The sequence below is a fragment of the Ambystoma mexicanum genome, chromosome 8, assembly GCF_040938575.1.
Source record: "Ambystoma mexicanum isolate Mex_15411 chromosome 8, UKY_AmexF1_1, whole genome shotgun sequence".
Taxonomy (NCBI): domain Eukaryota; kingdom Metazoa; phylum Chordata; class Amphibia; order Caudata; family Ambystomatidae; genus Ambystoma; species Ambystoma mexicanum.
In genome coordinates this window covers 553942558-554014646 of record NC_090929.1, presented here as the reverse complement: position 1 = coordinate 554014646, position 72089 = coordinate 553942558, and positions in this window count along the sequence as shown.

Sequence of the window (72089 nt, the reverse complement as noted above, 5' to 3'; positions counted from 1 at the left end):
ATGATCAAACTGTATTGTATTTCTTTTTTATCCTTTTATGTTATCCACACTAATTGATTTCATGTCCCTCAGGGTATTCAAAGGGCATCACATTATTGACTAGTAACTGAAACATTAAAATTGGCATTCAGTCCATGCAATTTACTCTATCATGTCATATCATTGTTGATTACATTCCTAACATCTGCCATGATAACACAGGTATTTCTGAAACGGAAAATCAATAGTGAGTCACAGACGAAATGCTGCCTCTGAATTCTGCTTTAGTATACTATCGCAATCATGAAGTGAAGTCACTGAACACAGTTACATGTTTTTCCAACCTTGTTATTTTAACTACACATATGAAAATATGTGAACATTTGGCTTTCTTCTATCGTCAGTGGCCTTGCCTTTATTTTCCGTAAATGTACAAACGCTCGTCAAAAGAGATGATGCAATTACTCTCATATAGCCAATCAAGCAATAGCTTGGTGAGCGTGAGAAATTATCCTATGATTGGTTGTGTGCATACCTCAGAAGGTTCTGCCAAATGGGAGAGTTGTTTAATATGTTGAGTGGCATGCAACAGCAGTGATAGGCCACAGGGGTAATTTCTCAAAACCCCTAGGTAAGATAGCAAAAACTAGTTCCTAGTTAAGTTCATCTGAGTTCCTTCCTCAGATGAAGCACGTCACACCAGAAGAGGTTTTCTGGCTGAAATTAAAAGGTGTAAAAAGGACAACCTACCCAGTTACAACCCTAATTACAAACAGGTGTGCTTTTAAAAGCCTTTCCCTTTAGGCCAAAATATTCCAACGACTCCAACAACCTCAGAGGAAGAAGAGGAAGAGGAGCAAGGAAGAGAGGGAACCGAAGATACAAGCAAAAGGTTTACGAGATCCAGTCTCAAACATACCAAGCACAAACGGATACTCAAAAGTTGGTTATAAACTTATCAGACAAACAATATCACCAACACAAATCACTGTTCTCAATTATGGCCTCTCCTTCGCACCCAGTGCAGCATCAGACATGATGGAAGTACACATTGATTTGTACAAATTTACCAGAAAACTAAAACTTTAAAAAAAATTCCATAACAAACCTGTGTTTTTGAAACCTCAGACAAGCCAACCACCGATCAGCTCCAGGAGTATCCAAGAAATTGAAAATATTCAGGTACTGACCAACCTTACAGGTGACAACACTCAATCTTTATCAGCGATTCAAAAAGATTTAGGTGTACAGCAACGTAATATGGACATTTTGGAACAAAAACAGATCCAAATTTATGCCTCCATTCATTGGTGATAACGCAAGTGAAATGTTCTACAGGGCAATCACAAAATAAATTCACCACCATATAGATGCGCAACACAGAGGTTATAGCAGTCAGAACAATAATCTCACCAAATCCGAACGCATGGCGCTAAAGGAACTCTCTGCAGACTGTACACTGGCAATCAAAGAGGCAGACAAAGGTGGAAATATTGCCATTATTAATAAATCAGACTATATCAAGATGGCTCAAAAACACCTTGCAACACCTGGTTGCTATCAAATACTCTCTCACAATCATACTACCCAGACTGTTAAAGAACTTCATACTCTGATAACTCTGGTATCACCTAGGGCTACTGTCTAATGAGGAAAAATCTTTCCTTAATATTCTTAGGCCTCTAATGGCTACTTTATACTTTTGCCCAAAGTACATAAGCCCTTTACATATCTACATCAAGTGAGACCTATAATGAGTGGCCAAGGAGGGGCCAATGAGAACTTAGCAGAATACATTGACACCAGTATCAAGGACTTAGTCCCTGTTATACCAGCTTTTCTCAAAGATACAACACATGCCCTGCAAATTTTAAAGTCTATCACCTGGCAACCACACTTCTATCTGGTTACTCTGGATGTAACTGCTCTATATACATCTATTGAACATACACTGGCACTTGAGACTATTGACCACGCTTTCAGGACCCATTTAGCCTCACACGCTACTGATGTTCTAATGCTTAAAAACGTCCTTGAATTCACACTCAAACATAATCAGTTTATTTTTGATGGGCAATATTATTCTCAAACCAAAGGCATTACCATGGGGGCTAAATATGCCCCCCCCCTTTGGCAGATCTCTTTATGGCATACTTTGAGGATTTGTACATTTTTCACAATAATATATAGAAGTTTGGAAAAGATATATTGACAATGTCTTTGCAATATAGTCTGGTATCCAAGTTGAATGTACTGCTTGCACTCAACTTCTTAATCAGAACAACTTTGGAATCAACTTTACAAGCCACATTGATGCTACTAAAAATATGTTTTTGGACGTCAAAATTTAAATAACTGACCAAACAATACAGACATGTACTTATCGTAAAGAAACTGCGGTCAATTCAATATTGCATGCTGGCAGCTGCCATAGAAAAAGTCTTATTAATCATATACCCCGTGGTGAATTCTTAAGAGCCAGGAGAAACTGCAGTGATGACCAAAAATTCCTATCAGAATGTAAGTCGATAGGAACCAGATTCAAAGAAAGAGGTTATCAATCAAAATTATCAACAAAGCTCTGAAGGATGTTAAAGAAGTAAAACGTCAGTCACTCCTGCGGGAGTCTAAAGACCAAAGACTGAAAACCAACAAATCTTTGCCAAGTCAGGTTAATATTATCACCAAATTTTCTAGTGACTTGAAACTCATTTACCAAATGTTGAACAAACACTGGGACCTCCTATTATTAGATCCAGACTTGGTGTTGTACATTTTTCGGTTAAACAAATATCATTTTTACTAAAGCTCCAACTTTAAGAAATCTCCTTAGCCCATCTTTCTTGAAATCTGGTTCCCTGAGACAGTCAAATTGGCTATCTGACAACATTAAGCCAATCGGCTTCCATAAATGTGGTAATTGTAACTTTTGCCAGTTTGCTCTCTCAACAACAAAAGTTTTCACTTGTCATGGAAATTTACAAGTTAATATCACTGATTTCATTAACTGGCGTTTGAAATATATAATCTATGGAATAATTTGTGTATGCAAGAAAGTGTATATTTGTAGTAAATTCCAGGAATTGAGAATTAGAATTAGAGAACATCTTGCCAATCTTAACAGTCAAGACTCTAAGCTTCCCTTTGCACTTCATTGGAAAACCCAACATCAGATTCAACATCGGCGAGATATCAAATTTGTGGGACTGAAATACATCAAGCCACATGCAAGAGGTGGCGATAGGCAATTGATATTGCGCCAAGAAGAAGCATGTATGATTTGTAAATTACGTTGCCTCCAAAGAGGCCTAAACATAAGCATGAACTCAACGTGTTTCTATAGTCATCCCAGTATGAGTGAACATGTCAAAGTCAAATGTATTATCTATGAACCTGCTGACTAGCTCACATCTATGGCCTATTTTTTGGCATTCCTGGACACCCGATACTTCAATAATGTTTTGAAACGATTATCCTTTGGCGGTCAATCTGCAAAAGATAGATGACACTTGGTGACACCTCAATATATATACAGTTGATTGTTCTGTAAACTCTTATGTACCAAGTATGCAGCACCACATTTTGGTATTTTTATGTAAACACAATATTAGACATTTTGGTATTCATATGCATACACAATATTAGACTCTTAATCAGCCTAACAGCCCTGCGGCTCCTATTATCTACGGACTGCTACCATACACATATAACTCTACAACACAGCTATCCTGCCACATGCATTAGTACATTGACACGTCTGTCGAATCTCAGTTCTGTCAACGTTCATCACTGTGCCTTTATTTGTTTGTTCTCTAGTAATATCTATCTTTTTCACTTCAGTTCGTGAGGTGCATAAACACAAATTGCATGACACCTGTATTTCGCTGCACGCTGCTATTGATCCTTAACCTGTGTAAGTTCGAAAGTAGATAACACTTTCATTGGTTCAAAGGACCAACGCCCACTTACCCGGGATCTTCTCCACGCCCCATTTTTTTGGAGCAGTTAATCATTTGCGTTGCATTTAATGCTGTGTTAAACAGAGAGCAACTTAACATTCAGGGCTACACGTTGGCGCCCTGTGTTACGCGTTATTATTCTTAGCTGGTCTCTTATTCCCAATTCATTAAATACACCTGACTGACCCCACCTATGTGAGCAACGAGTACGTAATGTTGCCTAACAACTACAGCCAAAGTCAAAATATTAATTCACATTTCTCCGATTGGTCTGAGAGGCCAACGCCCATTCCTCCTAGTACACGCTATTTTGCGGCAAATATGAGCATGCACCATATGTACAGCTAGCATTTCACTAACACCAGCATTGGCACTCCAATTATTTTCAAATATCTGGCCCTTTTAATCCCATCGTACGAATGGGTGAAGTTTAAGAGCCTCACCAACACTTTTTGTTAAGAGCGTTATTAGGCAACCGGGCATCACGTGACCTATCACGTGATCTGATAGTACATTAGCCTCAATGGCCCTTGTAGGCTTATTCAGCGTCTTCCTTTCAGCAGAACGCGATCGGCAACACGGCATTGCTCTACTTTTCTCGTGCGTTAACTCGGCAAATACGGTAAGCGTTGACTCATTTTTTAATCCCACCCAGGAAAACGTTTTTAGAATGAACATTACAAGTTACTCTTAATTTAGTGTCATTACGTCCAATATCCATTTTTCTTTCCATTGTCAGTCAACTTTGGGAAACCTATGTATCACTCACCATTAGATGGCAAACAACCGTATTTGCAAATATCTCTCACAGAGATCCTTTGAACCATCCGTGACCTGATATACAAATAGGCAGGTAAGCAGAAAGATTGTTTATTGGGTATCCCAACCCTAAGATACTAACTTGCATATATAATGCACATGTTCATCATCTCTGGACAAGCACTAGACAAAAGAAATAAAATGTATACATGTCTGATTTCAGATTTCGACATTGTGGGGATTTATAATCTACACAATATTATCTGACAAGAAGTGGTGTGTGATTACACACAACTCACCAGTTCCCTGCACATTTCTAGACAGGTAATCCATAGTACCTAAAAAACAATACACTCTGGACCTTTAGAGGGATGGAGCCTGCGCTCACCAGGTGTCATCTATGCTGTTACTGTTCTTTGGTAATCATGTGTACTCGATCACTAATGGTTTTCACTTTTTGTCTTTTTGCTCCCTACCCCGTACCCCCTTTCTTCTCCATGCTCCTCTTTGTCCTTTTTGTTCTTTCCTGGAATCTGCACTAATGCATTATTAAATATGATATATCTTTTCTGTATATGATGAATGCAATGATACAATGTCACCTCTATTCTAGAGTAAAGTGCTTTTTGCTCTAATACTCAGTAACCCCAAGATTTAAAACGCCCTGAGGACGGCCCGGTTAGGGTTGAAACATGTGTTGGCAGTTATTTGTTGACACCCTTTTTTTGTTCCAAATTCTCTTTGGGATCGCAACCTGTGAAACTGTAACAGGTTTTCATTGCTAGATGTTGTTGTGTTAAAATACAATTTTTCTTGTTCTGTTTATAATTTAGAATCACATTGTGTACAGTTGCCTTTCCCACTGGCATTACATATCTTATTTTTTCATTAAATCACATACTATGAAACTTATATGTAGAGGCATACATTGTATGAAAAACGCCTGACTAAAATCATATATATATAAACTACAAGTGACTTTATAATAGTGTCTTGGTTTCAACCTCATTTGACTCTAACAGTCTTAATTACTTAATTGGTGTGGAGCTCAGACAGTGAAGACCCCTCTCAGTTTTTGCTATCAAGCAATAGCATAGATAGGGGAAAGGCTTTACTTATTCTTTAATGGGTGGATAGGTCAAGGGTTAAGTGCTCACCTCTGATTGGAAGCAAGACTGCACAGTGCAATTTCAAATCCTGACAGGGGCAAACCTGCCCTTCATTCCTTCAAGGTTGATACATTGTATGCAATTACATTGAAGCGAAAATAACACCTTTTACTATGATGTCTAGAAGGGGAGTAGTACATATGAATTATTATTATTATTATGATTATTATTGTTATTAGTATTATTATTGTTTATTATTATTATTATTAATAATAATTATTATTATTTTAAGAATGAATAAAACAGAATCAAGAACATGCCAAGTACTCCTTCTTTGCAGAAAACGGGAATGTCTGGTGAATAATATAAAATGTTGGTGGAGCTAAGAATATAACAGTGAAAATGTTCATCTGTGAAAAGCAAACTGGCAAACATGTGACAATACTAAACGGAAGTCTATATGGAGATGCAGGAGAAAGATGCCCTTAGAATGAAAGGAGAAACGAAACTAAACTATATGCATGGCATACAGATCTGGAAAAGCCTATTTTCCATAAAACAAAATAAACCAACATTTTGAAAAACCTTTAAAACCCTTGCCAATATATGTCAGAGACAGGAGAGAAAATACATCTCCTAGTACATATACTTGGGGAAATAATCACAAATCCCACAATGAGCATGTGGGGGACAGTAGGGGAGTGTTCTGTAAATATTCATGTGTCAAAGGAATATTTGAAGATGTCTTTTAAAGATGTTAGTCCATGACTAACACACTGCCAGGAATCCCCAAAATGACATGGTGGAGAGACACAAATCACTGGTAGCAATGAAATAGTGTATCCTGAGGAAATGTGGATGATATTAAACCACACAAGACTTTAGTTCAAAGAAAAGAAACTACTTGGCTCATATGAAAGACATATCTATAGACTACAGAATTAGATTTCTAAATTCACTTTAATTTCTGGGCTATTTATTTATTTGTTGTATTTATTTGGTATTTATAATGAGGCTTTACAGCAAAAGGTGTTTCAAGGTGCAACACATCAAAAACGGGGGGGCAGGGATGAAGAAAAAACGGTCATACTGGGCTTTTTGTCATTCGGATCATGAGAGTGCAGTAATATGACCTGTGGAGGAGAGAGAAGGGGGAGGTGCCAGTGGGGCGGAGAGCCCATGGGATTATGTGTGTGCCCATGGGAGGCCAGGTGGACAAGTGTCAGGGCCATGCAGAGAGTGTAGGGGAAAGAAGGTCCACATGCTAAGTAAGAGGGCTGGGGCTGGAAGGGCTCAATTGGGTGCAGGCCCAGCAAGGCTAGTGCAAGGGAAGAGAGCCCTTAAGGGCAAATCTAGGTTAGGAAGGGAGGGGAGCGGGAGCCAAGTGCACGGGTAGACTGGTCGAGGATGGCCTGGTGCCCTGTAAGAATCTGAAGAAAACTGGCAGCCAGTCAAAAATAGACATAGGGGGTTATTAGCAGGTGACAGGGGAGGGAAGGAGTAAGAGAAAAGGAGGTTCAAGAGAAGCTTCCGGATCTTAAGGAGATCCAGCTCAAGTCTGAGAGGGACAGGGAGGCCATTCCAGAGAGAGACAAATGCAGAGGAGAGATCTATCCCCCACTCTCTACTTGGAAAAGCATCTGATCGCAGAGAGTTGGAGCTAGAAGACCAACGGGATCTAGCAGGGAGGTATTTAGGGATAGAGAGTTGGATATAGTGGGTCCCAGTCCCCAGATAGCCTTGTGGATGATACAGAGGGTCTTGAACTTGATCCAAGCAGCAACCGGGATCCAGTGGACAGATATTAGAGCTGGAGAGATGAAGTCCCTGGGCTCCAGGCCAAGGATAAGTCTCACAGTCCTATTCTGGATTAGTTGAAGGGGACAAAGCGAGGAGTTAGGCAGATTAAGGAAGAGCTTGGTGGAGAAATCCAGGCTGGAGAGGACCAGGGCTCTAGAGACACTGAGTTTCTGGAGGAAGGTGAGGAATGTTAGAATGCCTCTGCTCTGAGGAGGTGCAGCTGAAAGTGGGCCTTCTTGGCAAGGTCTGTGATGTGAGGAGAGAAGGAGAGAGAGAGGAGTCGAAGATGACACCAAGGTTTTTTGCCTCACTGGAGGGTGAGCGGAGGGGGCCCACGGAGGGCGGCCAGAGTGTAGGAGGGAAGGAGAAAGCTGGGGTCCCAATGAGTAGGATGTGAATCTTAATGGCATTAAGGCAAAGATTGTTAGCAGTGTGCCATGCATGAAAAGCAGACAGTCAGGAAGGAAAGAGGAAGAGGAAGAAGAGGAGGCAGTGGAGGAAAGCTGCATGTCAACTGCCTAAAACTGGAAGTTAGGAGAGAAGGCAGAGATCAAATGGGTTAGAGGAGCAAGGCAGATGTTGAAAAGCCATGGCGAGAGGACAGAACCCTGAGGGCCATCATAGATGGAAAGTTAGATTTAGGAGAGAAAATGGCTTACTTGAATCTGTGAAGGTCGGTCAGAGAGGAAGGAGGTCAACCAGTCCAGAGCCAGGCATGATTGACCATATCAAAGGCAGAGTAAATATCAAGAAGGGTGAGAACAGAAGGAGAGTTGGAATCGAGAATAGAGAGCAAGTATTCACAGGTGTTCATGAGTGCAGTTTCTATCCCTTTGGCTGCTTTGATGCCAGACTGGTGCTCATGGAGACAACCAACAGATTCAGTGTGGTGGATACTCCGGGAGGTGCCCAGCTTCTCCAAAAGTTTGCCCAAGGAAGGGGGTAGTGGAGTTAAGGTGATAGTTATCCAGACAGGAGGGGTTGGCAGAGGGATTTTTGAGAAGAGGGTGCGCAAGGGAGTGCTTGAGGAGTAGCAGGAAGGATCCAATGGAAAAGGAATGATTGCTATAGACTATATTTAACACTCTCATGGAGAAAACCTGAATGTCAGTATGAGAAATTGTCAGAAGACCAAAAAGCAGGAAAATGTTAGACATCAATGCAGGACCTTTTTCACTAGCAGAACTCTAATCGATGACTGAAATTGAAATAACCATGCACTCTGTGTAGACACAACACAGAAAATAGTTATTATATTCTGGGGGAGTGATGTGCACTCCCCCATGTGCTCAATTTCTGGGCTGTATGACCCGGAATGGCTTGTAAAATTAATATAGACTGGAAAATTGGCAATAAAGGAAGCCTTGCCATTCCCCTGTGTTGCAGGTCTTGAGGCAATTCGCTCAGCACATCGCTGCCTCTTATCATGGCCTGCCACACCCAGCGCAGCTCCATATAGCTCTAATTGAGGCACTCCCTCTCTTCAAACGAGCACTGCGCTGTCAGCCATACTACCAGTGTCGCATGACTCTCAGCATGGTGCTCCCTATCTTCACAGGAGCAACACACTGACAGCAGTGCTCTCCTCCTCACCTAGGCCTCAACTAACAGTCATGTCCGGGGCACTGGAAATAACACACATCCCTCCCATACTCCTTACCTAGTTAAGGTAAGGGCAAAGGCCTCCCTACCAGTGCCACTCACATCCTCACCTGGGCTACACCTGACCAACGCGGCACAAGCACAGAAATCACTCACTCCTACTAATGCTCCATACCTTGTGTTAGGAATGATTTTCTTTTAACAACTTTCCCTCCATAGTTTCCCATGGAACCACACTCATTTTGGTCTGTTTTTGATCATACCCTGACTTTTCGAAGGGAAGTAATGTCTTCATCTTCACTTCCATGCATTTTGCTCTCCTGTTATGGAGAAACTGGTCAGTTCTTCAGACTATCAGTATTGGGAAACTTTGTTTCCGTTTTGAATTCTTGTATTTTTAACATTGCACACAACATTTTACAATGCAGTGCAAGGGGGATTATTTTGTATCACCATAGCTTTTCACATAGATGATTTTTGGTTACTTGTATATGTGACTAAAGACAAGCTGGCAGCAGCGTTAGAGTTCTAATAATTTTGCACCATGTTTGGTGTGCACATTTGCGTTTATTGAGTATGGCTAATAAACTTGGTGTATCCGTTTATCATACAGTCACAAGCAAGTCAGGAATCTCCTTCCCCTACAATGAATGTGGCGCACAACAAAAAAGCTTTGATTTATCATTCAGGTCCTTTTTGATAAGGCCTCCAACCCGTCTCGCACACAACCTCGACAGATAGCCCATGTCACAATGGGGTAGGGACCAGGCTGGTGTGTATTAATAAAATATTAACTAATTTATTTATTTAGGCAAATTAGAACCACCAGATTACATCAGCCACCAATGTTGTGGCAACACAAAAACACAATGGGCCTCATTAAGAGTCTGGCAGTAGCCGTGCCTGAAAAACCGGCAGGCTGCCGCCGGACCCGTAATACCATTCCGCCTCTGTGATTGCTGGAATCACCAGGGCATTACAACCCCGGTGACCCGATAATTCCGGAGGCTGAATTATGTTAATCCCCATTCCCATGGAGTCCCATAGGACTCATCACTCCATGGGGAATGGGGACCATGGAAACACTGGTTCCGTCTATGACAGAGCCAGTATTTCCATGTCTGCCTGCATGCGCGTGGTGTTAATCCCGCCAGGCCAGACCTTGCGGGAGTGACACCTCCCGCCTGCAGGACTCCGAATCAGCCAGTTCCGGAAACAACAGTGGCAGCGGTTTTACCGCCACCATTCTTTCCGGACCTTCAGGGTCGTAATGAGGCCCATTGACTTCTGTAAAGCAACAAGTTTGAGATATACTATCACAATTAATTCCAATTCAACACACAACAATAGCAAATTGGTTAAGCGTTCCCCCAGAAACCATCACTTCCCCACCCTCAAATAGGCTTGATTCCTTTGAATGGAAGGCAGTGGCAGAGAGTGGGAACACAATGGAAACAATCAGATTTTGTAAGACTTGATCATCAGAGCAATGGAAGAGAAAGAAATGCAATTGGGCAAAATAATTTTGCTACACAAAGGTAAAATAGGTTTGAATGGTTGAGAACTACTGCTATGTAGTATAAAGGAAGGGAATTTGTTTTTCCTACACCTAAAAGGACAGGCAGGACTTTGGGGAATATTAGTCAGCACACAATGGAAATCAATTCTGGTATGTTTAGCACCAGGGCAATGTGAGAAAGAAAATGCAAATAGGAATTTGTTTTTAGCTCACAATGGGAAAACAGGGACAATGTCATTTTGCACCCTACAATGGGAACACGGGGACAATTTCATTTTGCACATTACAATGGGAACAACTGGGCAATTTCTTTTTTGCACCTCACAGTGGGAATGCAGGGACAATTTAGTTTTGCACCTTACAATGGGAACACAGGGACCATTTCGGTTTTCACCTTACAATGGGAATACAGGGACAATTTCGTTTTGCACCTTACAATGGGAACACAGGGACAATTTTGTTTTTCAGATCAGAATGGGATGAATTCTTTTGGGCAACTCTTTATGACTATACCAGCTCACAATACACTGGGAAAAGGTGGTTGGTTTTGAATGCCAGCAATCCTGATCCTGTGAAATGAATGGGGGAATTAATTGATTTACTTTGAAATATAAGCTAAGGATCTACACAGATGAATGGGGAATTCTCAAGGAGAAATAACTAAGATACACAGGCAAAAAGGGGATTGTGCAATGGGGAAATATCTAAGGAAATGCTGAAAGAATCCATGGCTTATACAATCTTTGGCTTGTGGTATTTCTACTTACAGGAGAGGCCTGGTCTGGACATCAGAGAGCATCAGGGCAAACCGCTGGGACAGCCACATGAGATCAGTCAACAGTATCCTGCCCTGGCTCCAAGGGTCCCAATCAGTCTCTATGTCTCCTGGCTCAACTGAAAGCTAGGCCTCTCACTGCTGGGATGGTCACACAGATTTCTGCAGCTGGTCACCTCATCAGATTAGTGGGAAGAGCCCAGCTCTTAGGCCGGGTGACGTAGTTATAGCCCAAGGACATCACAAACATGTCATAATTCCAGCAGAAGGGATTGATTGAGTGTCACTACTCCACTCCCACCTCTATTCTGGTAGGAAAAGGGAATGTGGGAGTGCTTTGGGACACTAAGGGAGGCGAGATCTTCATCTCACTTCGACAGGTGGGCTCGGTCATGTTTTTGAACTCAAAATCTCACTGGGCCTCATTACACGGTAGGCGGTAAACCATGGCGCTATTAGCGCCATGGTTCATGCCGGTAAAATACCGGCACCGCCTTGGTGGAAAAGGGAATTACCGCCCTATTCCAAGGTTGGCGGGGCGGTAATTCCCCCTTCCACCATTGCCCTTCCCCATTCCCATTTTTGCCCCATAGGGCTCTATGGGAATGGGGAAGGCGCTAATTACGGTACCGCAAATTGCGGTACCGTAATTAGCTCCACTGGTCCCTTTGCGGGTTGGTTTTTAAGACTGCAAAAAGCAGGTGTTAAATTCCCCAACCCGCAAAGGGACCTCGTAGTAAGGCGGTAAGGATTTACGATAAACCCTTACCGCCTACCGTGTAATGAGGCCCACTACCTTGCAAGTACCCTTAACTTCCAAAACTTTACATGTATGAATTCATTTTTGACAACAATATTGTACTGTAAGTCAAATGACACTAATCAGAAGTCTGTATGTCATTTCAGTGCAGAGCTATAGTTTTTCTTTGTTCACTCCGGAGCCATATCATTGAAAAACATGTCCCTTTATGAACGTCATACTAATCATCATTTACATGCCTTATCAATTTCTCACATCAGTGGTAAACACACAGAGGCCCAAATAACATTTTCTTTAATAGCTTCAGTTGTATTTCTCCCACCAACATCGTGTTTGGATGATGAGAAGGGGTTGTCAATTGTACACAAAAAAATAAATTTCTCCCATTTTAGTCAATATGCAGTCTCACTCTTCATCTGGTTAGGTCCCCACCATCCTGGAGCAAATGATGTCAGCAGAGAGGTCTGTGTTTAGATTAACCTACCCATTCAAGAGATAATGATCACTAATTAACTTTTATATTGAGGCATTTGACCTAGAGGTCACCTTTGCTGGAGAACAGACCCAGTCTTATCTGGTCTAACCCATGTCTTCCATCTCAAAAGTATTTAAAAGTTGGATTTCTAAGGAATAGCCCTGATTGATGATGGCACCCCAGGCCTGCCTTCAGGACATCAAAGCGGTGGTCCTGGAGCTTGGTTTCACGTCTGAAGGTATCGCTATCAGCAGACCTAAATACATTTAAAATTACATCTTATAAAATACAGAGTTTCAAACTATGCAAGTTATTTTGAACATTGTCCATTTTGTGAGCTTGTGCACCGCAGAAACCCTATTAACTTTTTGAAAGTCTGACAAACATGTTGCTGTACATATTATTAGTTTAAAGGGAAAAACAAACTTGTATGCATTTTTTTTATTTCAGAGTAAAAAGGCTTTGTTTCACTGCGATGGCTTGAAACACAATCTTGACATTTTCCTTAAAATGCTGGTCACTTCTGTTTATGATAATGTCAATCCAGCTCTCCATAGATTTATTAACCTATTTTGTTCCTTCATGATAGGCGCTTCACATGTTTAGGTTGGTTAACACATTAGGTCAATGTGTGTTTTTGTTCCTTGTTAGGGAGAATTCTCCAGAATGGCTAATTTCCCTTACCTGTTGAGTCCCTCAGCAGCTTTGCTGAAATTCTAGGGTTTAATCTTTTTACCTGGTAAGAGTATGAGCCTTTTTTTCCCCACTCTTACATGTGTTTTGCTGTGTATTGTGCATTTTTATTCTCATGGGCTATGGAGTCTCACCCACCCCATAGGCATCATCTTTTTACTGTGTGTCACAGAGCATCTTCAGTGCAGTGACACAGGGTTGTCTTTTCAGACTTCCCACTTTTAAACTCCATTTTCTGGGATTGACTACTGTCTCCCAGAACATGTAAAGTTGCCATTGACTACTAGTCTTTTTAAATTTACAGACCCAGTACAACCTATCTTCCAATAGAGTACTGGACCGGTTAATAGTTATCCCCTTTTATCTTATTATGTTTCCATTTTCTCTAAGATCTGGTTGGTGGCAGTAGTATCTACCATTTTTATTCTACCGCGAACTATGAAAATAGCCTCGGTACTGTTAGAGGCTAGGGTGGTAGCCTCAAACTCTAACCCGCTGGACCCCTTTTATTTTTATTTGGTTCCGGTCGGGTTTATTCACCATTTCATTTTGTAAAGGTCTTTCTTGTGTTTTACTCTGCATGCAAAACCAGGTTTCGTTCCTTTGTTCGCCGTCCTTTGGTGGGCTTCTGCACAGAAACCCTCCTTAGGTGCCTGAGTGTCTGAGTGGACAGGATGTGAGGGAGGGGTTTGAGGTCCCCTGCACAGGCTCTCCTTGTCACTCTAGTTTGATTGGCTAGGTGGCTGTGCTGCCAGGACAGCCACCCTGCTGTGTGATTGACAGCTAGGCTGCGTGAATGGGGGATTTGGTGCATAAAAAGACAGTCTCTGGGACTGGAAGGCAGAGTCGCCACTGGATCGAGAGAACCAAAGAGAAGCTTAAGGAAGACGACTGCTGCAACTACTGGACATCCCGGTGAAGCCCTGCTGCAGGACCGAATTGCCCAAAACTTCGACAACAGAGAAGATCTGCAAGGAATCTTCTTTCCTTGAGCCTGGTGGGACCAACTAGCTCGCCAAACACCAAACGCCGGCCTCCCTCTTCTGGTCAAATTTGCTGTTCATTGCTGCAGTGAACCGGATAGCCAGGGGGAACAGGAGCTGTTTGGGTTTTAAGGAGCGCACCTTTTATTCAATGTTTTGCTCCGCTGCTGGCTTCTTCCCTGGGCAGTGCAGGACCCTCCAGACATCCTCCTTCTCATCACCAGGACTGAAGCTTCAGGACCTGTGAGCCTGCAGGAACTGCCAGGAACAACTGCCTCAGCTACAGCATTCATCTCCATTTAAGGTACTGTGCAAATCCGGTCGTTTGTTACGTTCGACCGCGGTGAAAGTGCTTGAAATCTTTCACCACTCCAAAGGCTTGTCCTTCTCTTCTCCTCTGAATAACTTTTCCTCTGACCAACTTTGTTTTGAACTCTTGGCAAAGACTTAACCGTGAACTACTCTAAACTGTCTGATCCTCTGCAAAGACTCTGAACCATTAACATTGGCCCAGGGCTATTTACTTGAATCCTAGATGTAGTATCCTTTTCTAGATTGCCCTGCCTATAACTTGTTGGTGTTGTTGATTTTGAATAACCTTGTCTTTTCTCCCTTTGAAATTGCTGGAGTCCCATTTTCCTCACACTTCAATTTGAGCCTAACTGGTCCAGAATTGATTGGGGGTTCTTGTAATATATTAAGATTGCGTTTTTCTGCTGCTTTATGATAGTGAACTGTTTTATAACTGATGGTGTAAATAAATGTATATTATTTTACTCAGAAACCTTGAATGTATTGTTTGTTTGAACCATAGCAATTGTTTTCCTTTGTGTAACCTCTTGTACTGCTCAATTTACTCTTTTGATAAGTCTGGCTGCTCAGCTATCACTACCACTTTACTGTGTAGTACACACTTGTACCAAAAGTGAAATTGTACTTACACTTGTAGTCTTAATTGTGTGTGGTGTTCCCAAAGGGTACTGCATGTGATTCTTCCTAACATTACTTCATGAAAGGCAGTTTGCATCTTTTAGTATCTTCAGATTTTTAGCCCCAATTTCTCTTCGTTTTGCTTGGTTTGTTAAGCCTCATGTCCCACATTATTTCAGCGTAGGCCTTTTACTTAGGGGCTTGTGCCCAATGACTCTGGCCTTTTATTTATGGAATCCAGGGCTATTTCACCCCACAAAGTTGAATGCCCTAAAATGGCTGTGCCACAGGATTTTCACTAGTTCTTTGGCCATATTGTAGTTCGGCCTTCTTCCTGCCTTCTCAGGTCAGAAAAGTCCTTATAAGGTCATGCACTTGTCTGGGAAAGCAAGTGCACAATCTTTTTGTGTGTGTTTGTGACCCAGAGAGGGGAATGGGATTGTCTAGTGCCATTCCACTTCCTTGTTTCCAGAAAGTCAGCTCTGTGATGCATGTGAAACCAGTAGTTGTCCCTGATTGCATAACTACTGGCTGTTTGAATGGTACAGTTCCTTACCATTTTTGGGCTTCGACTTGCTTCCAGCTCGGATCTTGGATAAAAGGAGGACCTCTGCAGCTCTTCTGTCGATCTACATTGGAGCAAAGAATTCCTTGAAGAAGAGCAGCCAGCTGAAGATCCGTAATGACTCCTGAAGTGGGCGAGCAGACATTCCTATTCCGGTTTGATGAAGCCATGTTCCTTTGTCTGACCTTTGAAGACCCCTAGCAGTGCTTCAGTCCTCGGAACTTGTGGGACCAACTAGTCTCGACACCTTGTTGAGGAAGCAGCCCTTCAGAGCCTTTTGGAAGTGTCCCTGGAATGCCTGGTGGACTGAACAGCTCTCTCGTAGGCTAACTGTATATCAGCAAGTACATGTTTATATTCTATTACACACTCAATGAGAGTATTCCTTGGCAAATGCAGCAGTGACCTCAGGCTGATTCACTCCAACAGACCTATATTTTATTGGAGGACCTTGTGAGACCAAACCTCTGAGCCTTATGTGATGACGGGTAAGATCTTAGCATTATATATTTTGATAAATGCTTAAAGAGTTATTCCACCAAATCTCCTGGCAAAGGAGCGACTTTTAGCTGAACGTTTTCCCAACTGGTGTCACCATGTCAACTGATGATCTTTTCTAACCCAAAGATATTTGTATTCTTGTATCACGTCAACTTTGGCATTATTTATGTGCCATATAAGGTTCAACCTCCTGCTACTTCCCTTGGGCTCAAATACCATGATCATGTTTTCATTAAAGTTGATCTTTAATCCATCATGAGTCTCATACTGTTTCAAAAATGTGAGGGCCTTATGTAATCCCTTCGGTGTGCTTTCCATCATTATAAGGTTATCGGTATAGCCGAGCCATTGGATACTTTTATCCCCCGGGGGGGGCCATGTCAGGATCACAATAATCATCACCCAGGTCTGCCAGGTATACATTAAATAAGGTTTGTGCCAATACAGAGTCCTGCTTCAATCCATTTCAGGTAGGGATCTAATCTGTTGATGCACCCACTTCGTCCACTCTAACTTTAACCTTGGTGGACGAATGCAGGGCCCCAATCAAGTTAAGAAGGCACAGGGAAATTCCCCAAGAGTCTAGTTTTCCCACAGATGCTCCATTTTGATTGTATCTAAGGCTGCACTAAAGTCGATGTAGGTGGCATAAGTTGTTTGTTTCTGTATATGACAAGCCTGTTACAAAATGTGGGTTAGTGCCATCACATTATCGATTGTCCTGGTGCCCCTAGAAAATCCTGTCTGGTTAACGGGTAACATATATTTGAGTTCAATCCAATTCTGGAGCTCCTGCAATAAGACACACAAAACATTTTTTGCAGAGGCATCTAGCATGGTTAACAGGCGATAATTGTCTGGCTCAGAAGAAGAACTTTTTTGTAAATAGGAATGATTATACTCTCGTTCCACGACTTATGCAGACAATTTGTTCTTCTGATAGTGTCAAATAGCTCATGTAAGATCACAGCACATCTATACGAGCTTTTCTTAAGTAATAACTACACAAACCAGCAGGGCTTGGACGCTCGAGGAATTAACAGATTGGGCCTCATTACGAGGAAGGCTGTAGGGGGTTAACAGGACCAGTAGAGGTGCCAGCCCTGTTAACCCCCTACCGCCTCATTACGAGGTCTGCTTGCGGGACCTGCTAAGGACGCCTGATAAAACCAGGCGTCCTTAGCGGGTCCCCCAAGCAGACCAGGATGCTAACAACGGGCCCGTCATTAACAGGCCCATTGTTAGCATCATCCCCATTTCCATTGAGCCCTATGGGGGCTGAAATGGGAATGGGGATGTACCGGGTCTGGGTTCCTTGAATGGGGAAATACCGATACCTCCAAGGTCAGAATAGCCTGGTGTTTCTCCTTTCAAGGAACCTGGACCCGATACCTGGAATGGGCATAGCCATGCTGCAAAGAGCGGCATGGTTACCTCCAGGGTCGTAATGAGGCCCAATGTCTTGCATACCGAGTTAAATCACAGGGCCTGCTCCCCTCATCATTTTTCCCCATTCTTGCAGCTTTCTGCTCCTCCCAGTCTTTCTGGGAGTCTCCCCCTATCTGTTCAGGCCCTGATTTAGAACCATTAACTGTGTTCCAGAACAATCTGTCTTCTTTATTTATGGAGTTTAATGCTAAAATGTTCGACTCTTATTCCCTGCAGCTCACATGTACTATGAGCCACTTCTGGTATTCTGCACGGATATTTTTAACCTTGTGAGCATATTCTCAGATGCTTGCTCTATCATATCTAAAGCCCTTAGGTCATGTTGGAGTGTCTTCTTCCTAGTACCTAGTCCATGGTTGTACGGATGCGAGTATTGTTTTTGGTTAAATCCACACATTCTGTTCCGTAAGGCACTTTCTTTGTTGAGATATAGGAACAATCACCCTGGCATATTGCTTGTAGTTCTTTATGTAATCCTGATCTAATCCATTAACAATATTATTGCTGGGCTGTCGATTCCCCATAACTCCCAAACCCACGCAGTTATTGTCAACAAGCCATTGACTTTCTCGAGTTTGTGCAAATTCCATTTCATATGATAGTCATCTGAGTTCAAACACAACCTGCCCAACCCTGTGCCAACTTGTACTGGTTCTTCTAACAAAATAAAAGTCACACTATTGTAGTGGTCAATTTCGTGTTGATGTATTATAGCCATATCTAATGTCTAAAGGCTCCACCAGCAAATACGTAGTCAATAGTGGGCACACTGATACCTGACACTGTAGTAGGCTGAGCCGAGGAGTCACCCCTACAATTCCCACCTCAAACCCTTTTTATTGCCCAGATGATCATCAACAATTGGGGAAGACCATGATTTGAAGATTTGGCCAAAGATATCTTTGGAAATATTTGCATTGAATTCACTGCATTTACTCAAAACTAAATTGGCGTTATATGCAGTGTCAATCTCCTTTACTTTTCCCAGAAAATGCAAGTGCTCTTTACTACGAGGGGAATCATACATATTAATCGAAAGCTGTGGTGCGTCTTTTCCACCTTTGTTTTGCAACGTGATAATTCCGGCTAATATATAATGCAATTTGCTATCTATTTGTTCCGCATGGTGACAGTTCTTTACACTGATCAAAAGTCCTCCCTTTGGAATACCCCTCCGACCGTTTATTGCTATATTCTGGATGTTATGTTATGTCTGCCTGCAAGTACTAAAGGGGCTGTGTGCCTCATTTCCTGAAGAGGAACTGCACCGAATGTGGGGGAGTGGACCAAAAGGCCCTCCTTTTCAGTAAGGTGAGAAGTTCCCCTAGTGTTCCAAGAAAGAAATCTGGTGTTAGAGTGGTCGCTGTATAAATCGGGGGTGCAGCACCTGAGGAAGCCAGGCCCAGTCATTCTCAATGTCAGCACAATTATCCCTGCTGTGACAAGGTATAAGAACGATTCTTTTCCATTGGCTAGTGCGTGAGCTGTGAAGATTTCAATAGATCTAGCATTCATTGGAGGCATAATATTTCTGTGTAAATAATCCACTGTTGCTACCATTATACTTCCACCATTAATATTGCTATAAGCGTTAAGTATCCCACCCTTATGCAACGTGGATCTTCAGTCGGTTGTTCTAAGAGGTACATTCTAAATAATTGAACAATTGTAACCCATTCTACTTTCGATTATATCAACAATTGTAACGTCCCTGGTAATAAACCTTAAAGGAATGACAAATATCCTTTGCCGATTGTGGTAAAAAACGTGCTTGGGATTTTTAAAGCACGTTTCCCTGAGGTGCCTGCCTGAAGAACTATGTTTTGTATTATTAGATGCCTCAGTTCTATCCACGGTAAATCGTGGAAAATGTATTTCATCTGTATGGGTCGATTAATTTCTCATGCCTTTATCTGTTTGTGTGGTTCATCCATTGTAAGGATGGCTTCTATTATGTCTTATAGTATGCCTGTGTTTTTCAGCGTCACTCTTTATCAGTGTTTTTTTATTGTTCACATTGAATCTTTCCGACCTATGAAAATATGCTCCAATATCAGTATGCAGGTCTACTCCTGTGGTAGGAATCCATGAGCCTCATTACAAATCAGGCGGTCCGGAAATAACGGTGGCGGTAAACCCGCCGCCACCGTTGTTTCCGGACCGCCTGATCCCGACTCCTGCAGGTGGGAGGTGATGTTCCCGCCAGGTTTGACCTGGCGGGTTTAACACCGCCCGCCTGCAGGCGGACGAGGAAACACTGGCAGCATTACGAGATGCTGCCGGTGTTTCCATGATCCCCATTCCCATTGGGTCCCATAGGACTCAATGGGAATGGGGATTAACACCATTCCGCCTCCGTGATTCCTGGAAAACCGGGGTTGTAATGCCCCGGTAATTCCGGGAATCACGGAGGCGGTTTTGTAATACGAGTCTGATGGTAACCAGGTGGTTTTACCGCCTCGGTTACCGCCGGACTCGTAATGAGGCCCCATATCTTTTGTCCCTCTTGTAATTTCTCCGTTTTTGGAATTTAGCTGTTCTTTGTTTGTTTTCGTAGTGGAGTGAACACCCCTCATATAGCCCATCAGCAGTCGTGATCAGAGTGGTATTTGAATTGTGATTATATAGGTTTATGTTCCTTCTGTTCTTATTTCCTTTACCGTTCTTGCCCACCTTGTGCATTATCATGCTAGGTTGGAAGCTAATAGTAAGGGCCCTCCTGTTTTTCTTCTTTTTTTCCTGGCTTTGGAAGAGCTCTGATGTAATTCAGCCATCTCAGTAGACCTCAGATCACAGATCCATTCTTCTTCATTCTTCTTTGTGGCCATTAATAGCAACTTAATTAATGCATTTATTTAATTATGTATGTCATTTATGAAGTGTGCATACAACCCGTAGGCATTGAGGCACTGTTACAATTACATAGTATTGTTCAGGCTTATTGCAATACAGGCATATTTTCATAAAAGCACAATGTGAAGAGGTATAACCAAGGGGCAGTTATCATAGAAAGCATACAGAATCTTACATTATATAGGAGTAAAAACAGGTAGAAATTATCGTCAGAGCAGGCAGTTGAGCGGTCGGATAAAGACATTCCTGGCAATACGTGTGATGGGGGAATTGAGATTTATGTGAATAGTTGCGTTTTTAGTACTTTGCAGACGATCCAGTAGGATTTCTCTGCCCTCGAGGAGGTTATTCCAGGGATTGCCAGCAAGTTAAGGGAAGCTGGTGCCTCCGGCTTTGCATCTTTTAAATTTGGGCACAATAAGTCTATCTGTCTAAGGGGTTATAATAGGTCTGGAAGAGAGGGCTTTGGCAATACGTTCGGCATGGTAAGGTGGTGCTGTGTTGGACAGGCATTTGTGGGTGAAGGAGAGGGTTTTGAAAATGATCCACTCCTGGATGTGGAGCCAGTTTGCATTTGTTCTGGCGCTTGAGATGTGCTCTCTTTTAGGGAATTTCAAGGCTTCTCTAATGGCGTTGTTCTGGATTACTTGAAGTTTGAGTATGTTTCTGGAGGAGGTGTCATTGAAACAGATGTTGCAGTAATCAATCTTTGAGCCAATGATTGCACGGGCAATGGTAAGGCAGTTGTTTTTCAAGAGGAAGGGTCTGGCTGCATTAAGGACCTTGGTTGCGCAGGCTGCCGACGACACAATGGCACTTACTTGTCTCGTCATGGTAAGTGATGCGTCTAGGTAGGCCCCTAGGGTCTTTACTGTGTTAGAGACCTGTATCGAGCAATTGTCAATTATGAAGGCATAGTATCGGTTGTTTACGGGTCTTTAAGGAGCTTGGCGGGACAACAATCAGGATTTCTGGAATCCGGTGGAACATGGTGGTCCGTCTTACAGGAACCTCCCTCTAATAGCCCACATTATTTTCTGTGATAGTATTAGAGTCTATCACTTGAATAGAGTCAGACATAAGACAGGCAACATTTGTTTGTGGGTGTAAGTAATTTAGCTGACAAATAATGTTATTCAAGTTTCCCTTATGATTCACTACAATTGACTTAATGCTTGCACACTTGTCAATGAGTTTAGTAAACAAGCAAACTAGGGCATCATATTGTGCAGTAGAGGAATCAGTCAGTTGTGGTAAATTCAGTCTGAAAGCAAGTCTTGTGAGCTGGCCGATAAAGATTTAGCTTTATCTTCTGAGATTTTAGAATTATAAATGGGCAATATCAGGGTACATATGAGAATCCTATTGGTCTGCTCCAAGTTGTTGATATATAGGCCAACCAGACCTTCCATGTTGATAGATCTGGTCCAAGGGGTGGGGGGCAGGAATGTTCATATTTCCATTAGTCAATTGATGCTGGTTATTGTTCATCACCCGCGGGCACAATGAGGTTTGATTACGTAGGGGTTGGCGTCTTGTCCTCTAATAAATAATACAACTCAAAATATCATCAATCATTTTTGGACCCAAACATGCAAGGGGGGGGATAAGAATTTCTCAAGGTTCTTCCTTGCTGATGGAACCTCATCTATTAATGACTGGAAAACGTGTGAATTATTTAGTTAGTGTTTAAGATTGAGGAGGTGCAGCAACTTTTACTGGTGCATGGATTGTTTTCAACAGACAAGTCAGGGGGTACTTTAAGCTATATGGATACTGCTTTGCAGCCAGCTCCTGCTCAACAATAGTTTTTACTTCCACGTGTTGGTGGGTGGCTTTTGCATTTTGTCTATCACCAGAATCTGCATGTCTCTGTTAACATAATCCAGCAAGTCGTCTCTGTCGTACTGTCGAAACACGACAGGAGAGTGATGCTGTTTGCGCACAATGCTCGTTGGATGTGGCGTTGCTGATGTGTTTTTATACAAATGAGAAGAAGCGCAGTTAAAGGGACACTCAGTCCATGCAGTCACCGCTCAACATGCTGGTGCTTGTAGTTCTCAGCGAACAATCCCACTGTGATTAAAAGCAGCATTTCAAGCTTTAGCACAGACATCTCTTCAGCTCAGCAGCTGTGTTTTTATAAGAATGATGACAGGGGCAGTTCAAAGGACACCCGTCCCATGCAGTCAACACTCAACACGCTGGTGTGTGTAGTTCTCAGTCAACAATACCACAGTGAGTAAAAGCAGAGTTTCACACACAACACTTCAGCATATGGGGAGCAGTTCGAAGTGGATCTAGGTCACCTGGCGTAAGCCCCACTCACCTGGTGCCTTCCTGGCTGCCGCTCTTTGTCCCTAGTTAAGGAGCCCTCCAGCCTATTTTCCTTTCCAGATGGGGAGCATGTGCAAGTGGATCTAGGTCACCTGCCTAAACCCCGGCCACCTAGTGCCTTCCTGGTTGCTCTTTGTCCCTACTTAAAGAGCCCTCCACCATCTTTTCCTTTGCAGATGGGGAGCAGGTTCAAGTAGATCTAGGTCACCCAGCCTAAGCCCTGCCCACCTGGTGCCCTCCTGGCTGCCTCTCTTTTCCCCAAACATAGCAAGCCCCGCCCACCTAGTGCCTTCCTGGTTTTCACTCTTTTTCCCTACTTAAGGAGCCCTCCAGCTTCTTTTCCTTTGCAGTTTAGGAGCAGGTGTAAGTGGATCTAGGTCACCTGACCTAAGCCCACCCACCTGGTGCCTTCCTGGCTGCCGCTCTTTTGCTCCACTTACATGCCCCTCCAACCTGGTGCCTTCCTGGTTGCCACTCTTTTTCCCTACTTAAAGAGCCCTCCACCATCTTTTCCTTTGCAGATGGGGAGCAGGTTCAAGTAGATCTAGGTCACCCAGCCTAAGCCCTGCCCACCTGGTGCCCTCCTGGCTGCCTCTCTTTTCCCCAAACATAGCAAGCCCCGCCCACCTAGTGCCTTCCTGGTTTTCACTCTTTTTCCCTACTTAAGGAGCCCTCCAGCCTCTTTTCCTTTGCAGATGGGGAGCAGGTGCAAGTAGATCTAGGTCACCCAGCCTAAGCCCTGCCCACCTGGTGCCTTCCTGGCTGCCGCTCTTTTGCTCCACTTACATGCCCCTCCAACCTGATGCCTTCCTGGTTGCCACTCTTTTTCCCTACTTAAGGAGTCCTCAAGCCTCTTTTCCTTTGCAGATGGGGAGCAGGTGCAAGTGGATCTAGGTGACCTGGCCTAATCCCCGCCCACCTGGTTCCTTCCTGGTTGCCGCTCTTTTTCCCCACTTAGCAAGCCCCGCCCACCTGGTGCCTTCCTGGTTTGTGCTCTTTTTCCCTACTTAAAGAGCCCTTCAGCCTCTTTTCCTTTGCAGATGGGGAGCAGGTGCAAGTGGATCTAGGTCACCTGGCCTAAGCCCTGCCCACCTGGTGCCTTCCTGGCTGCCGCTCTTTTTCCCCATTTAGCAAGCCCCGCCCACCTGTTGCCTTCCTGGTTGCTGCTCATTTTCCCTACTTAAGGAGCCCTCCATCCTCTTTTCCTTTGCAGATGGGGAGCAGGTGCAAGTGGATTTAGGTCACCGGGCCTAAGCCCACCCACCTGGTGCCTTCCTGGCTGCCGCTCTTTTGCTCCACTTACATGCCCCTCCAACCTGGTGCCTTCCTGGTTGCCACTCTTTTTCCCTACTTAAGGAGCCCCCCAGCCTCTTTTCCTTTGCAGATGGGGAGCATGTGCAAGTGGATCTAGGTCACCTGCCTAAACCCCGGCCACCTAGTGCCTTCCTGGTTGCTCTTTGTCCCTACTTAAAGAGCCCTCCACCATCTTTTCCTTTGCAGATGGGGAGCAGGTTCAAGTAGATCTAGGTCACCCAGCCCAAGCCCTGCCCACCTGGTGCCCTCCTGGCTGCCTCTCTTTTCCCCAAACATAGCAAGCCCCGCCCACCTAGTGCCTTCCTGGTTTTCACTCTTTTTCCCTACTTAAGGAGCCCTCCAGCCTCTTTTCCTTTGCAGTTTAGGAGCAGGTGTAAGTGGATCTAGGTCACCTGACCTAAGCCCACCCACCTGGTGCCTTCCTGGCTGCCGCTCTTTTGCTCCACTTACATGCCCCTCCAACCTGGTGCCTTCCTGTTTGCCACTCTATTTCCCTACTTAAGGAGCCCTCAAGCCTCTTTTCCTTTGCAGATGGGGAGCAGGTGCAAGTGGATCTAGGTCACCTGGCCTAATCCCCGCCCACCTGGTTCCTTCCTGGCTGCCGCTCTTTTTCCCCACTTAGCAAGCCCCGCCCCCCTAGGGCCGTCCTGGTTTGTGCTCTTTTTCCCTACTTAAGGAGCCCTTCAGCCTCTTTTCCTTTGCAGATGGGGAGCAGGTGCAAGTGGATCTAGGTCACTTGGCCTAAGCCCTGCCCACTTGGTGCTTTCCTGGCTGCCGCTCTTTTTCCCCATTTAGCAAGCCCCGCCCACCGGGTGCCTTCCTGGTTGCTGCTAATTTTTCCTACTTAAGGAGCCCTCCAGCCTCTTTTCCTTTGCAGAAGGGGAGCAGGTGCAAGTAGATCTCGGTCGACCAGCCTAAGCCCCACCCAACTGGTGCCCTCCTGGCTGCTCTCTTTTCCCCAAACATAGCAAGCCCCGCCCACCTGGTGCCTTCCTGGTTTTCACTCTTTTTCCCTACTTAAGGAGCCCTCTCCAGCCTCTTTTCCTTTGCAGTTTAGGTGTAAGTGGATCTAGGTCACCTGGCCTAAGCCCCACCCACCTTGTGCCTTCCTGGCTGCTGCTCTTTTTCTCCACTTATCAAGCCCCTCCAACCTAGTGCCTTCCTGGTTGCCACTCTTTTTCCTTAATTAAGGAGCCCTCAAGCCTCTTTTCCTTTGCAGATGGGATGGGGAGCAGGTGCAAGTGGATCTAGGTCACCTGGCCTAATCCCTGCCCACCTGGTTCCTTCCTGGCTGCCGCTCTTTTTCCCTACTCAGCAAGCCCCGCCCACCTGGTTCCTTCCTGGTTTGTGCTCTTTCTCCCTACTTAAGGACCCCTTCAGCCTCTTTTCCTTTGCAGATGGGGAGCAGGTGCAAGTTGATCTTGGTCACCTGGCCTAAACCCTGCCCACCTGGTGCCTTCCTGGCTGCTGCTCTTTTTCCCCATTTAGCAAGCCCCGCCCACCGGGTGCCTTCCTGGTTGCTGCTCATTTTCCCTACTGAAGGAGCCCTCCTGCCTCTTTTCCTTTGCAGATGGGGAGCAGGTGCAAGTTGATCTTGGTCACCTGGCCTAAACCCTGCCCACCTGTTGCCTTCCTGGTTGCCGCTCTTTTTCCTTACTTAAGGAGCCCTCCACCATCTTTCCCTTTACAGATGGGGAGCAGGTGCAAGTAGATCTAGGTCACCTGGTCTCATACCCGCCCACCTGGTGCCTTCCTGGCTGCCGCTCTTTTTCCCCATTTAGCAAGCCCCGCCCACCGGGTGCCTTCCTGGTTGCTGCTCATTTTCCCTACTGAAGGAGCCCTCCTGCCTCTTTTCCTTTGCAGATGGGGAGCAGGTGCAAGTTGATCTTGGTCACCTGGCCTAAACCCTGCCCACCTGTTGCCTTCCTGGTTGCCGCTCTTTTTCCTTACTTAAGGAGCCCTCCACCATCTTTCCCTTTACAGATGGGGAGCAGGTGCAAGTAGATCTAGGTCACCTGGTCTCATACCCGCCCACCTGGTGCCTTCCTGGCTGCCGCTCTTTTTTGGTTTGTGCTCTTTTTCCCTATTTGGGGAGCTCTTCAGCTTCTTTTCCTTTGCAGATGGGGAGCAGATGCAAGTGGATCTAGGTCACCTGGCCTAAGCCTCTCCCACCTGGTGCCTTCTTGGCTGCTGCTCTATTTCCTCATTTAGCAAACCCTGCCCACCTGGTGCCTTCCTGGTTGCTGCTCATTTTCCCTACTTACGGAACCCTCCAGCCTCTTTTCTTTTGCAGATGTGGAACAGGTGCAAGTAGATATCTAGGTCACCTGGCCTAAGCCCCGCCCACCTGGTGCCTTCTGAGCTGTGGCTCTTTTTGCCCACTTAGCAAGCCCCGCCCACCTGGTGCCTTCCTGGTTTGTGCTCTTTTTCCTTTGCAGATGGGAAGCAGGTGCATGTGGATCTAGGTCACCTGGCCTAAGCCCCGCCCACCTGGTGCCTTCCTGGTTGCCGCTCTTTTTCTCCACTTATCAAGTCCCGCCCACCTTGGTCCTTCCTGGTTGCCACTTTTTTCTCTACTTAAGGAGCCCTCCAGCCACTTTTCCTTTGCAGATGTGGAGCACTTGCAAGTTGATCTAGGTCACCTGGCCTAAGCACCACCAACCTTCTTAGCCCTGCCTCTTCGTTCCTGCTCTTAAGTTTTAGATCAAGGGCGCCTCTAGCCCGTGCATCCGAAATGAAGGGCAGATGAAGAAAAGGGCAATTCCTGTTTCGACCAGGAGGGCCCAGGGACCAAACCCCTGCTCAGCCAGCAGGTAAGCATGCACCAACATGTGTTTACTCCCTTTGTCCCCACAGGCCATCCACACTCGCTCTGTTCCCCTGTGATGTTCCCTTGTGCTCCCCACCCTACTCGCACACAGGTGTTGCTTGTTTTGCTTGATTCCTCTACCCTGCTTCCCCCTCAAACCTACTTCTGTCCTGATAAGTTCTGGCTTCACCATCACCGTCTCGTGGCCAATGCTGGATTTCACCTTTATGGACTTCATTGATTCACAGTGCGTCACCCTTTCTCAACTCTCATGCTGGACTTCCTTTGCAACTTGTACTCATGGTGGCCCTGAATCATGCTGTTCCCATCTTCATCTTGTATACTGGCTGGCAACATTACATGTTACTACTGACTTCTGCAATTGTATTTGATCTCCCCTCTTGTTTCTCCACTCCTGACTGTTTACTCTATTCTCTCCTCCTCTCCTCCTCTCCCTTTCTCCCTTTTCCTATCCCCTCCTCTTCTCCCCTTACTTCTATGCACTTACTCTATGCACTTACTCTATCCAAATTGTTCCTGGCCCTAGTATGATAGCAACCTTGTCTGTCTCCTCCCCTTACTTGCCCCCCCTCCTCCAGCACTATCTGAAAGGTCGTCAGGCCTAGTACGATAGTTGCTTGTTTTGGTCCTCCCCACCCTTTCTTCACCCCTCTCCCTCACCTGTTTTTCTCCGGCTCTACCAGAAATGTCATCAGGCCTAGTATGGTAGTCGCTTGTCTGTTTCCATTTCCTTCGAACTCTCTCCCTCCCTTCCTTATCTATGTCTTAGCTCTTGCACTATCTGAAATGTTGTCAGGCCGAGTATGATAGTTAATTTCACATACCTACTGTTCATGGCCTTTAAGAATGTCATTGTATTTTCCCTTGTTCCCTCCCTTGCTTTGAAGAGCTTTGAAACACATCACGTATAGGTGCTATATAAATAAACAATCATATCATAGACATTGCTTCAGCTCAGCAGCTGTGTTTTTATATGAACGAGGAGAGCAGCAATCCAAGGGGCACCAGGATATGCAGTCACAGCTCAAAATGCTGGTGCTTGCAGTTCTTGTTGTGTGTGACCGTTGTCAGACTCAGCAGGGGCTGTGGTGCAGGTAATCTGTGCTTTGCTAATAAAGACACAGACACAGAGGTGCCTTTACAAGTCCCCACTTGTGACTGCCTTGCACCGAGCGTGGGGCCGTATTTATGATGGCACACTGACATGCCACGTGACTGTGTGTCTTCACGCCACATCATGCACATCCCTTTTTATACAGAGAAGACACTTCCAACAGTGTGCAACATAACATGTGCAGGTAACCAAAGCTCCTGCCAGTGTTTAACATAATATATGATAGTAGTTGCTAACTGGGCAATCTGTCAGGTCCCATGACCATCTAAAGCTCACCTGTTTGTATCATAGGGCCTCATCACGAGTTGGGCGGTAACGCCGGCGCTATTAGCACCGGCGCTAATAGCCCTACCGCCAAACCCCCGGCGCTATTAGCGCCGGATCACGGGTTTGGCGGAAGGGTTATTTCCCATTCCCCATTGGGCCCATTCGGGAATTCCTCATTCCCCATTGGGCCCAATGGGGAAAATTCACGCTATTTCCGCAAGGGGATTTCCTGCCGGCGGTAATCGTGCCAAAAATCAGCAATTTTGCTGAGGATTTCCCCCCAGCTCAGAGCTGGGGGGACATCCGCCAAATCCATGATCTGGCGGACCTTTAAATGCAGCGGTAATAGCGCTACCGCCGCATTTAAGGGTTAGTGCCAAACTCGTGATGAGGCCCATAGTCTTGCATGTATGCCAGTTGGCACCTGGATTTGCGCAGGGGTTATTGTCGTTCCCTTACCATATCTGGCCCATCTCCGACTGTCTCACTGGGGGTTTCTGTTGCCAGGTCTTCCACTCTGCCTGGAGGCGTCCATTCATAGCTGCCATCGTCAACGCCACTCATCTGTAGGCAAGGGGCGTGCCTACTGGCTCTTCTCCCATGCCATTCTCCTTCTAGGTGTGCTGACTCAATTTATGGAAGAAATTGGAGTTTCTGGTGACCTGTCCTTGGCTGTCTGCTGCTGTTACTTCCTTTAACCACTCTGAGTGGTGTAGGTTCGTGGTTGAGGGACATCTTCCCTCCAGGGTTCGTGTTTGGATTAGCACCAGATCTCCTACTGCCAAGTCAATGTCCCGAAAGCCTTGGCATGTGTTCTCTCTCTCAAAAATCGAATTTTCTCTGTTCACACGCACTGCCTCATTGTTTATGGTGCCTGGGAATCTGCCTTCCACTTCGGGGAGGAAGGTTCATAGACATCTTTGGAATAATGCCTCTGCTGGAGCCACTCCCAGTAAACAGTGTGGTGTGGTATTCAAGTAGAAATTAAAAACAGGGCCCTTTTTTCGCATAGACCTTGACTATTAGTGATCTGGTAGGGTTTGTTTACGGTGCGCATTAGACGATCAGCCTCTGCTTGGGGCCATACTGTGCTGATCCTTTGGTGCCTAATCCCCTTTCTGTTAGGAACTTCTCCAACCCCGTGCTCTGAAATGGTGGTCTTTGGTCAGAGCATACCATCTTTGGGAACTTGTGAGTGGCAAAGATTTTCTCCATCACAGCCAAAATATCATGCAGGGCCACGGATGGCACGAACTGCTGGGTACCGGGACCATTGGTCCACCATCACAAGGAAATGAGTCATGGTGTGTGGAGCTGAAGTCCATATTCACAAATTATTATTATCGTAATACTTGCACATATCAGTTTACATACAAACAAAAGTTTTGTCTGTGTTGAACACAAAAAGTAAATAGAAAAGGAACAACGTAATGCTCTTCCACCCCTGTTATTGAAGTGAAGAGAGTGGAAGAGGATGAAAGAGTAGTGATACAAGTGAACAGAAGCCCAGTGCTGGAGGGAAAAGAAGTAAGTGTCTCTGAATATAGTGAAATCAGAGAACGAATAGAAATAAAAGACTAGATTTAAAAGTAAAATTGAGGCAGAATTTGTGCACAATAAAAAGAATAAATTAGAAATTCACAAAAAAGGAAAACTGAAGGGGTATTTTTGCACAACAAAAAGAATACATTTGTAATTCACAAAAACAGTTCTGTGTACCGATTTGTTGCACCTGAGACTTGTTGTGTATGCTTTAAATCCAAATGTATATACACATACTGCCTATGGTTTAACAGATAGGCAAGCCTGTCAGTTCTTTAATTCCTACTAATATGTTTTTATGTAGAGGAATACATTTGTTTGAGAGGTCCAGTTCATGGATTCCATGAGGAAACCCCCATTGAGTCTGCCAACATGTATAGGGGTAAAAAAACACACAAAAAAAGGTGTGCTTCCAGAAAGTCTGTTGAGTCCCAAAGTGGACAGTTGTTCATTTATCCGACTCTGGATTCAGAAGCCGATCCCCCTTAGTGTTATTTGCGTTTCAGTGGCCTTCTACTGCCACCTTCATCAGGGCGAATTCATGGTACCCTATTGGGAAAGAGGAAAAGAAAAAAGAGTAGAGCTAAAGTCTAAAATTGTTAAGTATAGTGGTGAGTTGCAAGCTTGAAAGCACATTTTAAGGACAAGGTTGCTGTAAAATTCTTGAGACAAGTTTTGAATATCACACAAAAATGTTGAGTCCCCCATAAGGGGTGGGAAAATAAGAATTCATTTCTCACCTATAGGGGTTTTGGGCAGTCTCTAGAAACGTGAGACTGAAGCTGTGTGCTGACCCTCGCGCCTCCGAAGCGACCACGCGGCGGGGCGGCTGGGACACCTGGCCTGCCTAAAACTCGGAGGCACCAGAGGTGCCTGTGTGATTGATCTACGAAGTTTCTATTCCTGTAAAGAGGTGGAATAGAATACATTGACTCAGTATGCTCCCTTACAAGTTGGTTTCACAATTCTCTAATTGTGCTATCTATGAAAGGTGTCATTTTGTACGGACTGGGATTGAAAATTAGTTAAGAGGAATAGCAATGGTGAGCAAACCTACCAAAAGTATCCTATTCTTGAAGTGCCTCAAAATTGCTGCTTGATTATTCCATACGCGGATGAATGCGTGTTGCTGCGTATCCGCTTCTGACTTTGCTTGTGGTCAAAATGCCTGTGGGGAAACATACATGGTAAATATGTCTTGATTATTTTATAAAAGGCGGCAGAAATAGGAAGGAAAAAGGGGTTGAGGCTGACTGAATCGGCGAGAGCGCTAACCTTCGGTTTGAGCTGCAGAGTTGATCGTGTGCTGTGAGCCGTAGTATGAAATACTCAGAGATCTGGAAGGTGTTACTTTCTTCTCCAAGCTAGATCTAAGATATGGATATCACTAACTTGTGCTCCACCAGGACTGCAGATACATAACCACATTCACAACTCACGTCGGCCTATAATGATACAAAAAGCTTAATTTCAGGATCGCGTTGGCTGCTGAAGTGTTTCACAACACCATTTGAGGAGCCATAAGAGCACTACAAGGGACATTGAATGTAAATGATGACATCCTGGTCTTCGTAAGGTCTGAGAGCGAACATCTAGAGCACCTAGGAGCAGTGCTGGAAAGGATACAATCACTGGGGTTAACGCTCCACCATGAACAATGTGAATTCCTGAAGAGGAAAATAGAGTTTTTTTGATTCATATTCCAAGAAGGAGGAATATCAGCTGACCCCACCAAAGTAAGAGACATAAGTGAGGCCAAGGCACCAGAAACATCTTTGAGGAAAAAGGCACTTACTGTGGCTGATTCATAAGGGATCTGGTGACCTTCTCTGAACCCCTGAGAAACCTCCCAAAAGAGTCCACACTGTGAAAATGGACACCATTAGAGCAGAAATTGTTCGAAGACATCAATTTAGCTCTATCAGACAACTGCACATTGATTTTCTACAACCCTGGCAGAAGCAACAAAATTGTCATTGACGCCAGCCCATTTGGACTGGAGCTGTGCTCATCCAGGCCAGCCAAGATGGAACCCCAAGGACAGTTGCCTATGCAAGTCGCGCCCTATCTGCAACGGAGCAGACATATTATCAGATAGAGAGGGAAGCCATAGCAGTACTATGGGGATACTGCCATTTTCATCTAGATATATGGGAAGCCAGTCCAATTCATAACTGATATTATTGAAATGGAAAGGCCTACTTTGATTTAAAGTGGACACCAGCTTCACATGTTAAATAGAAATCCAGGTGTGGATAATTCAAAATGAACAGTCATGTCCTTTCAACTGTCGTATTATAGAAATATACTTACACATTGACAGAAGTCCAAGATGCAATGTATTGAAGTAAAATACTGTACATGTAAAATACATCCTTTTGATTTTAGAAGCCATTGAATTCAGATTGCACATGTGGCTTTCTTTAGCAGCATCCCTATTTCAACCCCTGGACTGTGTAACTGGACCTCTGACCCCAGAGAACCTTGGTCTGTTTCAGCAAAATGCAAGAAAATACAGTTTCCAGATCAGATTCACAGAGGTTCAGATAAGGAGATACAGGCCTGACCTCTCAGACTGTTTTACAGTCTCAATAAACTGTCTCAACTTCGATCAGTGAACTTTTAATGCACTCAATTGCAGAGGTGAAACAAACATTGAGCCAAGCAAAGACCCCTGCCATGTAACATTTGAGAAATTAAATGTACTACAGCTTTAAAACATGTTTCTCTAACAAAGGAGCTGACTAAAGACTTGTGACATCTAGTGGATGTTTCTCTATCTTCTTTGTTTATTGTTTAATGTACTTGTGAGCATCGTAAGGCCTTCAGGAGTTTTGCCACATTACAAACATTCTATATAACAGTATAGAGTAGAGCACTGAGCTTGCTGGATGTGAAACCAAGGATTTCCATATTAATGCATTAGTTTTGATTAACATGTTTTTCCTTAATAAAATGGGAACGTAACGACACACAGAGTTGCCACCTATGCCATGGTAAAGCTTAAGCCTGTCAATTCTATGTAAATATAAACTCCATGGAAGGTGTGGAATTTATTTATAGGTCCAAATGTGTTTCCGATTTTCATATAAATGATAGAAATCTGAAAGTTGGAGAGATGATAGAACGTGAAATGAATGGTTGGATTATACATTTTCATAGTCCCCACTATGTTAGTTTTGGTGCAAAGGGTAGAAGATTATAATGCGCGCCAGGAAGGTCATTCCAGGACCAAATTAGTTTCTTCAGGCCCGACAAAAATAGCTGAATCATAATGTTAAAGGGACGTTATGGTTAAGTTGCGCTGCTAAAAACCAATGAAATTCAGTGAAAAAACTTTGTTAAAGGGACGTTATGGTTAAGTTGCGCTGCTAAAAACCTTTCAAATTCAGTAAAAAAACTTTGTTAAAGGGACGTTATGGTTCCAAGTAAAACCGAAAAACCCTTGAAATGCACCAGTTATGGTAAGCTAAGCAACCGTAACTCGCGCCACCACCGTGCACTGCTAAGCCTAACACCCAGGACACCAAAGATGACATCACAAATGTCATTGATGACATCACTATTCAAGCCACAAATAGTGATCTTCATGCACACATTTTACAATTTCAAAGACACAAATGTGGAAAATATTGTCGTTGCAAATACAGAAACAAAGGGAAGTACTACACCAAATGCCGATTTGGTTTCCCTGGACCAGTTACAAATACAGGTCAAGTGAACAACCTCATGTCTTCAGTTAGACATAGTGTTAAAGGTAAGTCACCTAAAAATACATATTACATAAAAAGAAAAGAAGAAGAAAAATATATCAATGATTATAATGCAATCATTGCCCACTTATGGAATGCAAACATAGATGTGCAGTACATTGCAGACAATTCTACGGCAGTTGCACAATATGTCACAGCATACTTAACTAAATCAGTAAAAGACAGAGCTCCAAGACCTCTGGAATGACCTGTCATCAGATAAAACAGTATCTCAGAAATTATACAGCTTGGGCATAAAAATGCTCACCCATAGAGAATGTGGATCATATGAAGCAGCTGATCGTTTAACTGCTAATGCATTGTATGGTAAATCTGAAAATAAAGTATGGCTAAGTCTTGGTCCAGCTAAATCTAGAAAAAGAGTTCTAAAATCATATGAAGATATAGAAACAGTAGCCAAACGTGAGTCCAACAGCCAAGACATTTTAAAAAACAATTTATTGGACACATACTACCCAAACAGAAGTTATACTTTGGAAAACATGTATCTATACCACATAGCCCAAAACTACACATACAAAAATAATATGAAACCTGATGAAAGAAAAGGTAAATATAGAGTGACAAACTGAAGGCAGCTTAGTTAAACTCACTAAACCAAATTTAATTAATCATATCAAATTGTCATTAAAGACTCCTCAACATAAAGAAGTATATTACATGTCCCTGCTACAACTCTTCAAACCATGGAGAAAAGAAGAACAAATACGAGATAACTATGACTCATATGAGGATGCTTTCAAAGCAAATGAAAGCACTATAACTGATATAAACTTTACACAGTACAAAACAATGTTGCACAATGAACAGCAACACGAAGAAGAACTCCAAGCCCAACTAGATAAGGACACTCCTGACAGTAGTCAACCTTCTGTAACAGAAAGCCAAGAACCACTGGGAGAACCACTAATAATAAATGAGGCAGAATTAGCTATGATAGAAGTAGAAAACACCATGTGTCAGTATGAAGATAAGGAAGACTTAACTATACTACAATCAAAACTAAACAATGAGCAACATAGCATTTTTCAAGAAGTAACAAAACAAATTGCACATGGTGTAAAACATGAAAATAAAGAATGTTCCTGCCATAATAATAAACCTATACTACTGTACGTCAGTGGTGTAGCTGGTTCTGGCAAAACATTCCTAATCAAAATCATTAGTAAGTTCCTTCAACAATTGACAAAAAACAAACTATCAGCTGTTGTCAATGCCCTCACAGGTTTAGCTGCCTACAACATAGGTGGTGTTACATTACACCGATTACTACTATTACCAGTAGAACACCAGAACAAATTAGACTTTTACAAACTTTCTGCAGAAACTGCAATGGAACTACGGAGAGTATTGAAACAAATGAAAATGCTACTAATAGATGAAGTGAGCATGGTCTCCAACCTGATGTTAGCTTTGATTCACCTCAGATTACAAGAAGTACTCAAAACAGACTATGAAGAGATCTTTGCAGGAAAACACATTATTGTTTTTGGAGATCTGCTTCAATTAACACCAGTAAAAGGTGAGCCTTTTTTTTAAAACATTAGGACACAAACTCTGCCGTAAAACTGTTGGCAGCATTGGAAATGTCAACCTTTGGCAACATTTCCAATACAGAGAATTAACAGAAAACATGCGGCAATCTGCAGATCTCACTTATGCCAACATTTTAAAAAGTATCAGAGTTGGTATACTTTCTAAAGAAGCAGAAGCAATATTGAAAACCCGGCACATAAATGCACTTTATGGCGATAATGCATGTGCTACAGATGTTATGGAACAATTAGCGCACAAAAATGTCAATTGTATGGCCTTAATGCCAACTCTTGCAAGCTGTTTCAAATTCAATGAAATCATGCTAAGTAAAGAAATGCAACCAATCTTGGAAATTAGCGCCACAGACAAACTAGATGTACATGGTATGACACTACACATGAGTGACCAAACCACAACAAGACTAAATAGTTTAGAAAAATCAATCTCAAACACAGCAGGCTTAGAAAAGATATTAAAATTATCCTTAAATTGCAGAGTAATGCTTAAACGTAACCTTGACATGGACCAAGGACTAGTTAGTGGAGCAGTGGGTACAGTTGTTGGCTTTCAAACATACCCACACGACAACAAAATTCAGTTTGTCAATATACTCTTTGACAAACTTTCAGAAGTAAAAAGGATAAGACGCTCAACAGCTAGATTCCTTCTCTTCAAAGATATGTATGTACGCAGAGAACAATTTTCTCTAACTCTTGCATAGGCAGTCACGATTCATAAATCACAAGGTCTTACCCTAGACAAAGCAATGATAGATATTGGTAACACAGTCTTTAAAGAAGGCATGAGCTATGAAGCACTAGCGCGCTTACGTACACTTGACGGTCTATTTCTAATCAACTTTGATGCAAGTAAAATAAACACTGATATTCCTTGCATTTTAGAATACAATAGACTTCGCTCACTATACACCCCTTACCTAAACACTTATTCTGTTCCACAAAAAGTAAAACGTTATAAAAGAAAAATAAATCAAACAGAAATGCAACAGGATGTCACTGCAAATCCTCCAAAGAGAGTAAAAAAAACTAATACTTCATCAAGTACCACAAGCAAAAAAGAATCAATTAGGGAAAGTAAACCAGGTACTTGTTTAAAGAAGGAAGACAAACTCCAAAAAAAGCAGTTAGATACAGAACTACCTGGACCATTTAAATTCTCAAATATAGTTGGTGTAAGTTGCTACGCAAATGTAGAAATGCATATTCTATTTCAATGACCACCAATTGTTGACAACATTTACTTACACGGTACAGACCCATTGTATTTGCAAATGTTAGTACTTCACAGAAATGCAGCAAACAATCCTGACAACACGTATAGTGTTTATGGAATAAGACAACAATTGGACTACTGTGCTGGAATGGTGAAATATACTATAAACTCACAGGAAGATCCACAAGAATATCTAATGTACTTACTACAAGTACTGGAAAACAAAAACATACCTATAAATGAAATCTTTCAGATTTCATGCATGTGGAAACATACATGCACTCTCTGCAACAATGTGACACAAGAAGAAATCCCCAATGAACGCTTCATATATATATCAGTACCAAATTGTGAATCCATTCCATTTCAGCGACTTGTACAAAATGCAAACCATGGTAGATTATGCTCTACCTGCAATTCAGATAATCGCTCCACATTAGTAATACAAACACATAGTAAATACATAATACTAATGCTTCTACTTTACAATGCAGATGATACCAAAAACAACTGCAAGCTGACTGGATTCACACATGGTCAAATATCACTTGGTAAGAAAACCTTGACAACAATAGGTATAATCTACCACGCAGGAGCCACAACCAATTCAGGGCACTACACTGCACATACAAAAAAGAAATGTGGATGGTTTGAATGTAATGATAGTACCATTACTCTAAAGCAGAGATTACCAGCAAATCTTACAAACGCTTATTTGATGTTCTAAACTGTATTTGAACCCTAAGTAAACTTGTGTTAAAAAATATATACTGTTAGAATACACCAAAAGCTATCTAACTGCTCAAAGATTCTACAACAACTAATCAGATAAATGAATACCACTAAATTAGACCAAAAAATACACAGTTAGAATACACCAATTGGTATCTAACTGTCCCAAAATTTAACAATATCCGAACAGATAAATCAATACCACTAAAATATATCAAAAGAATAGACAGTTAGAATACGCCAATTGGTATCTAACTGCTCCAAAAAAATGCAACAAGCCAAAGTATAAAGCATTAGCCAGAAACAACAAGTGAACACTGAAAACAAACAAACAAATAAACTGTAACAGAAAAAGGGTTTGTTTTTAATCCAACATGATTTTTTTTTCTCCCACAGATCCAACGATTTTAGCAACAAATACAGAAACTGAGCAAATTTCACAGTACTCTGATTTGTAATCTACTAAATATGAGGGTCTAAACAAAAAAAAATAGTATGTTGATTATACAATGTAATAAGTCATTACAAGATACTAATACTAACATGCTATTTTCTTTTATCACAGAAATTAACAAGAAATACATGTACTCCGGTTACTAGACCAAACAGTAAGTATACAATAATAAGGAGAACCATCGCAGCATATGGCATCCATAGTATCTAATACCTTTGTTCCTTATACATTTGTTTTTCACCCAAAGTTATAAGCAAATATGAATGTGATATGCTGTGGTGGTTGTGGCCAGGGCATAGAGTCTTGGGCGCATGGCCAAATAGCACCCAAGACTCTATTCCCTGGCCACAACCACCACAGCATATCACATCCATAGAGTCAAACATTTCAACTATGGTCTATGGAAACTTTTAATGTCTGCGGACATTATGAGTGTTCTTAGAACACTTTCAACTTGCCAGCGAACAATACAGACAGCGTTTACAGGACACCCCCTACGAATATTTCATAACAACGCGATAGTTCTTAGAACACTTTCAACTTGACAATGAACAATACGGACAGTGTCCTCAGAATACCCCCATTTCGTTTATTTGCGAACATTTCAGGACACCGCGAGTGTTCTAAGAGCACATTCAACTTGCCATCGAACAATACGAACAGCATCTTCAGGACACCCCCTACGAACATTTCAGAACAACGCGAGAGTTCTTAGAACACATTCAACTTGACAGAGAACAATACGGACAGCGTCCTCAGGACACCGCCATTTTGTTTATTTGCGAACATTTCAGGACACCACGAGTGCTCTTAGAACACATTCAACTTGCCAGCGAACAATACGGACTACGCCTTCAGGACACCCCCTACGTACATTCCAGGACACCGTGAGTGTTCTTAGAAACGTCTTCAGAACACCACCATCTTGTTTATTTGCGAACATTTCAGGACACTGCAAGTGTTCTTAGAACACATTCAATTTGACAGAGAACAATACGGACAGCGTCCTCAGGACACCCCCATTTTGTTTATTTGCGAACATTTCAGGACACCACCAGTGTTCTTAGAACACATTCAACTTGCCATCCACAACCCCCCATTCATATTTGCGAACATTTCAGGACACAGCGAGTGTTCGACAACGTCTTCAGAACACCCCCATTTTGTGTATTTGCGAACATTTCAGGACTCCGCGAGTGTTCTTAGAACATATTCAACTTGACAGAGAACAATACGTACAGCGTCCTCAGGACAACCCCTACAAACATTCCCCGGACACCGCAAGTGTTCTTAGAAACGTCTTCAGAACACCCCCATTTTGTTTATTTGCGAACACTTCAGGACACCGCGAGTGTTCTTAGAACACATTCAACTTGACAGCCACAACCCCCCATTCATATTTGCGAACATTTCAGGACACAGCGAGTGTTCGACAACGTCCTCAGAACACCCCCATTTTGTGTATTTGCGAACATTTCAGGACACCGTGAGTGTTCTTAGAACACATTCAACTTGACAGAGAACAATACGGACAGCCTCCTCAGGACACCCCCTATTCACATTCCCGGACACCACGAGTGTTCTTAGAAACGTCTTCAGAACACCCCCATTTTGTTTATTTGCGAACATTTCAGGACACCGCAAGTGTTCTTAGAAGCGTCTTCATAACACCACCATCTTGTTTATTTGCGAACATTTCAGGACACCACGAGTGTTCTTAGAACACATTCAACTTCACAGAGAACAATGTGGACAGCGTCCTCAGGACACCCCCATTTTGTTTATTTGCGAACATTTCAGGACACCACGAGTGTTCTTAGAACACATTCAACTTGCCAGCCACAACCCCCCATTCATATTTGCGAACATTTCAGGACACAGCGAGTGTTCGACAACATCTTCAGAACACCCCCATTTTGTTTATTTGCGAACATTTCAGGACACCGCAAGTGTTCTTAGAACACATTCAACGTGACAGAGAACAATACGGACAGTGTCCTCAGAACACCCCCATTTTGTTTATTTGCGAACATTTCAGGACACCGCAAGTGTTCTTAGAAGCGTCTTCAGAACACCACCATCTTGTTTATTTGCGAACATTTCAGGACACCACGAGTGTTCTTAGAACACATTCAACTTCACAGAGAACAATGTGGACAGCGTCCTCAGGACACCCCCATTTTGGTTATTTGCGAACATTTCAGGACACCACGAGTGTTCTTAGAACACATTCAACTTGCCAGCCACAACCCCCATTCATATTTGCGAACATTTCAGGACACAGCGAGTGTTCGACAACATCTTCAGAACACCCCCATTTTGTGTATTTGCGAACATTTCAGGACACCGCTAGTGTTCTCAGAACACATTCAACTTGACAGAGAACAATACAGACAGCGTCCTCAGGACACCCCCTACGAACATTCCCCGGACACTGCGACTGTTCTTAGAAACGTCTTCAGAACACCTCCATTTTGTTTATTTGTGAACATTTCAGGACACCGCGAGTGTTCTTTGAACACATTCAACGTGACAGAGAACAATACGGACAGCATCCTCAGAACACCCCCATTTTGTTTATTTGCAAACATTTCATGACACCGCAAGTGTTCTTAGAAGCGTCTTCAGAACACCACCATCTTGTTTATTTGCAAACATTTCAGGACACCGCGAGTGTTCTTAGAACACATTCAACTTGACAGAGAACAATACGGACAGCGTCTTCAGGACACCCCCATTTTGTTTATTTGCGAACATTTCAGGACACCGCAAGTGTTCTTAGAACACATTCAACTTGACAGCCACAACCCCCCATTCATATTTGCGAACATTTCAGGACACAGCGAGTGTTCGACAACGTCTTCAGAACACCCCCATTTTGTGTATTTGCGAACATTGCAGGACACCACGAGTGTTCTTAGAACACATTCAACTTGACAATGAACAATACGGACAGCGTCCTCAGGACACCCCCATTTTGTTTATTTGCAAACATTTCAGGACACCGCAAGTGTTCTTAGAACAGTTTCAGCTTGCTTGCGAACAAAACGGACACATATTGAGTCCTCAGAACACCCCCCATCCAGTTTATTTAGAACATTTCAGAACACCCGTGATGTCCGCAGACAAATCGAACACGAAAAGAACGTCTAACACATAAAAAAACACAACTTTCAACCTATCTCATACACTTCCACCCTCCCCAAACACTCGTACACACCAACACATTCTACTAAATACAAATTTTGAACAAAGTTTCACCGCTCTGTCCGCGGACGTCCGCGAATCCAAGATGGCGGGCGCTACCGAAAATCTGACACGCTTCACGCTCCACGCCGTCCAATCAGCGAACACGTCGCATGTCCGCGGACATCACGCAAGCCGATTGGCCAATCAGGACACTGTCCGCGGAGCGAACAGGGAAGTGTGTCCGCGGACCGAACACAGATATCACTATTTTTTTTTTTTACCTACTTTTTGGTCATTTTAAAAAAAAATACTGGACGGATTTTCCCCAAATTTGCAAAAGCACGCTTTCGGGACCAAGCCGCTGTTCCTGATCCAAATTTGGTGAAAATCCGTCCAGCGGTTTGGGCTGTAGACGCGAGCAAAACAAATGTTCCCATTCAGTCTATGGGAAAAAAAAAAGTTGTGGGACCCCCCCTATAACTTTGCCCCCCCTGGACAAATCCTCACCAAACTTTTCAAAAAAATTATGAGTGACCCACATACTTTTTTTGCAAAGTTTGGTGAGGATTCGTCCAGGGAGATCGAAGTTATAAGTCGCCCAAAAAGTGCTCTTCCTATGGAAACACCAACTTAACCATAACTACATGGCCACTACCGTGGCCATGAAATATATATATATATATATATATATATATATATATATATATATATATATATATATATATATATATATATATATATATATATATATATTTGTGTTTAGTTGTAAGTTATCATGCTGTGACTTTTTGGAGTTTCTAAAGTGTAAGTTTTTAAATGGTAATTTTAGACAATGCTCACTCTCCTAGCCTCAATATCCATTATCTAGATCTCTTAAACCCCTTTCCCCATCATCTGGCAGAGGCCGGACTTCTGGAGGGAGGGGAAAAAGAATGTCAATCCGAGGTGTGGGGAAAATGGGTTGGCAGTGCAAAACTATTCATAATATGAATGGTGTCATAGATGCTATATATGGTCAATCCCTTATTACGATGGACACTTGGACACTTGCTGGAGTTTGCCAAAGTCTTTTTGTTGGGGATTTTTGCTTGGAACACTGGGAGTACCATCTGAGAGAGACAGCCTAATACCTGATGGGGCCCTGCTGTGCATAGCTGAGCTATCCTTGCCTGAGATGTGATATGACTCCTACCTGTTCCCTCACGAGGGTCCTAATACCTGGCTGTCCTTCAGAGCTAATAACAGACATCGCCCATCTAAGCAGCATATGCCAATGCTATTAAATGTGTCAGAAAACTACATGCCTTAATCCTTTCACCTAACTCTGGGTAGGAGGCAAAACCTTGTAGTCCCTTAGCAAATTTGATTACACATTTTTAATGAATTCCCCTATGGAAAAGATCACGGGATGATTCTTGTTAAAATTCAAAATTAACAAATCTCATTCCTACTGTACTTTAACCACCATAGCCTATCAAGTAAATGGGTAGCCCTATTTTTGTTGTAACCCCAGACTTCTTGAAAGAAGGGGGTGTCCTGGTCCCAAAACCAAATCCCCAAACCCTGCGTTTCATTTGAATGTGCCATTGTCCCAAAACGAAAATTGCTATCCATTGCCAGAATCCCCAAACCGTGCCGTTTATTTGAATGTGCTTGAACCCAAAACCAATTTTCGCACTGATTTCATTTTTGGTAACCTTGCCTTTCATGTATATGTGCCATTGTCCCAAAACAAAAATCAAACGAATGCCTGGCTTTATTGCTGGGAGAAAAGAGTATTTTGACAAATAATTTAAACCAAGCATGATTCTCCAGTTAAAGGATATGCACTCTCTCCTGGGGTGACCAGGTGACACTCATTGCAGCAAGTGTTGAGACTGCTTTGGGGTAAAGAAGGAACCAGGGTGCTGAATACAGTATGCATTCTGATTGTGTGTTTTCCAAATTGCATCTGTGTAAATGTGCAGATAAACCTGTTGTGTAAAGCCCTGGAAATAACATGTGTGATTTGGTTTAAATGCAAACCTGTGTTTGTTGCAATTGAAATGTCAGTGAAAACTAGCTGCTAGTTCATTATCACAAGAACATTACCTATGTGCTGAAGCTATTGTGTTGTGCCACAGGGTTGGTGGCTTGTGTTAATTTCAGTGTAGCATTTATTAATCCCACAATTTAAATAAATCTCTATATATTCTTCTATACACAAGCATAGTTACTGGTTCATTGGTGGTATAGGGGGAGGGAGCTGGGTTGCATTATACAGGTCGCGAATCGACCCAAATAGGAATACGATCAGTGGCTGGTTGAGCGACATCTTGCGCGGGGAGGGAAGGAACTCTGTGTTGAGGGTGGTTGTCCAATAAATTGTTACAGATTGGGGGCTTGTGTTGGGATTTGGCATGCACTATTTAACCTATTACGTTTGTATGGGAAGAAGACTGTTCATTTTGGTGCAATTGCATTGACATGGATGGGAAGTTGTTTTTGCATCGTAAAGGTGCTGCTCAGACCTGAACCCTGAGTTCGAGGGAGGTGGATAGGGATAACATACAATTGAATAGTACTGATTTTGATTTGGCATCATTTGTGGAAATTATGCATGAACAGGGTGAGATTGTGCCCCTGCATAGAGAACGTTTACAAGGTTGCAGAACACATTTGGAAATTAGCACCATTGAAGTTAGAAATGTCAAGAAGCACCCCCTATTCAAATTATTCCTTAGAGGGGAATGGAATGAGGAAGAACATGTAATTTGGCAAATAAGAATGATGCAGGAGGTTACTTCTGTAAGCACTGACATTTGACAGGATAATGGTCTGTTACATCCAGTTCTAACATCCATTTATATGAAACAATCAAATCGTGATGAGCAGATTAAAATGTCTCAGTTTACAGCGTATTTGTACTTCCATTTACAGTTAGTGGAAGAATGATTCCAAAACAGTGTGGCCTGTGTGAAGAGTCAGACTGACCGTTTGAAAGAGACCGTTTGAAAGAGACCCAGCAAAAACTCAGCGAGTTAGGAGAGAAAGCACATCAGAGCCACATTGTAGAATTAAAACAAGAATTGAACAACTCAAAAGTGAGCTAAAAACACAGCAACAAGAGAGCGCAGAGCATGAAATGCATGTTGCTGCAATCCAAGATGCACATAATGTGTGTGTGGAAGATCTGAGCGCACTGCAACACAAGATAATAGATTGTTATTGGAGGACATTATGGCCTTACAATCACAAATGAAAATCAAAAATAGTCAATTATCAAAAGGCTTAAAAGCCAAACTGATTTTGACAAGATGCACCAAAATATAAACACCATGAAACAAAAACAAAATACAAATGAGGAAGGAGAAATACCTGTTAAACCAACAGAGTATTGTCCTTTCTCAGGAAGTGCATCAGTTGAAAATGGATGTAGAGAAGAGTGAGTCAGGTTCTCAGGGACTAACTGGCATTAGGCGAGAAAATGCAGAATTGATGGAGCGTGTGAGGCAAGTAGAAGCAGACCTATTGCAGGCAGCACAATGCAGAAATGTGCAAGAGGAAAAGAGTAGTCTATTGAAGGAAAATTACTCAGAATATATGCGCATAATGCAGGCCTCACGAAAAGAAAATGAGTCAAATTATGAACAAATCAAAGAATTAAAAGATTGATTAATGGCTCAAAGTACAGTGCTCAAAGTCATTCAAGCCCATGTGACAGAATTAAAAACATAGGTCTCCGCATTCCAGCGAAAGATTGGGACAGAGAAAAACCAGTGTGGAGATTAGCAAATGAAATGGAGAGATATAAACAGGCTTTGAGGCACCCTGGTCAGTCAGGGTATGGAAAAGGGCCCTCCAATCAAGGAGTGGTGCCCTCTCTACCAGGGACTTCATGTAGGTTAACTACCACTTCACATGTCCAGACTGCAACTAACCTCACACATACCACTTATCAAGAACAGGGAAACATGAGGCAGCTGGACTCACCCAGGCCTAGCTAAACTGACCCAGAAGGCCAGTCCTTATGATAATGATGTGTTATTTATATAGCGCCTGAATCCAAAGCACTTTACAGAGCACATATTTACATACAATATCACCCAACCAAAATTGGTACTCATTTATTGACCTCGGAAGGATGAAATGCTGAGTTGGCCTTGCCGGGATTCAAACCTGTGACCTGCAGATCGCGCTCAGATCGCAGTAGCAAGTGCTCAACCCGCTGAGTTATCTTACCAGCAGATATTGATGAATATCCATCTCTACCAAGCAGAAGGGAAGGTGGCCAGACCTGTGTGGCCTGGAAAATAAAACATATTGCAGTGTGTACTTCTGACCATGAAGACTCCTATGATGAAAAGATCAGGGAGTTGGACTAGCTGAAAATACAACTACAAAGGGACCACTTTGTCAGCTTTGCAGAAAGAGAAGATCCAAAGCTTCGGCCTAGTAAGAACATTTTGAGAACCTCTGCACATTCAGTGGGTGGGGGGATTTGCCCAACCTCTCTGGAAGTAGGGATGAAAGGAATGCGTACTCTCCGGTGCAAAAAGCAGACTGCAGGGGAAATGACCATATGAGAGAAAAGTTCAGACCCAGTGATTCCAGGAGGCACTCCAATCACACCGAGATCGGGACTGCCTAGAGTATAGGGAATGGGCTACAAACAGTAGCAGCTCTGAGTCAGAAGGTGAGTGGACTCAGGTACGGAGGAAAAGGAAGGCTTCCAAACAGAAGAAGGGTTTTGTTAATGACCCAATCCGGCAGATAAAAGCCATCAAGAGCTTTTTGACTCCCTACCACAAGCATTTGAAATATTTGGTATGATAGCACTAAGAGCTTTATGAGCAAATGATGACATCATTTGGAATAAAAAATTATTTGAATGGTATGGAGTTTTTCAAGTGGACATTCTCCCCCGAATACTCTAGCTTCTTTGTAGGTCTGCAGGATCAGGATCACTACAAATGATCCACGATTAAGGCCTCCTTATTGAAACATGTTTCCATCCACCGGACCCCACAAAAGACACGTATGGCAGAATGTAACTTGCTATATGGGGAAGACCAGGTGACTAGGGAGTTTGCGCATGAATTAAAAGAAGCATTTGTGCAGACTTCCCGATGTGTGAACAGCAACAGTAGGGAGTTTATAACTACTTACTTCCATGCACTCCTCAAATGTATCATGAGTCAGCTGGTGTGGGATTTTCATGGGTGATTGTACAGGCCACCAGGATCTGTGCGGTCCAGAATCCCACAGAGAGTAAAAACATGCTCAAAACCGCAAATCCCTCTACTACAATTGCCTCTGCGAAGGTAGCAGGGGTGAAAACTTCTTCTCCATTGGATCTGGAGATGGTGGACCAAAAAAATACTCCTCCTGCCAACACGAAGAATGAAAGGCAGAAGAGACCATCTGACCCAGCCCAATCGAATGGTAGTCAGGCAGGGTACCAGACCAATGCTCCATCTGCCCCAGCCCCAATATAAGCTCGAGATACAAGGGTAATAGGCCAAAAGTGGGGTATGTATACACTCCCTGGCACAGAGTTGGGGGGCAACAAGGTAAGTACTGTACTGGGAAACGTCCCTCTGAACTTCCCTCAGGAAAGAAGTATCACTCCACCTCGCAACCTGAACTTTTTCCTGAGGTTCCCCCGAACCAGAACTTCCAAAATAATCATACTCTCTCTCCTGCTTCCAGGACAATATATCCCTTAACCTGGGAGAAGGGAGACCCAGGATGGAGAATTATAGGGGAAATTTCAAATACCTGAGTGACTCTGGGAGAAAGTACGGTTACACTTTCCGAGAGCAGCAGAAGTATGACCAGAGATCTCCCTACAACCCAGAAAGAATATCCCAACTAGAGTGGCAGGTCCCGAAACTGACCAACAATCTTTGAGGCATGCTGAGGGCTCAGTCAAACCCTCAACTTGAACCTGCTGCCCAGAACACCCAAACACCTGGCTCTGATGCCCCAGATGGGAAATGACTGAATGTAAATTCAGACAACCAACTGGTTTCTGGGGATTCGGTCCAGATGGAAGGGAGATACTAAGCTCTAGAGGAAGCTTCTTTTCCAACTGGAACAAAGCACCCCTGACAACCTCTGAGCCTGAACATGAATCCTTTTCCCTGAAAAGCTGGAACCTAAAGAACAGAGGGTAAGTAGGAGAAGTCAAAAGAGAACCCACTTTGTGAAGAACTCAGGAACATCCCCTTTGAAGGAGAAGAATCCCTGGAGGATTCAGGTAAGGTAATCTTCTCTTTCAGAAATTGAGGGATCCATCCCAAAGAAAAATTGATCCGTAAAGAATCAGAGTTTGACTGGGGAAGTAGGGAGCCTGACCCATGGCAAGAAATTCTTAAACCCAAACAATATGAGCCAGATAATACTGAAAGTGATGGGGTATCCTCCCCCCATAACAGGTTCTGAGTACTGTCTCCCAGAAGAGGGGGACATAGAAGAATCAGGGGAGAAAAACAACTTCCAACTGCATGGGCCTCAGTATGATACTGGCAGAAGCCGTGCCAGTGAAATCAGCAAGGCTGCCGCCAGCATCCTTTTTTCTGGCACCCGCAAATGGCCAATTACCGGGTCATTACAGCCTTGCCGGACCCGGTAATTGCCTATTCGCGGGAGCCTGAAAAAAATGCTCCCCATTCACATTTGAGCCCCATAAGGTTCAATGGGAATGGGGAGGTTGGATGCATCGGCACCATTCAGAATGGTGCGGGTGCATCCGACATGTTCTGCTCCCAGGTGCCGGTATGCCCACCAGGCCAGTCCTGGCGGGTGGGAAGGCACCCGCGAGCAGAACTCGTAATTTGCCGGTCCAGTAACAATTGTTTCCGGTAGCTTACCGGTACCATTGTTGCCGGACCGGCAAACTTATAATGAGACCCCATGTGTTTCTGGATGCCAAATTTATCTTATAGATTTGCCATCTCCAACATGGAAAATTGCCCAAGATCACAATGTGTTCAACATAAAAAAAAGTTGACTGCTGAGCTGGCACGTAATTCCCATTTTCTTTGCCTCCTTGAAGCAAGAGATGGAAGATTTTATGTTCCTTTCAAGGTACAGGGTCAGTGTGCATTATCAACACCTGTGGATACTCTATCCCAAGCCACACTCCTGTCCACCTTTGGCCAACTGAATTCAGGAAGTGGGGCGAGTCACCAAATTCCCCACCCATCCTTTTCAGGACAACTCCAAAACTTTGATTGGAATGATTTTTCCGTTGAAGGGACTGTGGATCTGGAAATAAAAATTGGGTAACATCAGGTGATAATCGTGACGCCAGAGGGCATACCTTTTCTACTGGGGAACAAACTTCTCCAGTGATTATCACCCCAATTGATTTTGTGAACAAGGTCCTCTGACCCATACTAACTGGCCAATTAAATTAAAACACAGCTCACATTTTGTGAGTTTGAATGCTATACACCATTTGATTGGGTGACATTCCGGGAAAGTCGAATTTCATTTCAAGAACAATCAAGTCCCAGACATCACTGTTATCTCTGTGGGAGAACAAACTAGTGATGGGAATTCTTTTTAATTCCACACTGGAAGGAAACACCCTGACATTTTATACCAGTCCAAAACTAGATGAAAACCCAAGTCCCATGAGAGGGGATGACAACAAACCAGCTCAATGTCTGACTAACATTCAGAAAAAGAGTGAGCAGTTCTTTTCTACATTCAGATAAATGAGTTGTTTTTCCCCATTCAGATAAATCACTGGGAAGAGCATGTTCTTGCCAGAGTATGCCTGAATAAGGGAAGAAGCTTCATCAGTGAATCATTTTTCAGGAAACTCCCAAAAGATCAGGCCATTCCCACATTTAAATTGATTGATATGTGGGAAATAGGTCTGGAAACCCCAAATGCCGAACATCTCCTGCCTATCAGGTGTATGCTAAAAATGTCCATTGGCGACAAAAGCATAGACTATAATTGTTGGGTCATGAGAGATGTCCCTTCTTCCTTTTATTTGGGTATTGGCATTCTCAACCGATTCACAAACAATCAATTTGGACCTAATTAATAATAATGCCTGGTCATGATTGGGGGATAACCCTAATGGGCTTTGACAACACTGAAACAGCGTTCAAGACAGCTTATGTGGTTGAAGTTCAAGTGAGAGAAGAGGTTACCATCCCAGTACAGGTGCAACCGTTTACGATTCCTCTCAAACATAAGCGAGGACAGAACCTCAAAAATCAGGATGCCCACTTAAATTTGAATTATCATCTCCAACAACATGGTTTGTATTTACATCCAACACCCCTAGTTGACTTACAACATGACACCATTCGAATATTGGCGGACAACTGCGACTCTAAAAATATCACCTTGGGCGGAGACAACTTTATGGCGGTTGATTTCTAACATTATTCTATTGATTTAGGTCATTAATTCATTTGAACAATCCCAAATGACTGCTTCGACCTCAATAACGGTATTCCTCCAGAAATGATTTTTACCAGACAAGGGGAGCATTTCTTGACGTACTCTTCCTCCTCTTATGGGCTGGAAGAGGTGACCTCCAGTCCCGGTCATCACCATATCAAGAGATCTTTCCACCCAACTGGAGCATACCAGTGAAATTGCAAAGCCAAGGTCTTTCCAGGCTTCAAGCAGATTGTTGAAGAAAGGATCAATCTTACTGATGCCTGCAAGACCCAGGAGCAGAGACAAAAGTCAAAACCTAGATATCTTTTAAATGGACTCATATGATTGTGGATGCATGGATATACATGCAACCACCATACCCACGGACCCCGAGATGGCTCCAGTATTCGTGAAACAATACTGGTTGCCTCTCACGTCCATGGAGTACTCCATGGACGTGAGAGACAACCGGTATTGTTTCACTCACAGATTATTAAGAACTTAGAATCCCGTGGGATAATTCATCTAGTCCACAGTACCTTTATTAACCCTGTACTTGGGATACTGGAACCTAACAGCCAATGGAGACTATGGGCAGGCCTAAAGGAGTTGAACAAATGGGTCAACATGTCAAGATGGCCAATTTCCCACATCAATCAAGGGCTGGCACAGATCCAGGGGTCAAAAGTGTACACAGCCATTGATTTAACTAATGGTTACTGGAGAGTACTCGTGAGTAGAGAAGACTAATACAAGCTGACCTTTACCTTATGGGGCAGCAATACATGTCGATCCGGACCCCCGTTGGATACATAAACTCTGGCAATGAGTTCAACACCTTTCTGCACAAGGCCATGCCCGATTTGGGCAAAAGGGGAAACCTGGCCTATGTAGATGATGATGTAGATGATGTCTTGATCAAGAGCTCAACTGTGGAGGAACACATATCAGAAATCTGCTATATTCTGACCCTGTTGCAGAAAAACCAGAGCTAAGCTATCCTTCCAGACAGTACAGTGGTGTAAGATTCAAGTGAACTTCTTAGGGCATAAGATTACCCGTCAATGTCTCAATCCCAAGGTAAAGAAATGTAAACCTTCTTGAAATTAAAGGACGCTTCTACTCTGCGAGAAATGAGAAGCCTTTTGGGAACACTAATTATAGTAGTAAGTTATTTGAAGACTATGCAGAGATCACTCTTTGGTCCATTTATCGAAGGTGGAGTCAAGTGGGAATGGGGTCTGTAACAATCTGAGGCAGTTAAACAACTGAAAAGAAGCCTTTCCCAGGGTCCTTCTTTGGCTTACCCCATGAAGAACAAGGAGATCTTCTTGGAGACGGGGTTCTCAGAGATTTACCAAACGCATGACAAGGGGACTCATTATCGAGTCAGTGGTAACCTGGCAAGACTACCGGCGGGTTGCTACTGAGTTCTTAACACTGTTCCTACCGCCTGACATCCTGGTGCCACTGGGACATTACAAGTTGTAGCGGCCCAGGATTTCAGGTGGCAGGAACTGTAGTCACATAGGACTGCAGGGGAATGGGGACACGGAAGCACTGCCGCCATTTCTAACGGTGCTGGTGCTTCTGTGAGAAACATGAGTGCAGGGGCTGGTACTCCCGGAAGGTCAGACCTGCCAGGAGATCCGGTCCATGCAGGGAATCTCATAGTCTGGCGGTCCAGAAATGGTGCTGGTACGTTGCTTCCGGCACCCTCATTTCTGGGCCACCAGACTTAGAATGAGGCAAAAGGTCAACAAAGTAATCTCATACACAAGCAACACTTTGTAATCTGTGGAGGAAAAATTAAATTACTTTAAAAAGGCACTCCTGGCAACGTCAGTGTTGAAGAATTACTGCCTATTAATCCAAGGGGAACACATCATCGTAGAAACTCCTCACCAACCCTTACAATATTTACAAAGTGACCAAATCTGGGCAGGGAACATCAGTAATTCCAGAATTACTTCCTGGATTCTGTCGTGTGGAGGTCCGATATGGCCAAGAGTTGGTGGACTTGTGCTCAAGAAAACTGCTTTGAGGACAAAATTCTCATGGCCAATAACAATATGGAGGCGTACCTTAGTTCCCCGAACAAGGTCTATGAAGAAGAGACGCATCAGGGGATACCCACAGTTTATATGGATAGGTGCTCCTATCATGTTGACAATAATGTGGAAAAAGTACTATTGGCTGTCATTGGGAATGCCTGGGTGAATGATGCACTGGCGCCATCAAGCCATCCTCACTGTGATGCACCACCAACCCTAAGAACTTGTCATAATCAGATTATGTCAGGAATATGCTAGTGGAACACGTGATTAACTAGTAAATTGAGGCATTCAGTGTGCAAGCAATGAACTATTAAACCATGGGAAATTCATCCAGTAAATTGATGATCTGGTAACCTCTAACGAGATGACTATCTATAAAAAGATCAGAGGTCACTCCAAAATAGAGGGGCCAGATAATACTGGAAATTAATTGGCTAATCATCTGGCTAAACCAGAGCTCTATGTGGGGAGTTCATAGAAACAGAATCCCTACTGGGTGAAATCCAAGTCACTGCTGATACCAGGAACCAAACCTATACCAACAATGAATTTGCAACTGCCGGGTGGAGGAAAGAAACCCTGGATGCAGCTTTAATTACTGCACAAAAAGAGGATCTGATTATTGGGAAATGAAATCAACATATTGAAGACCCTGTGAATTTTCCTCATACAGAATCGTATAATACTGGGAAAGATGAACTCCGGATATTGATGAAGTTTTCCAAAATGTTCCGAATCCAAGACGGTTAGTTGGTATGGAGATTGCTATCTGGATGTGACCAGTGGGTGGTAACTACCTCATTCTGAAGCGTGATGTTGAGCTGAGTCCATGACATGCCCACAGCCGGTCATACAGGGTTTCATACAACATTAGAAATCGTATACATGGTTGCATACTGGCCTGTGAGAAACCTGAAGGTGTCTCCCTAGCTAGTCCCAGGGCATCTGTCCTTCAGGTGGTCATGACACAGACATCCCTATTGGATCTAGTTCCTGGGGGTGGGACACTGAGGGAGAATCACTTGGATGGGGGTCCTTGGGCAGTGGGACGCCAACAGGTGAGAAGCGGGATTCCCCTTCGTTAAACACCTTTTCCCCATCCTGCCACATAGGATATTCAAAACACTGCCCCCCCTTATCTGCCACAAACACTTTCACACAACACAAAAGACAATGTACTATCACCAGAGTCGTTTACCTTACATGTCCCAATGCCCGGGTCAGGCAAAGTCAGTCAATTGACCAGAATCACACACAACCCTGATGGCCCTTTCCCTTTCCCACAGAGATAAAAGATGGAGCACGAGAGCAGAGGACAAGCAAGGCAGACTGCACAACGTGAGAGCTAAATCAGCATTGCAGTTCAAGAGGAGGCGAAAGACGGAAATACGGAGCGTACCGAGAGGGTGATAAGGAGAGAAGCAACCTTGCCTTTTCCGCTTAAGGCCCGTGAAACCTCTGCAGATGGAAGCATAAGACCAAAGATAATGGCCAGCATGTGTTGCAGAAGGTGTCAATGGTACATGAGACCCTCCTCTGCTGATTACCAAGTTGGGGAGAGACGCTTGTCTCTGTGCTACCAACCTTGACTCCAAAAAGAAGGAAAGAGAAGCAGTACATCAAATCTGATAAGTCAAGGAGAGAGTTGATAAGAAACCGAACTGTGTTGAACAAAAAGTAGCAAATGACTGATATGAACTGTAAAAAGAAATATTGTTGAAACAAGGGGAAAACCAGCAATAGAGAAGTCTGGCACGATTTGGGTGCTCAAGTAGGACACTCTGGGTGATTAACCGACAATGGAAAGTACTGTAACCAGAAGGCCTTAGGAAAAGGTGAAAGGGTGTCAAAGAGGTCATAAGGGGGTCTTGTCAAATCCTTTGTACAATCGAAAGACTTTGACCGACAGATGATTGTGAAGTGAAGGGGAATGAATCCCACCTGGTAAAAGTTTTACACAAATAGTGTGTTGTAAAGGTTGACAAGAGTGAACCCGGTAGAGGGATTGTTAGGGAGAATTCACCAGAATGGCTAATTTCCCTTACATGTTGAGTCCCTCAGCAGCTTTGCTGGATTTCTAGGGTTTAATTGTTTTACCTGATAAGAGTGTGAGCCTTTTTTTTCCCACTCTTACATGTGTTTTGCTGTGCTTGTACATTTTTTGGTCATGGGCTATGGAGTCTCACCCACCCCATAGGCATCATCTTTTTACTGTGTCACCTAACACCTTTAGTGCAGTGACACAGGGTTGTCTTTTTCAGACTTCCGACTTTGAACTCCATTTTCTGGGACTGACTACTGTCTCCCAGAACATGTATAGTTGCCATTGACTTTACTAGTCTTATTAAATGTACAGACCCAGTACTGGATGGGTTAATTGTTATCCCCTTTTGACTGATTCTCATGGAACATTAGTATGTTCCCCTTTCTCTAAGATTTGGCTGGTGGCAGTGGTATCTACCATTTGTATTCTACTGTGAGCTATCAAAATAGCCTCAGTACCATTAGAGGCTATGGTGGTAGCATCAAACTCAAACCCGGTAATCCACTTTTAATTTTACTTGCTTCCGGTCGAGTCGTTTTGCCAAATCTTTTTGTAAATGTCTTTCTAGTGTTTTACTCTGCGTGACATACCAGGTTTTGTTCCTTTGTTCACCGTCCTTTGGCAGGCTTCTGCACAGAAGCCCACCTTAGGCGCCCAGTGTCTGGGTGGGGCAGGATATGAGGGAGGGGTTTGAGGCCCCCTGCACAGGGTCTCCTTGGAGACCCAAGTCCCTCTCTTGTTTGATTGGCTAGGTGGCTGCCCTGCCAGGACAGCCGCCCTGCTGTGTGATTGACAGCCAGGCTGTGTGAATGGGGGATTTGGTGCATAAAAAGCCTGCCTCTGGGACTGGAAGGCAGAGTCGTCACTGGATCATGAGAACCGAAGAGAAATTGAAAGAAGACGACTACTGCAACTACCGGACACCCGTTTAAGCCCAGCTGCAGGTCCGAATCACCTGAAACTTCGACGACAGAGGAGATCTGCAAGGAATCTTCTCAGCTTGAGCTTGGTGGAAACAACCAGCTCGCCAAACACCAGACACTGGTCCTCATCCTGGCCGAATTTGCTGTGCATCACTGCAGTAGATCAGATAGCCAGTGGGAAGGAGCACACCTTTTATTTATCGCTTTGCTCTGCTGCTGGCTTGTTTCCTGGGCAGTGCAGGACACTCCAGCCATCCTCCTTCTTGTCACCACGAGTGAAGCTTCAGGAAACGTGAGCCTGCAGGAACTGCCAGGAACAACTGCCTCAGCTACAGCATTTTTCTTCTTTTCAGGTACTGTGCAAACTCTGTCGTTCTTTCCATCTGACCGCGGTGAAAGTGCTTGAAATCTTTTGCCTCTCCGAAGGCTTGTCCTCCTCTTCTCCTTTGAATAACTTTTCCTCCAACCAACTTTGTTTTGAACTTTTGGCAAAGACTTTACTGCAAACTACTGCAAACTACTTTGAACTCTGTGACCCTCTGCATAGAATCTGAACCATTAACACTGGCCCAGACCTATTGACTTAAATCCTAGTTGTAGTAGCCTTTTCTAGATTGCCCTCCCTATAACTCGTTTGAGCTGAACTTGTCCAGAATTGATTGGGTATATTAAGACTGTTATGTTCTGCTGCTTTATGATAGTGAACTGTTTTATAACTGATGGTGTAAATAAATGTATATTCTTTTACTCAGAAACGAAGAATCAGTGTTTGTTTAAAAATGAGTAATTTATGCCCTTTGTGTAAACTCTTGTACTGCTCACTTTACTCTTGAGATAAATCTGGCTGCTCAGCCATCGCTACCACTTTACTGTGTAGTACAGGCTTGTACCAAAGGTGAAATTGTAGTTACACTTGTAGTCTTAATTGTTTGTAGTGTTCCCAAAGGGTACTGCATATGATTCTGCCTAACAGGGATGCTAACACGAAGGGACGAAGTCTGAAGTCCCATGAACATTGTGTTGACAGGAGTGAACCTAGCGGAGGGATGTCCACAATGAACTATTTGAAAGGACATTGTGATTAGTGAATGTAAGAAAAGCCATTGTGGAACCTAAGGAGGGAGGGAGGCTGATGATTGAAAAACAAACTTTGCAGAAAGCCATTGTGAACCCGAAGGAGGGAGGCTGATGATTGCAAAGTAGTCCAAACCCAAAGGAGAGAGATTGAGGGATAGAAAGTCATTACCCATAGTTCGTTGAGAGGATCTGCACCAGGAACAGGAGTACCAGGGGTGAAGCCATCACTCAGACTCATGTGTGAAACAAAATTTTGAGTTTGTTTGTTGAAAATATCAGGACAAAAGGAGGTTGTTTGCTTCCTATATGCGCACTTAACAACAAAAGAAATGCAAACTTTTGCACAATTTAATTGAGGATCAAGCAGCCTGACATGTGTTTCGAGCTGTAAGGCTCTTTATCTGAGGCTGCATACCAAAATAATACCGCCCAGCAGATCCTTAAGCATCTTCTACTGTATTTCTCCAAGTTAGGTGTTCCCAAGGAAATACTAACAGACCAGGGCTCGAATTTTAGGAGTAAGCTTATGACCGAAGTCAATGAGCTACTCCACATTACCACCTTGTAATCTTCTGTGTACCATCCCCAGACCGATGGCTTGGTAGAAAGATTCAATAAAACCCTATAATGAATTCTACGGAAACTGGTAGACAAGGACGGGAAAGACTGGGACCAAATTATCCCATAGGCACTATTTGCATTGTGGAAACCCCCAAAGATCCACAGGATTCTCTCCGTTTGAGTTGCTCCATGGAGGAGAGCCGAGATATGTCCTGAATATGCTCTGGGAAATCTGTGAAGAATGCAGGGAGGCCAATATTCCCATCTCGCAAACCGCCACTCAAATGCAAAAACATATGAAATTCGTCTGAGACTTAGTTTATACTCATATGGAAAAAGCCCAGAGCCATCAAAAGACCACTTATGACAAGAAAGTAAATTTAAGATCGTTCTCCATAGGGCAAAAAGTACTGGTCCTCTTGTGAATCTCAGAGAACAAGCTTGTCTCCAAATGGCACTGACTTTATGAGATAGTCGAATGAACGGGAATCTGTACTTATAGAGTAGCCCAACTGGATAGAAAACAGAAAATCTAATTATATCATGTAAATCTCTTGAAAGAGTACAAAGAGAATCCGTCAGCCACCCATGCCGAAATATTAGCCTGTCTGCTTCCTTCCGAGTTATATACTGAACACCAACACGATCTAAAAGATGTAGTAATTTCATTTCCGGATGTATTCTCAGAAAAATCAGGAAGAGTAATAGGTACATACAGCTATATTAGAACACCGAAAGGTAAAGTGGTACACTTAAAACCATATCGACTCCCGGAAAACCATAAACAGATAATAATCGAGGAAGTCAACACAATGTTGGAAGCCAAAATTATTGAGCCCTCCTAAAATCCATGGTCCTCTCCTATTGTGTTGGTCAATAAACCTGACTGCTCTTGGAAATTCTTTACAGACTTCCATCAAGTTAATGCTATATCAGATGTTGATGCCTATCCCATGTCACACATTGACAATCTAATTGATAAACTCGTAGCAGCCACCTGACTTAACCAAAGGACTGGAACGCTCCCGTATATGGACCAGATAAGGAAAAGACAGAGTTTTCAACGCCAATAGGATTATTCCAATTCAAAGTCCTCCTTTTTGGTCTATACATTGCACAAGCCACTTTCCAATGCCTTATGGATAAAATCCTACAACCCTATTCTGATTTCTGTGGAGCTTATATTGACAATATCGTCATTTATAGTAAGACCTGGGAAGACCATCTCTTCCATCTTTATACCATCATGAACATCCTCAGAAATGTTGGCCTAACTGCCAATCCAGCTAAGTGTAGATTGGCCCAGTCAGCCATAAAATATCTTGGCTTATTTGTAGGGAATGGGATTGTACAACCCTAACATGAGAAGGTGAAAGGTGTCTTAGACATTCCAAATAACAAGACCAAAAGAGATCTTGGAGCTTTTCTCAGGTTAATAGGATACTACCAACTGTTTATCTCCAACTTTTTGGACAAAACAGCCCGGCTGACAGATAAACTGAAGTATACTGAAACCAAGAAATTCCATTGGAATGACGAGGAGGAGATATTTTATAGCACCTTGAAGCAGATGCTATGACAGAACTCAATCCTAAACATAGTCAACTTTTCTAAAGAGTGTTTCTTACAGACAGATGCCTCCCTTACAGGGTTAGGAGCTGTCCTATCACAGGTTTGGGATGGATTGGAACATTCCATACTATTCACCAGCCGCAAACTGTTCCCATGTGAAAGAAATGACTGTGTTGGAACTGGAGACCCTGGCCATCAAGTGGGCAATTATCCATTTTAGGTACTACCTATTGGGAGGAAAGATCACACTCATTACAGACCACACCCCTAGTTTGGAATTAGCCAACACAAAGCATCCAACCATCGGGTCATGCAATGGTTCCTAAAGCTACAGCCCTATTGCTTCACTGTGGAACACCGAAAAGTTAAAGACCAGGAAAATGTAAATTTTCATTCCCGGTTCCCCATGTGAAGCAAATGTGGCTACATCGCATGAAGGTGTCTCACTAGCTAGTCCCCAGGGATCAGTGATCCAGGTGGCCATGGCAGGGCATCGCTATTGGATCCACTTCCTGGGGGTGGACCAGTAAAGGAGAATCACGTGGATTGGGGGTACTTGGGGAGTGGCACACCAACAGGTGAGACGAGGTATCCCTCTTCTTTAAACACATTTTCTCCATCATTCTACCACGTAGGAAATTCCAAAACACTTCCCCCCTTTTCAACATGAACACTTTCATACAACACGAAAGACAACAGACTAACACCAGAGCCGTTTAACTGACATGTCCCAATACAAGGGTCAGGCAAAGTCAGGCAATTGACCAGAATCACAAACACCTGACGGCCCTTTCCTTTCCCCACATGGATAAAAGGTGGAGCATGAGAGCACAGGATGAGCAAGGCAGACCACATGACGTGAGAGCTAACTCTGCATGGCAATTCAAGAGGAGGCAAAAGACTGCCCGTACCAAGAGGGTGACAAGGAGAGAAGTGACTTTGCCCTTTCCCATTAAGACCTGTGAAACCTCTTCAGATGGAAGCAGAAGACCTCAGAAAATAGCCAGCGTGTGTTGCAGCAGGCGTCAACAGTACACAAGACCCTCCTCTGCTGATAACCAAGCCGGGGAGAGATGCTTGTCTCTGTGGTATCAACATTGACTCCAAAAAGAAGGAAAGAGAAGCAGTTCCTCACAGCCCGTGAGTCTAGGGGAGAGTCGATAAGAAACCGAACTGTGTTGAACAAAAAGTAGCAAACGACTGATATGAACTGTAAAAGAAATAATGTTGAAACAAGGGGAAAACCAGCAACATATAGGTCTAGCATCACGTGGGTGCTCAATTAGGACACTTTGTGCGATTATCCGACAATAGAAACTACCGCATCCAGAAGGCTATACGAACAGGCAAAAGGGGGGACAAAGAAGTCATAAGAGGGTCTTGTCAAATCCTCTGTACAATCGAAAGACTTTGACCAACAGATGATTGTGAAGAGGAATGAATCCCGCATGGTAAAAGTTTTACACAAATAGTATGTTATAAAGGTTGGCAAGGGTGAACCTGGGGGAGGGATGCTAACAAGAAGGGATGAAGTCTGAAGTCCCATGAGCATTGTGTTGACAAGAGTGTGAACCCAGTGGAGGGATGTTCACAGTGAAATATTTGAAAGGACATTGTGATTAGTGAATGTAAGAAAAGCCATTGTGACCCCGAAGGAGGGAGGCTGATGATTGCAAATCGAACTTTGCAGAAAGCAATTGTGAACCCGAAGGAGGGAGGCTGATGATTGAAAAGGGATAACAATCTGAAGGACAGAGATCCAGGGCTGGAAAGTCATCACCCATAGTTCATTGAGAGGGTCTGCACCCAGAAGAGGGGGATCCATGGGTGAAGCCATCACCCAGAGCCATACATGAAACAGAACTTTGTGTTTTTTTGTTGAAAATATCAGGCCCTCGAAGGCCAGAGACTTTTTAATAAAAAGAGACTCAACCATCGAAGAACCTGATAGCTGGAACAGAACAGTCAGCTTGTGCTGGGAAAGCTCAAATGTGTGCTGTGCTCAGCAGACCCACCTTGCCCCGTGCAAAACATTTGGGGAAGGGAGATCCCTGCCAATCACATCCTGACATCCTGTGAACACTTTTTTCTTTATTGAAACCCTATCCCACACTCTTTCTGTTGTAAGGATTTGGCAATAGTTCTTTTTTAAATTTAGTATAGGCCTTTTACTTTGACAAGAAACCAAAAGGACTGCCTTATTTTCCATTTGATGGTCAAAGCTTGCTCCCATCTTAGATTTAGGTTTAGGTTGTGCACTTTTCCACCCTGCATGTACAGTTTAATAAACACCCTTGAACTGTGATCACTTGTGTGCATCTTTACTGTTGCCACCATGAGTACCTTACAGTCCCCACATTGGTCAGGGCCTTGACATCTACCTAAATGGGTGTCATGTGTGTGCTCAATTTAAGCCAAGTTTTCTCATACACAGAGCTCCCCCACAGAAAAGAGGAATGGCACTGTCTTGGTCAGATTTGCAAGTCAATTTCATCGGGTTAGTGATCCACACCTCTAGAGGAAACAAGTACATGTTTACTGCAAGATCCTTGTTTACCAAGTGGGTAGAATGTATTCTGGCCCTGAATCATAAGGCAGAGACAGCTGCCACACTAATGATAAACCAAATCTTCTCTCGTTTCGGCCTCCCACGAAAAATTGAGTCGGACCAAGGAATTCATTTTACCAGCAAAGTGATGGAAAACATTTGAGAGTTTCTAGGGGTAAAAAAGAAAACTGCCTCTAGTGGGGGGGGGTGAGAGGTACAAGACTGTTGTGGGCATCTTGAAGAAGTGTGTGGCAGTCTCTGGACCCAGTGTGGACATTCGATTACCTCATGTCCTGAGGGCAATTAGGTTTACACCATCTTCTGCAACAAGAATGTCTCCATTTGAGCTCATGACTGTATGAAAAACGGTGCTACCTTAGCCTCTGCTCTACAGAACTCAGGAGCAGTCACTGATAAATGCATCCACTACATATAAATACATTCAACATTTAAGGAAGCACCTCCAGCACACTTTACTTATGCTCAGCACAATCTGGAAAAATCAGCTGAAGGAATGAAAACCTACTACAATCTCAAGACCACCAAAAAAGGGTATGAGGTTGGTGATAATGTTTACCTGTACAATTTTCAGAGAAACCAGACCAAGAAGCAAAGTTAATTCCATCTTGGAGCGGGAGATTTGAAATTGTCGATAAATGTATACCTGTTGCCTATAAGATATGCATCCCTAAAGGAGAACACACAGAAGAGAAATGAGCTCAGTGAGAGTAGAGCCCAGGAATAACCTGAAGGATGAAAGAGAAGAATGGACATCCAGATGGAAACTAAAACATACATAAAGTGAACAAAGTGATTAACACTCATAAAGGAGTGAATAAATAAGGATTGAAAATAATATTTTTTGTAGGATAATTGTAATGTAATGCAAAAAATGTAAATGTGTTGTTTTGGTTGGTAAATTATGCAATGTTGTTTTGTTTCTAAAAACATAAGCTACTGCAAATGCTAACTTTAATTATTACGGGAAAAGGCACATTATGACTCCATAATTATACATGAAACACCCATACATGAAAATGAAGTCACTTTTGGAAATAAAAAGAAGGAGCTGTGCCTACATCTGAAAGTAAAGCCAGGTGACATTTCCATTCGAAATAAATAAAACACTTACTATCCAACATACAACCATTATTGAAATGGAAAGGTCTACTTTGTTTTAACGTAGACACCAGCTTCACATGTTAAACAGAAATCCATATGTGGATCATTCAAAATGAAAAGTCGTGTCCTTTCAACTGTCAGATTAAACAAATATACTAACACATGGACAGAGGCCAAGATGCAATGTATTGAAATAAAATGCTGTACATGTAAAATACATCCTCTTGATTAAAAAAGTAATTGCTTTCAGATTGCACATGTGGCTTTCTTTAGCAGCATCCCCCATTGAACTGCTGGACTGTTTAACTGGATCTCTGACCTCAGAGACCCTTGGTCTGTTTCAGCAAAATGCGTGAGAATACAGTTTGGAGATCGAATTCATGGTGGCTTCAGAAAAGGAAATACAGGCCTGGCCTCTCAGACTGTTTAACAGCCCTCAATAAACTGTGTGTTAGCTTCAAACAGACACCTTCTAATGCACTCAATTGCAGGGCTGAAAAGAAATTGAGCCAATTAGAGACCCATGGCATTTGAACTTTGAGAAATGAAACTTACTGAGTTTGCTGGATGTGAAACCAAGAATTTCTATATGAATGTATTATTATTGATTAACATTGGACATGTTTTTCCTTGATAAAAAGGGAACAAATCGACGCACTATGGTAAAGCTTGGTAACTATCAACTCCATGGAAGGTGTGAAATTTGAGTTATAGATCTAAATGTGTTGCTGATTTTCCTATAAATGATAGAAATGATAGAATCTAAAAGTTGGAGAGATGATATAATGTGAAATTAATGGTTGGATTATAATATTTCCTTGCCCCCACTATGTTAGTTTTTGGTACAAATGGCAGAACATTATAATGCATTCCAGGAAGGTTGTGCTAGGATTATTGTGTTTATTTGTAAGTTACAAAAACTTGTTATGTTGAGACTTTTTGGTGTTGCTAAAGTTTACGTTTAAAATGGTCATTGTAGACAATCCTCTCTCTCCTCCCCTCATTATCCATAATCTAGATCTCATGAACCCCTTGCCCTATCGGCTGGCAGAGGCCAGACTTCTGAAGGGAGGGGAAAATTAATGTCCAATCAAAGATGTGGGAAAATGGGTTGGCATTGCAAAATTGTTCATAATATGAAAGGTGTCATATTTGGTATATATAGTCAATCCCCTATTACACTGAGCACTTTGACATTTGCTGGAGTATGCCGAAAACTTTTTGTTGGAGATTTTTGCTTGGAAGACTGGGAGTGCCATCTGAGGGAGACAACCTAAAACCTGACTCGGCCCTGCGTTGAATAGCTGAGAAATCCTTGCCTGAGGTGTGAGCTGACTCCTACATGTTCCCACAAGAGGTCCTAATACCTGGCTGACCAACTAAGCTAATAACAGGGAACTCCCATGTAAGTAACGTATTCCAATGATACTACATGTGTGGGGAAACTAACTGCCTTAATCCTTTCCCTTAAACTGTGTGTGGGTGCAAAACTGTGTAGACCCTTAGCACATTTGATTAAAAATAATTAATTAATTCCCCTACAGAAAAGATCACAGGATGATTCTTGTTAAAATTCGAAATTGATATATCTCATTCCCATTGTACCTTAACCACTGAAGCTTACAAAGTAATTGGATAACCCTATTTTTCTTGTATCCCAAGATTTCTTGACAGAAGGGGGTGTTCATGGTCCCAAAATAAAATCCCAAAACCCTGTGTTTTGAATGCACTATTGCCCCAAAAGAAATCCCTATCCATTCCCAAAATCCCCAAACCCTGGCTTTTATTTGAATGTGCAGTGTCCCAACATGAATTTCCCCATTTATTCAATTTCCCATAGTCCCGCCTTTCAGTTGAATGTGCCATTGTCCCAAAACGAACATGCCTATCCATTCCATGGACCCAAACCCTGCCTTTCAAAATAAAAAGGGATGTCACATATAACTAATGCCTGGGTTGAGTGCTGGGAGAAAATAGAATTTTGCCAAATACATTAAGCCAAGGGTGAGTCTACAGTTAAAGGATTTACACTCTTTCCTGGGGGTGATAAAGTGTGACTCATTTCAGAAAGGTTTGAGACTGTTGTGGGGTAAAGAAGGAGCCAGGGTTTTGCATACAGGGTGGATTCTGATTGACTGAGTGTTTTCAAAATTGCCTCTGTGTTGATGTGCAGACAAACCACATGTGTAAAGCCCTGGAAATACCATCTATGAGTTGGTTTAAATGCAAACCTGTTTTTGTTGCAATTGAAATGTTATTACGAACTACCTTGAGTTCATTATCACAAGAAAGTTACCTATGTGGTGAAGCTATTGTGTTGTGCCACGGTTTGGTGGCTTGTTCTGTTTTCAGTGTAATGTTAAATAGGAATCCATTCAGCAGGTTGTTGAGCGACACTTTCAGTGGGGAGGGAAGGAAATACATGCTGAGGGTAGTCATCCAATAAATAGTTATATCTCCCCTATAGAATTTCCCGCTCCTACCACTGGCTTCTTCCCATAAAGCTCCCCCATTCCCACTCTGCCTTTCCCCACCCCACCCTTTATGTATTCTTCATGTTTTAATATATGTTTTGCAATCTAAATCATTTGGGGGGGTGGTAATCTGGACGTGCATTCCAACATTCTCCCCTTTATTTAATACTCCATTCACTAACTTCTCCCTTTCTCTTTCTCTATCTGCTTCATCCTTAGAGACCCATGCCCTACACACATAATGCAAACTACCCCCATCCCATGCACACTTCCCTGGGGTACACGTAAGATATATGCATTACCCATAACCTGCTAAATACACCCATAGCTCAGTGTAGTTTTCTGGATCTGGTGGGGGTGAGGTTGATGTCCATGGGGTAAATAGGTTTTTGAACCCTAACCATGCATGGTTTATTTGGGTCCACAGTTTGAACCTGCCCATCTTTTGTACCCGGTAGAGCCATTCCTGCCCCAATAATAACCATTATCCTTGCACTGTTCAGAATAGTCTTGGCACAACATCAAAACATCATCTGGCATGCACAGAGCAATACCAACAGGAAAACCATGATCGGGACCAGTATTTTCACCAGTGTCCCAAGCCAGGATGGCACCCATTAAAACAGTGTATCAAACTTTGGCCTGAACACCTGCTTCACTTTCCATGCCAGTCTTTAGCTTGTGTAGGGCCCCTATAATGTGTATCCGGCACCCATTCTCGGCATCATTGGTGAGTTTGTACATACAGAAAGACAACCCTATCCTCTTTCACATGCCACCTTCCATCGCCATCAGGAGATCCAGAACGTATCACTTTTGAAGAGTCATGAAAAAGATAACCCTCAGCTTACTCTTGAGAGTGTTAGACCTTGTTCAGTGTCCTTCGCCAACTGGAACACTTACCACTGAACAACAATCTTCAACCATTTTTTGTTCCCTGCAGCCTGGATCCCTGGTGTTAACAGAGACGCAGAGAATACCTGTGTCTTGATGTACAGCCAATATTTATCTGGAATCGCTTTGAGCAACTTGGATGAATCTTCCAACAGATATTTTGATCTCTTCCTCCTCAGCTTCTCAGATCGCATCGTCTTCCTCATTTTGGGAGGTTGGGTGGAGGCTAGGATAGATTGCCCATGCTTGGAGGCTCATATCAAATGTGCTTCAGGCACCACCAAGTTAGCAGGATGCAATGTTGAAAATGCACACGTGCCTCACCAGGAAGACAGAAGTTGCAGTTATGCTTGTTGCATAGCCAGTACAGGTCCATCAGTGCCACAGTTCATTTTGCAAGAACTGGAATGAACATTGTCTTATTGCACTTAATGGTAGTGCCTATGGAACAGTCCCATGCCCTCGCAAGCTTGTTGAACTTATACTAGGGTTTCACATGCTTCAATCCATGTTAGTTTAGGTATGTAGACAGTCCATATCATGAAACAGTTCTTATTGATGTTCCATATTACTTCTTCTCCAAACTCTGCCAACCCATGTGCTGCACAGCTCACCACTGCCTTCTCCTATCTCTTCGACATGAACAACACTCCATCCAATTTTTACATGGGTTTTTGCTTACGTTGGGGGCATGGTATCTTTGGCACACTTCTCGCCATCTCTGTCCATTAGTACAACTTGTACATTGTGCCCCTAGAACAGACTGTGAACCCTACGCATCTCTAAATGCACCAACCACTGGGCTATCAAAGGAACTATTCCTTGGAGTGCTAACATTTTGGGTGCCCCCAGACGCATATGGGATTAAGGAGCAGACATAACAAATCTGTTATACCTCTGTTTCCGTACTGAATTCATACGGCAATACCACATGTTACTAAATTATGGGTAGTGCACATCAGACATTGTATCAAACATTACACCTTTATATTGATTATTCTAATTTTCTTCATCTAAACCCCTACTAACTCACATCTTTAAGTTACATATTGCAGTATCCTTTATTTTCCTTCGTTTCATATTCAGTATCATAGTCATATACTCATCACTTGGTGTTGTAACATGAAAAAATGTGTCAAAAAATTAATTTTTTTATTACATCCCCTTGTACTACACCCCAACCCCCGTTATATGACCTAACCATATAACTTCACTAGACAAAAATAAAAATATACCAAGAAAGAATCCACTCAAAAGAGGAATATATGCTCTCCTTCAACCCTTTTTAAACCACTTAACATTTGTTTCATAAAAAATGCAAAGAACTCGCAAATCCATAGCAAAAAACATCATTGAAAACATCACAAAACCTAGATATAAACAAAACATTCAACCAGTGAAATATGTCTTCACCTAAAGAAAAACCCCCTCATTAAAAACACTCAGATAAAATGCTTGTTGTTGGTCTCAATGTTAGCGGTATATGATATGATGGCATTTATAACGCGCCTGTACACAAGTGTTTCTAGGCATGACAAAACAAGGAGAGGGAAACAAATGGAGGAAAAAATAATGATCTTTCTACACCTTGTCTCATTCAGATTGTGCAAGGGTTCGGGTAAGGGAGAAAGGGAGAAGTGCAGCCAGCGGGTGGCTCATAGGTGCAGAGAGAAGGGACTGTGTGGTTGCAGATACAGACACGTAAGTGCTGGGGAGACCAGAGGCATTCTGAGGGCAGCTGGCCTTTTAGTAGTCTGGGCCTGAGTTCAGAGGGTGGCAAGGTGACCAGTGCGGGGAGCAGTCAGGTGCATCAGCACGGGAGAGGAAGAGCAAAAGTGGAACCGAAAAGGAAGTTCTTCAGTTTCTTCCAGAACCAGAGGTCGTTCAGCTCAAGTTTGAGAGAGGCAGGGAGGCTGTTCCAGAGGGAGGCCCCAGCCAAGGAGATAGATCTGCCCCCAAATCTTTGCTTGGAGAAGCGTCTGACCATCAGAGTGTTGGAGGTGGACGAGCAGAGAGCTTGAGAAGGAAGATGTGTTGGAAGAGAAAGTTGGAAGTAGAGTGGTCCCAGGCTGTACTTTCCTAACAACAGACAAATTCACCCTGTACCGTAGTTCCTTAACTCTGACCACAAGTGGAGTAGCATACACCACAGTGTAAAGTCTGCTGTATCAAGGCTTGCTCCATCTGTGGACATAATTCTTCACATATACTCTGTCACCAGGAAACATTTGCAAGGGTGGCGAGCTTGCAGATTCTGGTGCAGCGCTGTTTTCATTTTCTTCTGTTCAACATGGAGCAAACTGTTGAGAAAGGTATTTAATACACTTTGTTACCTGGGTCAAATACACTTGAAACTTGTCCCCCAAAATTGATGCAGTCCTGTGATCATCAGAGGAATTACGCACAGGAGACAGCGGGGTGTTTGCATGTCTCCCTGTCACAATTTCATGTGGGGAGAGGTGACGGTCTTTACAGGGCTGAGTCCTCAAACTGAATAGAGCTAAGGAAAGGCAGTGCACCCAGTTCTTCTTCAAGGTGGCACAGAGCTTAGACAACTTTGTTTTCAATAAACCATTCATCCTTTCTATAAGGCATTTGGCCTGGGGTGATACACGGGGCACATCTTATGCTTAATTGCCAAAAGGGCTGCAATTTCCTTAAATTAACAGCTCTTTAAAGAAGTGGGTGCCATTGTCCCTTTTAAGCATTTTGCACACTCCCCATCGCAGAAACACTTCTCTCACCAAAAACTTGGCAGTCGACTTGACATCAACATGTGCACATGGACCAGCATCAATCCATTGGGAGAAAGGTCTTACTACTACAACTATGAGGTAACGATGGTACACCTCTCACCCATATCTGCAAAGTCAATGTGGAGGTCATGAAATGGGCCAATTGGACGCAGCAGTGTGCCCCTTAAAGTTTTTAATTGTTGTCCAGTACTGCACATATCGCAGACTGCATGATTTGACATGAGCATAGACACCAGTTCATGAATATTGGACACATATCACATCACTACGCCTACTCTTGACTATGCTCCATCACACAACTAGAACACAGCTATACCCCTGGTAAATGTGGCCTACCTGTTCACATACACATTCAACACTACCTCATGAACACCTCATCACCCTAATAAATCGCAGCTTTTCCATGACATTCTAGTCTAGCTGCTCACATAAGCGTCCTTCAGGTCTAACACAGCCAAACCCAGTCTGGATGTCCACACACCAGGCTGCAAACAGAGTCAACTAATATCTTCAACACCACACCTAATGCTAGGATGCAGCTACCATCCGACAATTACATCAGCTGCCCACATAACAGGTGCACCCACGCACCCTATCACACCTTCTCTTTTTACTAACCTGAACTACAGTTCCTGAGGGCATTCAACCTACCAGCGCTTTGAGGTCATACCAATGATATATGGAGCACTATACAAATGCCAAGTAACATAACTTAACATAACATACCAATCTTCTTGTACGACAGCGGCAATATGCTGTTTGGACATATGGGTTGGTTAATTGAGTTGATCAAATCCCACTAGGGACACATCTTTGGGCATTACCACCTGGTCTCCACCTGTGGTCTCCACACTAAGTCAGTTGGGAACTGTTCACACCACCTTCTTTGCCACAGAAACTTCTCACTTTGTGGTGCCTGACCTTGCAACTCTATTATTTCAGCAACAGGAAGCACGGTATATGGAACCTGTAACTGCAACTGCATTTTCACTGAGTGCTCAGGAATATCTGGTGCTGGCAGATAAACACCCTGTTTTGCTGCTGTGTCTGCCGCTTAATTCCAGAGGAAGACGAAGTCTGTGCCACTTGTGTGAGCAGCACACTTAACAAATGCGGCAGGCATCGGCAGTGACAGGGCATGAATAAGGGCCCATCTGCTCTACGAAATCATCTTCTCATCCATCTTGACAACCCCAAATGAACAGTTGTTGTAACATAGGCTGAGACAGAATAATTTGTAACTCGGCACCCCTGGGTGCCTCAAGTGCTTCAATAAGGGCAATCAATTATGCTGCTGCATTGAATGATGACCTGGTAACCTCTGCTGTACAAATTCCTCATACTCCCCATGAACTAGCTGCACTACTGCTGCCCAGGTATGTCACTGACCTGTCTCCTGGTCAATAGGCGAAGACCCGTCAATGAAAAACACCTCCCTGCCATCTAAGGCATAGTCACATTCCTTACGAATGTCACCCTCAGGACCCTCGTATGTAACACAGTTGTGCACCTTGTCATCGTCAGTAATGGGTTCAGTCAAAATGTTAGCCAGGTTCACTGTCTTACAACGGTCAATATGAATAGATGGGCTTGAAAGGATCACTTCATATGCGGAAGCCTGTTGTGTAGTTAATGTGGAATTGGACCTCACTAGTATTGCAAATACATCATGTTCAATGTATAATGTCAATAAACACTCCATGAGAAAAGTAGCAGACACGCATCAGCCAAATCATGTTCACAAGGAAACTGTCCTTGAATGACAGAATCCAATAAGCTACTGTAATACGCTCAGGGTTTATGGCCCATAGTACTGTGTTGCATCAAAACATTGCTCATCGTCTGACCATTGTAATGTGAGAAAAGATCTTTAGTGTAGTGAGAAGTTGCCAATACAGGAGAAATAGAAATAACATTTTCCATTTCCTGAAAACGAGTGAGCATCTCATCTGTACAAATAATAGTGTTTTTCATGTGCTGTGCTTGTTTAAGGGCCTGTAGCTATGGTCCAGTATTGGATATGTAATTAAAGATCCATGCTCTACAGTAATTACACAGACAAGACATTTCTGCAAATCCTTAACTGTCACTGGCTGGGGGGCAGCACATACTGCTGTTGCGCATTCTGGAGTCACTCTCTTACCATTTACTGAAATCAATTGACACAAATAAGCACCCCCTGCTGGTAGTGCTGCAATTTTATTCTGTCCGATTTTTATCCTTTGTCAGACAATACATTTAACAAGGCAATGAAGCCTTCCCTGCACTGTTATTCAGTGATACCACACACCAGCAAATCATCAAAATATTGAATAATATTGCTGGGAACATCACTGTCCCCTGAATCCTCATACAATACTCTGTTAAAGATACTTAGGGACTCACAGTACCCTTGAGGAAGCCTAGTATGTTGGAATTGGCTCCTGGAAAACCTAAACGCTGTGACATATTGTGAATCTAGATGTAAGGGTACTGAGAAAAATGTGTTCTTGAAATCCGCCACGGTAAAATGGGTTGCCTCAATAGGTATGTTACATAATATGGTGGCAGGGTTTGGAATCACTGGGAATTTTGCCTGTAGAACATCGTTAAGGGGGTATAAATCCTGAATCATTCTCTAACTAGGTGATTTTTTCATGGTGAATTAGATGGTACTATGATACCCTGTTGCAAAAGGGCCATTATGGTGTCATAAACTCCCTCCTCTTCTGCCTTAGATAAGGGATACTGTTTAACTTGGGTTAAAATAAAGACAGGTTTCAAGGTTATACGTATTGGCACAACACATCTTAAAAGACCCACATCATGCGGATCACTCGTTCACAACTTGTGAGGTACCTGGGACAAGTCCTCTGTGGCAAAGGAGGGAGCGTTCTCCACCAATAAAATCAAACAGGCCACATGTCTGATTTGGATCATGATCTCACAAGGGACGCACACTTCCCATATTATTTCCCTCTCATATTCTTTATTCTGAAACAGGTTCTCATCTAAAACATTTTTCATTGGTATCATAGTGTCAATGCACAAAACTGTGTGCCGCTCCCCTTTATCAAAATCAACTGCTATAAACACGATCCTGTCTTCCGACACTAAAACCCCTTCTATCTCAAGCACAATGATCATTCCTGCAACTACTTCCTGAGGTTGAGCAGACCTGAACAAGAATTCAGATGGTACTCCCAAGTATGCATTCACCACCTGGGGCACTGCAATGAGTAATAATTTGATACAAAACAAAACTATTTTAGTGGCCACTGGTATTCCTCTTACTTTGAAGTCAATGTCCAATGCATGTAAAGACAATATCACCCTCACAGCACACATACCAGGTGTTGAACACATCACACCCCTTTCATTGAACGAGATGGTCATGTTGAGCCTACTCAGAATGTCCCTTCCCAACAAGTTGATCAGGGTCACAGTGGAGTACAAGAAGAGGGCTCACACCTATCTGCCACTACCTTAATAGGTTATTTCTTCATAAAAGGAACCAATTGAATTGCCCCAGGGAAGCTCTGCATATCCATGACCTTGCCTGATAAAGCAAATCCTCCCTCACTAATACATGATTTGGTCGCACCTGTATCCACCATGAAAATTAATGGTTTATTTCCTATCCCCAAGCTCACCAAGGGTTGCTCTTCTGGATTGGTGTTGACCTTTAGAACTGTGCATGATAAGGCTCTTTCTGCGCTGTCCTAATCTGGATATGTGTTTGTCCCTGGGAAAACAAATGGGTGCCTTCCAACCACTGTGGCCCAGGATAATGTGTCACTGTGCCATTCGGCACATCATTGCTGCTTGGTATTTGAGGACCCTATTGTTGTCCTTGATGCACTGCATTCAGCAGCACGTTTCTGGAACCTGGAGCTGCCAACTGTGGGAAAGATGGTGGGGGAACAAGCAGGGCAACATGCAATGGCACACCATAGTTAAATGCCATGGGTAAATGTCCATACGACTGGGCATATGGGGCCTTACCTGCCTGAGGATGAGTATTCAAACCACTGCCTACTTCTACATTCTCTTGAAAAATGGCCCATTCACCCACACGTCCAAAACTGACCTGTTCCTCCTCCCTGATGCCGCATTCCTCCAAACCCTCCTGATCCCCCTGGGGGTCCTGAAAACCCCCCTCGACCCTGCTGGAATCCCCCTGGAAACCCCCCTTGAAACTGGGGCTGATATCCACCTGCCCAATTGTTTTCACCTCCCTACACAGGTGCCGCTCACACATCGCCCTGAACTGCCATAACCTCTGCCGATCCTTCTGCCTGCACAGTTGCTACAGTGACTCCCATAGCAACCTTTGCTTGTTTCTTTTGAACCAGTTAGCTTCCTTAGCTTGTGCTCGCTGTGTAGCTTCCTTCTCCTTTTCTTTCAACCGTTTACAATGATGCATAATAATAGACTAAATTGCTGGCCTACCCTTTGCCTCATTACCAAATATCTTGTCAAGCATCTTCTGTACGTCCTTCGGAAGAGCTCTTTTAACTACAAAATAGAAAAATGGAATTGCTTGATCCCGGGAATCTCCTGTTTCTGCCCTCCACATCTCTTGTATATGCAATATATATACTGACCTGCATCCTCATCTTCTTGCATTGTCCTTTGCATGATTGACTGGAGATCAGG